We start from the raw sequence: 72,089 nt of genomic DNA, 5'->3' as shown, positions 1-72,089 counted from the left end.
TGAAGAAGAAACCTAATTCTGAAATCCCTTCAACTACTAACCTTTCCATATGAGTTTGTGTTTGTAGGAGAAGCCCCAGAAGCCAGTAAGAGCCTTATAACATCAACATGCTCACCTCTTCCCGCATGATGGAGAGGCTGCAAAGTAATGTCAAAATGACTATCAAGACTATTAAAAATAATGTTTGTTTGAAAAGAAAGAAAATAAAAATATATGTGGAATCATTTGATCACTGTGCCAGTGTGCATTCTTCTTGTCAACCACATAACTAACATTATTTTGGACTCAGGTTTCAGCAGCTAGTTTAACAGTGGGACCTCCCAATAAAACTACAGAAGAGTGTCCAGTTTGATTAATACTCACAGTATCACCTTCAACATCAACTGATTCTAGCATCCTCTTTACAATTTCTGAGTCATTAGAAAAGTTTAATAGAAGTTGGGCTATCTCGATAAATCCTGTAGTAGTCAATGCAGAAAGAAGAGTCAAAGAAAAAAGATTAGCCAGCAACATAGAATCACAGAATATGGAGGAAAAATATAGTTCAGATATGACTGTTTTTGAAGTGGCGCCTACCCCCTGCACAAGCATCATGAAGAGGAATTGCACCATCTTCATCCTTAGCCTCCAAGCTTGCTCCTCTTTCCAAAAGTAGCTGTTTGGGAAAATAGTATCCATAAGTTAAAAGACATTTTATTATGACAGAAACACTAATAATAAGTAGCAGAGAGAAATAAGAGGTGACTGACCTGGACACAGGGCAAATGGCCATAGAGACAGGCCAGATGGAGAGCTGTGTCCCCATCTTCCACAGGTTCATCAATGCTTCCAGTCAAGTTATCTGTACCCATTCACAGATAAAACAAAGCATTAGCAGAAAGGTGACCATAATGGAGCATATGGATGCTACACAAAAGAGATACCTTGATGCTGTTTCCATAGCATTTAAAAACATAATTCTATGCAAAAGTGTCATTCCTAGAAATCGAAATAAATTTCCTATATAATCCTACATAGACTCATGCAACAACTCATTTCTAACACATCAAAGTTCATGTTCTAAAGGACATTTAAACACCTTTTATTTTTTAACATTAATACAAACAACCTGCAGAAAGACTTAAAACATTATATTTTATTATTAGTTACACACTCACCAGTAGGTCTTGAACCCAAGACTTCATCCTCCACCTTGCTCTTATAAGGGGAGGAGGTGTCAGTTGAGTTAGAGCTCTCTGACCAGAAAGACTAAAAACATAAGCAACCAATTTAACTTCTCTGTTTAACTACAAAGTCTGATAGAGGAACCAGCCAACCTGCAGTCTGTGGTAAGATATTTATTTCTAGTGAGTTTATATTTTCTTCCTGATTTGCAGGCAAGAGTCTATCAGTTTAAAAAATACTTACAAATATTTTTCTTGCTTCTTTGAAATTCTTTTTTATTAGAACTCCTTCCACAGGTCCACTTTCTTGTTTATTTCAATAACACCCTCCCCCACCCTCTAAAAATGTTCTAAAGAAAAATATATTAGTATAAGACTCTTGAACTTCAATTCTGAATCTTGAGAATGCAGCTCAGAGGAGTGACTTCCACACTCAAAGTTCACAATCTACTGAATGCAGATTCTCCATGACAATACAAAATTTCAAAATCCAATTTAACACATGATCACTACATTTTAAGTTATTATATCATTCATTTGACAATTGAAGAAACTGGGGAGGAATGGCTATCATGACAAATAATATATCAAACTAGCTTCGCTGATCAACCCTCTCTCTCTCTCTCTCTCACACACACACACACACAAAACCAGTCTTCAGCATGTCCTAACCAGCACCCCACACTTCACCCCATACTGCATATCCAGAACTCAAAGGCCAAAAAAATTAAAACTTGTCATAGAAACAGACCCAGTATAACACCATACTTGGTAAAATCTCAAATACCAAAACCTAATCATTACCATTCAGCTCATCAAGAAATCTTCTACATGCCAAATTCGAATGCCAACCGCTCCAAACCAAACGCATCCAAATACCTCCAAGCTCGATAGATTCAGCATCACAATTAACAATCCCCCACACCCCCCCCCCCCTCCCACGGGCGGGACACAGCACACTATGGAATTGAAACAAGACATTTTCTAATGGTATCAGTCTATCCACTTATGTCTGGTAAAGCAGTTCTACACATTAAACAAAATGAACTAACTAATGCGTTTAGCAAACTATGTAAACATTAAAGCACACTAAATAATACAATAAATCTAGGGACACCCAATTTCACACCCTAGTTCACTCCACTACTTTTTACAATTGATCACTTCAGCATGTCGTCAAATTGGGTGTGTCACTACTCCTTAATTCTATTCTATTCCTTTTCCCCAAATATTCAGTTCGAAATTCGAATATACAAAAAGAGTAAAACCATGTCACTTTTTTTTTTTTTATAACTCATAAAAAGGACATATGATGAAACCCTAGGCTTTTTAATTTGAAAACAAGCTTAAGAGTTAAGATTAACAAAATAAAATAGGCGAGGCAATAAAAGCAATATGATAGTAATAGAGATAGAGAGAGAGGAGTGATAAGAGGACCTAGAGCGAGGCGGAGGGCTTCGAGGTCGCCGAGCTGAGTAGCGGCGGCGAGGTCGCGGAGGTGGGGAGGGGTTTCGTCGTCGAGCTCAACCAGACCCTCTTCTTCGAACAAACCGTTTTCTTCTATGTCTTCGTCGTCTTCTATCATACCGTTGCGCCTTCCTGGAACCGCCATTTTTTTTTTCTTTTGACTCCTCTCTTTCCTGAGTTCACTTGGGGGTTTCTGTGTGTCCGTGTTTCAAAAAGGGTTTAGCGGACCCTGCGTGTGTTCAGGTTTTACAATTTGTATTTGTTGGTTTTTATTTTCTTTTAATTATGGAAAAATTATACTAGTTTTTCAAAACTATCCTTAATAAACTTTCAAAAAATTAGTTTATAAGAAAAATAAAAATAAAAAAACACACACAAAAAACAAAAACAAATAGTTATTATTTTTTTACAAAAAAAAAAAAATTAGACTTGAATAAAATAAAGGGCAATAAAACATTATAGTTATTTTTAATCAGAAAAAATTAAGAAGTTTTTTATTTTATTTTTAGAAACAACATTAAGAAGTTAATAACTACTGACTTTTGAAGTTTTAAAACACAATAGGGATGCAAACCAAACTCTATATAGCGTGTTCTTTGAGAGAAAGGTAAGATGTCATCTAAGCTTGTTGTGTGTATTAGTTGGTCCAATGAAATTCACATCATTTTAATGACATGACGTCATGTCAATTAAATAGCCCTAAGAATAAAATAAAATAATATAAATAAAAAAATCTTCAAAATTCAATAAATTACATGAACTAAAATATAGAGAGGTAAAAAAAGCATTCAAATCCCAATTTCTTGGCAACCAAAACAAATGCTGGAAAGGAACATCAACAATTCCAATTGCAACACAAACTTTGTCTATGATTTTTCTCAAGAAATTAATTCAAAATCTAGAGAAACTCATTCGCAAAAAAATTATTTAGGTTCTTCAAATTTCACTTTACCTTAATATAAAATTTTTTCTCTCTCTCAAATTAGGTAGCAAATCATCTTGTACCTAATGATGTCAATTTCATTCAATTCTGACTAAAACCGACATAACTTTCATACTAGCGTTTAGAACTCGTATGCTAAATGTAGGGGTGTTGGGCCCAGGAGTTCATTATTTATGTATATATTGAGCCTTCAGGCCCAAGCTGAGGATAAGGGGACGTCCGAGGAAGGATAAACATTGTCAAGGGAGCTCGTACTAGTGAATGAAGAAGTTAAATTTGATCACAATGGCCCTGGAGGATAGGCCGAGGATAAGTGCCTCCTCGGCTACCCCAAGTCGGGGTCCGTAGAGGTGGTTTGCCGTCCAAGGGGATGTTCCAGGAGGTTCTATTGGCAAAGATAAGCATTGCAAAAACAAAGGACAGAGGGGATTCCTAAAATATCTAAGGAGAAAGCTGTTACCACCGCATTAATTGCTCTTTAACTAATTCTATAGTCACATTAATGTGGAGGTGTTACCTGAACAGTGACTTTCAGCCTTACAGCTACTACTTAAAGACTTTAGGAAGGGGCTAATGGAACAAGTATCAAGACCAATCATCTGGCCTGCACATGGAGGGTGGAGATGAAAATAGAAAAGAGTATAAAAGAAGGAGGAATCAATGAGAGAAGAGGATCGGAAAATTGTAAGAGAAAGCACAGTAACAGTTTGAATCATATCTATAACCATTTTCAATCAATATATACTAGAACAGACCTCCTCGAATTGTACCGAGAACAAATTTACTTATAGTACGTTTGGTACACTGAATGAGGATTACGACATGAATTGTAATATTTATTACTAGTAATAAAGTGTATTGTAATGTAATAACTAAACCTATTCATTAGTTTGGTTGTGAGTTATAACATTATAATGAAACTTAACATTTATTTTAGGAAATATCTTACTCATACAATTATATCTCCTTAAAAATTGTTATTTTTAAATTTAAGAGAGATATGTGTTATTTTTTATGATTTTTTATTTTTATAATTGTTAGATTTATATAGAAAGTTTGTTTATTTGTAAGGACACAATTTGTAACGACACAATTTGTAACGACCCCAAAATGATATTGGGTTCGTACGTTTAAAGGCTCAAACAATATAATTTGTAGAGCGTGGGCTTGAAAGGTTAGGCCTGGGTCACCGAACAACGGTTAGTCGTGGTTTCTATGGAAATTTACATGAAGGTGAACCTGACGTGTCTAACAAGACCTTCTTCTGATGCGACATGAGTGGTTCTAGTCTTTAGACCTCGTCCGAGGAGCTTAGTGTTCTTATTATTCTCCTTTTTTAAGACTTCATGGTCTAGGAGACGACCCCCCCCCCCCCCTCCCTTCAATTGGTTCTTTTTCCCTTTTATACTAACATTTACCCTCCTTCCAATGTCCACGTGTAAGCTCCACTTTCTGGGGTTGAAACTTGTCCTATCAGCCCATACCTAGAGTGGTTAGGGGTGGTTGTAAAAACTGAATAGCATGGTGAAGAGCATGGACCTGTCAGACGCAGAGTTCTTTATTGCAGTATTGGTAGCTTTTTCACTTGGCTTGCTCCTACACTGAGCTCGTCTTTTCCTTTAGGGGCTCTATGGGGTGCCGAGCATAAGATCGTCCTCAGCCATATCCTTAGGCCTTTTTTGGACTTTCATTATGCGTCCTCGGCAATAACTCTCCTCGGCTCAGGCCTTGGGCCCTAATGTAAAATGGGTCAGGGTCACAAATTCTCTGACCCCACAATAACCCCTCAAAATCCTGCTGCCCGACCTCTTGGTTGAGGAGGAGGGTTTTGGTGATGTCGGGCCTATATCATGGCTTGCCCAGCTTTGCCCTTCATTAATGTCAGTGTCTCTTCATTTGCCTAGGAGGTGTGTCGGATTATGAGACATTCTTTTAAATTTACTCACGCCGCGTCCTCGCCGTTTTAGTACTCGAGGCGTGTCTTTAATATGTCCCCTTTACGAGGCCACCCAAATCCTATGGTTGTAGACGGTGTTGGGAGTTGAGTAAAAACTGTCTCGTCTGTAGCACTTCTTGGAAATCTGCGTAGATTAAATACCGCCAACTTGCCCTCCATATAAGAAACAGGGTAGGTGGTCACTTCCTTTACGTACAGATCCTTCAGTCCTTTCAAATTCCTAATCCTTCAACTGTGCTCAAAGTTTTCATTGCCAGTGCAATTAAACCTTAGAGAGTGATATGTTTGAGGCACGAGTGGGGGTGAAGCAACCACACCCACTCCAGAGGCACTGGGTCCTTCCGAGACTCAAGATGGCGCGGTTAGGACAGGAGAGATAGAGACTCAAGACAGTTCTCCGCTTTTACAAGGTGGGAGCGAAGCCTCCACCTCTTTCAGTCAAAATCCGAAGCAGGTGTTGGTCGCGTCAGATTTTTGGTGCGACAGCAGTGGGGTTTCTCGTCATCAGTACCATCCGCTCTTTCTCGAGCGCTGCTAATATGACACCTGCGTGTTAGGAGTCAGAGCTGATGTGGGGATTAAGCATCCCTACTTCCTCCTCTCTTCCTTCATTGGTGCCTTTTTCCGCCTCTGCTTCTTCTTTCCCATCACCGGGGCCACCCTGGTGTTTCTACTTCTTCTTCTGCTTCTTCTTCTCTTCCATCAGCGGGGCCATCCTGTCATGCATAATCTCTACCAGAGCAAAGTTTTGAAGGATTTATCTCTTCCTTATATCTTTTTCTTTTTGCTTCTGTAGTTAGCTTTTGGTATAGGCTTACTTAAGCCCCTCACTGTACGCTGTACTATTTCTTTGTCTTAATAAAAGATGATTCTATTTTATTCTACATATTCTTTCTTTTCTGCAGTAATTACTTTGTGAATGGATGTATTTCATATGTGTATTTTTTTGAACGATACTTAGGGCAGAAACCCTTGTAACAAAAAGCTATTATTTTGAACTTATTGAGACTGTCAAGCATAATAATACCAACCTACAGTAGGTTAAACATACGAGACTAACCGTGATAACAGTTGAATGCCCTGTATTGTGCGTGAGGCAGTCATCCGAGAATGAGTAACCCCAAAAGAAACCATCCGAGAGGGTTGTCAAGTACTAGGGGGCTTGGCCGCGTTCTTGGTAACACATGGCCTTAATCGTCTTTGGCATCTGGTCCGAGGATCAAGGTATGGCTATACCGGGCCTAAACACTCGTTTGCGTTAGTTCCCTTAAAATTGAGGATCCGAGGATAGACCAGGACTTCCATTCGGTCCAGGACTTAACCCAATTTTTAATGGGTAATCTCTCCATGGGCTTGAGTCCGAGGATCATGCAATGCCTTGGGTCTGTCTAAAACTCATAATCTTTCTTTTAAGTAGTTGGTTTCCTCATAGGCTTGAGTCCGAGGACCATACAATGCCTTGGTTCTGTCCAAAACTCATAATCTTTCTTTTAAGTAGTTGGTTTCCCCATAGGCTTGAGTTCGAGGACCATACAATGTCTTGGTTTTGTCCAAAACTCATAATCTTTCTTTTAAGTAGTTGGTTTCCCCATAGGCTTGAGTCCGAGGACCATAAATGCCTTGGTTCTATCCAAAACTTATAATCTTTCTTTTAAGTAGTTGGTTTCCCCATAGACTTGAGTCCGAGGACCATACAATGCCTTGGTTCTGTCCAAAACTCATAATCTTTCTTTTAAGTAGTTGGTTTCCCCATAGGCTTGAGTCCGAGGACTATACAATGCCTTGGTTCTGTCCAAAACTCATAATCTTTCTTTTAAGTAGTTGGTTTCCCCATAGGCTTGAGTCCGAGGACCATACAATGCCTTAGTTCTATCCAAAACTCATAATCTTTCTTTTAAGTACCGAGGATTAGCCCCTTAGCCAAGGCATGGGTCGTCGAACTGATGGTGGAATCCCCTAGAACTGCCTTTGTTGCTGGTGCGTCGAAGCATAGCCCCTAGTAGGACTTTATATTAGGGAAACAACACTAGGCCGCTGGAAGTAATGGAGGGGCTTTCGCATGCCCTGGGTTGATAGGAGTTCGACCCACCGTTTGTGCCAACGCACAAGCCTTTCCCATAGACGGCGCCAATTGTAAGGACACAATTTGTAACGACCCCAAAGTGATATGGGTTCTTACGTTTAAGGACCCAAACAATATAATTTGTAGAGCGTGGGCTTGAAAGGCTAGGCCTGGGTCACCGAACAACGGTTAGTCGTGGTTTCTATGGAAATTTACATGAAGGTGAACCTGACGTGTCTAACAAGACCTTCTTCTGATGCGACATGAGTGGTTCCGGTCTTTAGACCTCGTCCAAGGAGCTTAGCGTTCTTATTATTCTCCTTTTTTAAGACTTCATGGTCTGGGAGACGACCCCCCCCCCTTCAATTGGTTTTTTTTCCCTTTTATACTAACATTTACCCTCTTTCCAGTGTCCACGTGTAAGCTCCACTTTCTGGGGTTGAGACTTGTCCTATCAGACCATACCTAGAGTGGTTGGGGGTGGTTGTAAAAGCTGAATAGCATGGTGAAGAGCATGGACCTGTCAGACGCAGAGTTCTTTATTGCAATATTGACAGCTTTTTCACTTGGCCTGCTCCTGCACTGAGCTCGTCTTTTCCTTTAGGGGCTCTATGGGGTACCGAGCATAAGATCGTCCTCGGCCATATCCTTAGGTCTTTTTTGGACTTTCATTATGCGTCCTCGGCAATAACTCTCCTCGGCTCAGGCCTTGGGTCCTAATGTAAAGTGGGTCAAGGTCACAAATTCTCTGACCCCACAGAAATATATTAAGTTTTAAAATTATTACACTTACTAAGGAACAACTAATACAACCTTTTAAAGAGAAATAGTTATTCCTCATTTTGAAGAATAGTTATTCATAAGGAATGACTATTCCTTATAATAAAAACATAACCAAACTAAAGAATAACTAAACCATAGGAATAACTATTACATCACAGCACTTATTACAGTCTACCAAACATGCCCTTAGATTACTCCATTCCATTTCTGTTTAATTATCTTTTAAAATTCATTCTAACTGTTATCCCATTCATTTAGGTCATTCTGAAATCCTCTCTCTCTCTCTCAACACCAACTTATTCTTCTTATTTTCCCCAATCCCCCCTTCATTTTCTCTCTCCATTGAAATTAAGGTGTGAAAAATATGGTATATGTGACGTTGAACTAGCAATTGGATCTACCGACTTTATCTATGAATTTTTTAAAAAACAATATCTTTATCATAAAATGACGGTGTTAATAAATTTTATTATTTAATTTTGAATTAATGTATTATAAATTTAATAAATAATTGGATATACATATTTTATATTACTAATATAAATATATTGTTGTATATGTAGCAATAATCCTAAAATGGTATACCGGAATATATATATACATAAATATTTTGTTCCAATAGACAAATCAAAATAGCATCAACAACATTTCTTACACCCTCTACCACACCCATAAACATTAAGGCACAAAAGCAAACTCAAACTAAACACCATAGCCTATTCATTGTGAAACACATAGATCCCTAAATCACAAATTCACCATCTTACCACAACAAAATCATCACCGCCTGAAGAAAAGAGAGGGACCTCATGGACTATTGTTTAAAACATATAGAATCACGAAAGCCACAGTTGACGGTGGTGGTGGTGAGTGATGACAAACAACAATAAGAGGAGTGGAGCCCAAGCTTGGTCCGATTCGAAAGGAAAGATGAGAACAAAGATTGAGGGACCAATAATTTCATTGACAAAGTTGTTGATGGCGGTGACGAAATTGAAATTAAAAAAGCTTAGCCAACGTGACATTATATGGTAAAAATTTTGATTTGTATAATTTTGAGTGTGAAATTAATGTCAGTGGTAAGATCGTCAATTTTCTTATTCATGTATTATGTATTCAAATTCCAACTTACAAAAAATTTTAATCGATGAAATTTAAAACGATGGTTTCACAATCTCATCATTTTGAATTTTATATATATGTAAATATCAAATTTCTCATCCAAACCGGAGGATAAAAAAAAAGGGTAAAATGTATAGTGTGCAACGCTTTACAAGACTACAACCTCGTTAGCATAAACTATCCTGGTATATGCTTTAGTTAGTTGAGTGGCCGCACTGCCCACTGGCTCAGCGAGAAAAAAGCCTTGCTCAAACTAACTAACGACAACATTAAATGAAACCGTTTCTCTAGCTTTGATTAGAGAGTTTTTCTTATTTTTTTGTGCTTGTTTAAGGCAGTGTAACCACCACACATGTGCTAATAATGTCAATGACACCTTCTTCTCTCTCCCATGAATTTGGATGTCTCACGCAAAGTCCCTCACATGTGTCTGCTTTCAACACCCCCACCAAATGTGCACATAACAAACACTTAAATTATTTGAATCAACTCCTCATCAATCATCATTGTTAGCTCTCTCTCTCTCTCTCTATGTGTGTGTGTGGGGGCAAGTAATTGCTTAGAAAGTGAAAGAACAAGACAAAACAACTAGGTATAATCGTAAAAGGTTCTTAATTTTGTCCTCTCTGATCTTCTTACCATGAATTCTGCCGTTATTTCCAACTTTATGATAAGTACATGTTCTTGGATATTTTTTTGGATAAATATTAAACACTAGTCCAATGGGTAATCTATTAAAAATTTGGCTTAGATCCGATTATAACATGGAAATCTTATCTCAAATATGCAAACTAAAAAAAGTTTGTATGGCTATAATTGGTAATGCAGGACACATACAAAGAACCATTCTCTTTAGAAGATAAACATAGCTGTTATGATAAGGCTAAGAACTGAAAGTGATCGGTGCACCATACCAACCATAAAGAGGAAAACTTGGCAAAGTATGGAGTGCCAGATATTTATAGCCTATATATTAATGCTTGCAATGATTATAATCACATCACATGTGATAAATTGAAAAGTATAATCACAAGAAAATAAATCTCATGTGAATTTAGTACACACAGGCAGTAATGCTCATTTAATTAGAGGTTTTAATATACGATTTAAGGCTGTCTGTACCTTGTGGTATATATATCACTTTCCAATTAAATATATAGGTGAATCCATAAAAGAAGGGCAACTACTAGTTCGCTACTGGCATTGCTTGCCTTCAGTTTTTTTTTTTTTTTCGTCAGTTTAATGAAACAGACAGATATAGACAACTCTTTAAGCTTTCTTGCAAACGAAACAATGGAACCTAATCTACCACTTTCGGTGGTGGCAATAAACATCTTCCCTTCTTTGCTCTCCTTATACTCTCTCTCTCTCTCTCTCACTTGCTTCTCACACTAGAAAAGGAACAAGTGCCATAGTTAACACAACAAGTAATAGTTAACTTAAAAATAAATAAATAAAAGTAATAGACTTTGTGTGAACCACGAAGTTCCACATGAACACACAAGCCACTTGCCCAAAGAATTGAATTTCAACTATATTTCATGAACATAGACATCAAAAGAATTTAAAAGAATGAACAATTAATTATGAACAACATGAGTAAAAATAATGTCAATAATTCACTAGTTGCACTTTAGTAATGGCAATCCACCAAAGAAGAGGCCGAGAAGACGAGGACTCGATCTTTCGACATGAATGAAAACTTGGAATCGGCTCTTTGATCATCTTCTGGGGCTGGAAGATTAAGATCCAATTGTACAATATTGTTTCTTTGTTTCTTGGCTTCAAGAGACTGATCAGGACTACTTGCTCCCACACTCATGGTTGTTGCAGTTGGACTAATAAACGTTCTATGCCGCCTCATATGTCCCCCTAAGGCTTGGCCAGATGAGAACTCAGTGCCACATATCGAACACTCATGAACCTTAGCTTTGTTATTATTACTATTACACTGAACCCTATTAGCTGTTTGCAATGAAAGGGTTGTGCTAGTACTGTTAAATCGATGATCATCTTCTTCATCCACAACCAAAACCAATTTCTTCTCTTCTGTATTAGCCTTAAGTTTCTTGTGACTGGCTCTGTGTCCACCGAGCGCTTGGAACGAAGGGAAGCACCGATCACAAGTCTTGCACTGGAACGCATGTGACCCGGCTGCTGCTGCTGCTTTATCACTATTATTTGTTGTAGCCACAGGCTCTGATGATGAGACTTTTCGGCTATGTCCTTGAGCCAAAAGAATCAAACAATTGGCCATGTCCTCCTCTTCTTCTGTACTTTCTGCGAATTCAACTGAGGTGGTAGGAGAAGCCACAGCACGTTCAAGTCCACCAGAATAATCGTAAATTCTTACACCACCAGTACTACTACCCTCACCACCACCACCACTAGATGAGGTCGTAGCCATAGTTAGCCTAAGTGGGGATGGTAGCCTTTGGCGCTTAGTACGTTTGCCTTTGATTATTTGTGTGTGATCCTTATACCCCATCACTTCTTCTTGAGCTTCCATCATCATCTCTATCTATCAGCACCTTAATTTTCTAATAGAGAGAGAGAAAAAGATAAGAGAAAGAGGGTGATGTAGGAAGCAAAAGCTAGAGAGTGGGAGTTAATATAGTGAATGGAGAGAGAGAGAGAGAGAGAGAGAGAGAGAGAGAGAGAGAGAGGGTTTCAAGTAGAGCAAAAAGCAGACCCCGTGAACAGTAACCGTGAATTTGCTTTGCCAGTCTTGCGTTTCCAACCTTGGGAAGTTATATATAGGCCTAAAAATATAAAATACAGGTGTGCATAGGAGAGAGAGAGAGAGAGAGAGAGAGAGATGCAATGTGAGTATGAGGAGGCGAGGAAACGAGTAAGATTCGGTTGGCTTTGAAGCAAACCCATTACTTTTACCCAACGATTCCTTTCTGGAGGATTGGTTTGCAAGCCTGGAACCACAGAATTTGCGCTTCTCCTACCCTTTCTTTTTTTTTTGGCTTTTATTGTTTGGGTTTTTTTGTGTGTTAATTTTGTTTAAACTATAGTTTGCTGTACCCTTTTTTTTTTTTTAACTAATTAACCAATTTAATAATCACACCCCCAAGAGTTGCAAATTGTTGGTGAAGATCTTTGTGATTTGTAGGAAGGGATTTAATTTCATTTATATACATATATATAATATTGTGTATTAAAGGATTGAAGTAATTAATGGAGGTGTGTTAGCCACTTAATCAAAGAGCTCATGTGCAGTTGACCCACTCACTTCATATTATGCACTGATATCAGTTCTTACGTACTAGATGGACAATAATAACCCAAAAATCGCGCCGGCTATATCATCCAATCATTTGATCATATCTTTATGCTCTTTATTACTAATCAATCATTTGGGGTTGGCACAAAATTATAACACTTTTCTTAGGACAACCCAGAGCAGCTGAATTATTTACATGAATGCATAAAGGTTTGATTCTCAAATTACAAGAAAAAGAATAGATATAGCTTTAATAAATAAAAAATTCTATATTTACAATATTTTTATAACACTTTTATAATAAATTTTAAATGACATATTGTTATTGATCGCTATTAATAGGTAAAAAAATAATTTTAGTGGTGAATTTAAATTAAAACCAATAATAATTTACCAAGATAGATTTGTTGTAAAGTGTTATAAAAATTATGAGAACGTAACACTTAAAAAAAAAAATACAAAAATGGTTAATTTTCCAAGATAATTTTAATCATTAATATTGAAAGAAACTAACAGTGGCTATATAGCACTTAAATTGATATCTTGGACTGGATAGATCGGGGAGAATGTAACAATTTAATATTGCTTAGATTAGTGTATGTGACTCATTGTTCATTAATTTGTATCAATTCAATTGACTTTACTTCAACATAAATTATTTTAAAATCTTCACAAAACATGCATGTCGTATAATTAAGTACCGTAAGGTCCGTAACCAATGACTTTTATGGTTGTAATGAAGTTCCCTGTATCTCAATAATTGGCAAGTATTCTCCGAATGCTAACGTGATAATAGCAACAAAAACAAGTCATCTAATAAAATAAGATGACATGCTTAAAAAGTCATATAAGAAATTTAAAAAAGACTATTGTTTCTCACGCTTTTATTGATATAAAATATCACGAAATTCTAACCCATTAATTTGGTGGAATAGGATTCTTACATTTTTCAAGTGAATTGGAGCAAGTATACTTCACAGTTAATTAAGTTTTTGTTTTTTTCCTTGTATCTAGCAGAGTATAAGGCTACATACACATCATTTGTTTTTAAGGATAGTTGAGGGTAGAGGAATTTAAACACTGGATGTCTCTGTTGAAAATAGTAAAAGATGCCAAAATATTAAATATAAGCCATTATATAATTGGAGATTATCCATTTCCAAATTAGGGTGGAAAGTTTCCATCTCTCTCTTCTTCTTTTCTTTGGATAGATTGAACCTTCAATGGGTTTGTGGATTTTATTATTTTAAATTGGCAGCCCAAATATAATCTTTCATCTCTTGTTAAAAAAAAAAAAAAAAAAAATTCTAATTAAGAAATGTGAATTAATCTAGTTAGCTCAAAATTAAAATTTTTTTTTTTAAAGGCTAATGAAGTTTCTTATCATCAAATATAATATCTAGATCGAGTTTAAACTCTACCAACACCAAAAATAATTGGTATCTTTCTTGGCCTAATAGGCTAATACTAAACAAAAATCATCATATAACAAACATTATAAGTTGAAATCATATAGTGTGTGTATATATTAATATTCTACTTAATTAAGAAATTTATCACATTCAACACTTAGAAACCTATAAGTTAACTTATAGATTCTGAATTAAAATTTTAATGATGCTGTTTTTGGGGATTTTATTTTTTATTTTTAACTATTCTTATCTAAAGGTGGCCATAAACAACCTAATATAGATCGAGAAATTGACATGTAGGTGTTGATGCCCTGTTTTGTTTACCAAACGGTCCAGCATATATATTTAGCATAAATGACACCTTATTAGCAATAACATAAGAATTGCCTTTTAGTTGGTAAGTTTACTAGCTCAACTATCATTCTATATTTCTATATTGATGATAGTGTGAGCTTGCAGGAACGTACGATCTCATTTAAATTTTAATTAAATACGTGAATTAATTACTTTATTTAAGCAAAAGGATAAAATATTAAGAAATAAATAAGAATTCTTTTTTTTTTTTTTTTAAAGAGATGGGATTTCTGATAGCAGGTTCATTCAGGGTTATCCAAAACCAAGCTAGGGCAATAATAGTAGCCGTGTCATCTTTCTATACGAGATGATTCACTATAAGAGAATATAAACTAATTCATACATAAATAAAAAATTCCTGGACGGTGATCATATTAGAAGGGTTTCCTCTTGGTATAAGGTAGAGTATGTGTGTGAAGCAAAAGTAAGAGAGATCGAGTGGGTTTTGCAAGGTGAAGATTCTTGGCGTAAGGAATTAACAGTGAAGGGGTTGTGAGGGGCACGTAACAGCCAAAGCCAGCATCAGCAGTAGCTAGCTAGTGACACAAAGTAAAGCATCAAATTCAATTTTTATACCTTTTTTTTTATGGTGGATTTGGTTGGTGTAATAACACGTCTATCCTCTTGCTTCTTGTTGTACTCTCCTTAACTCTTCTGCTACTACTTGCGCACTTTTCGTATCTTCAAACATGTCCATGCTATATATAATATAAACTTATTTTCTATAAATTATTTATATAGCAATATTGGGGTAGATTGAGATATATAATTTGCACTCACTAAAAAAGAAAAGTATTATTTCACACTCATTGATATATACCTCATAATTTGTACACATACAATATCCATATTTCAGTATCCATATTTTTTAAGAATGCCCACATTTAACACAACACTTATTATGTGTAAAAAGTGTATATTAGTGAGTGAGATAATCAAATTAATCAATGCCCTACCAAAAAGTACCCTCCTTATTTTATAAGAGTGAAATTGCTTAAGAATGCTTTGTGATAAATATACTAAAATAGATGCAAAAACGGAAGTATACAATAAAAATATAGTAACAAAACGAATTTCATAGTTTAGCCTAATGACTTATATACACGGATGAAACTCTTAAACGCTATATCTTATAATAAAAGCGAAGTACAGATCATGTGTAATAAATAAATCCAACATAAGTATTTATATCATAAAAAAATATATGAATATTTATAATAGACTAAATTTGAGACTAGCTATATACTAACTTATAGGATAAGTTATAACTTGGCTGGTATTCGTACACAGTCGAATTGGGTTTGAGAGTTAATAACTTGGGCTTATACATCTCTAATACTATCTATCTTTTTAAAACATTTTAATTTCCATTTATACATTGTATCTTTATAAGTGATAATAGTGTATTACAACTTTATTTTCTTCACCTCCCGTATTTTGCAATCTATACATATGATTTAATTATTTCCAAACAATTGTGGATTTGGTGGAACGTAAATCGATGGTAGTGGTGCAGGACTAAGATCGTGTAAGAGAATACGAGTAATAATTCCAACATTCAAAGTTCAAACGACAATGTATTGAGCTTTAATTCTAGCTACTTATTATTATATTTCCAAAAGGAACAATGGTTGGCTTGGAGTGGGAATCAGTGCTCTGAACTTCTTTGCTCGTTGCAATAGCCTATAGTATTATTTTATTCAGTAGTTTACACTTTGACAACGAAGTTTTTTGACAATAAGCAGATTGTCTTCTAGATTATGATACCGTAAAATCCTATATTTTTAGTCCTTTTGCTTCCAGAAGTAAAAAAAACGCATCCCTTCTGTCTCTATAATAAGCTAGGTTTAGGTGGTCACGACTCACATGCAGCATGAGAGAACCTTTTTTTTTTTTTTTTTTTTTTTTTAAAGCCTAATTTGCCATCCAATGAATGATACAAAGTACCTAAATAATGTCATTGCTCTACTGACTATCCCCACGAAAATGCCAACCAGGCGACTCTATAACTAAAATGGTCCTGCTGCCCTCACCCTTTGAAAATTGATACACTTCATGTCTAGTGTTGTTGCATGCTACTCGTGTGGTTTAAGATAGGACAAGCACTCAGCTTCCTTTATATTCCTCCACGACATAATATATTTTAGAGTTGTGTTTATTACACACACTGTCCTGAAGTTATATGTACTGTGTAATAGTTGTTATTATATATTTTATACCATTTTGCATTGAGTCTATTTTGTTTTATAAGCTTTCAATTGTGTATTTTGTAGCTCAACTAACACTATTAGCATGTATAATGTTGTGGGTTTTAGGCCTAACTAAATTACTTGTATAGCACATATATTTGTACTATACTCTTACTTGTACTGCACACATATTTACTTGTACCGCACACATATACTTCCTATATAAAGGCACTCATGTATATTCTTTTATTATGAAATACAATACTACAGATTTCAGCATTTCTAACAAACACTTTTTTATGTTTTTAATTAATGTTTTCAAGATTTAAATTTCTCTATTATAACTATTAAATTTTAAAAATAAAAATATGCTTTCCTTTCATTTGAATGCAAAGAAGAAAGGAGGGAAAAAAGACTAAACTATTGGGTTAAAGAACATTAGGGGGTGTTTGATATATGTTTTCAAACAATAATTTTCAGTTTTTAAACAATATTACATGTATTTTCACACACTTTTTTTATTCACACATATTTCTACACATATTTTTAAACAATAATTTTCAATTTTTAACAAACATCCCCTTAATTTCTTCTTTTGTTTTTGTTGAACTACTTGGAGTGACGGAGGTTTGGATACCCATGCAAGTGGTAGTAGTGATATTTTTTCAGTAGCAGCTTTGGAAGGTACAACTAAAACACACATAGATGGAGACAAATTACCGACAACAAGGAAGATAAGGACTGTATGCTGACTCCACCAAACATTAATGCTTAGTCATTTCACTTTTCCATCTCTGTATTTAGTGACCAAGAAAAAGGAGAAACAAAGAAAAGCTAGGATCATCTGAGGGCACCACAGAAGAAAGGGGTGTGCTTGATACACATTCGAAGGAAGACAGAATTTAAAAAGGTAAGCTTACCTCGATATTGGGATCAAGTTAATCAAGTTTTGGTCAAAAGCGAGTCATCCTAAGTAATTTGTTAGATTGATCGGGTTAATAAAGGAAGAGAGTAGTTAAGGAAAATAAACGACATAAATGGTAATTTTTAAAAAAAAAATTATTAATTGTTGTAATTATGGTATTACAAAAACATATATGTTATCATTTTATACTTCTGAGAAAGTGATGCATGGCATCATTTTGTGCATCCTCTAGTTTGAGGATTTAACTTTTATAATAGATAATAGATAGATATTTTAGGAACTTCTCTGTTCCCACGACCAGCACGTACTCTTCTAGCATTGTTCCTAGTAACCTTATTATTGGCTCCTCTTGTGTTGTTTCATGCAACTCCCCTTCCATTGTAAAATATAGGGAGATCACTTTTAAACAAAGTAAAACAATGGGTTTTAGTTAGCCTAACAGGTAAAATTTTATGTTGTTGAATAAAAAATCTAAGGTTTGATTCCAGCCTACACTAAAACCAATTAGTGTATTGGCCTGAGTTAAAGAACAATTGTTAAAAGTGGACGTTATATGTTAAAACTATTTCTCAAAAATAAAAGTTAAATAAAACTCATAAATGGTCATTTTTAAAAATAATTTTTCTAGCAATTAAAGTCATATGCAATTGTTTTTTTTTTAAGAGAGAAAGTTTCAACTTAAGGCATCTACTTCTGGTGATAGTTCTTTATCATCAAACCAAGACACCAATCAATTTTTGGTATAAACGATGATTAAATCTCAGATCTCTTATACAATCATTAGAGGCTTTACCAATTGAGATAACTGGAACCTACAAGTCATATGCAAATTAATAAAGAAAGAGAAATAATGAGAAGAAAAAAACATAGATGGTCAGTTTTATATATATATATATATATATATATATATATATATATATATATATTAATTGTTGTAATTATGATATTAAGAAAGCGTATGTGTCATGATTTTATATTTAGAGAAAGTGACACATAGCATCATTGTATGCATCCTTTAGTTTAAGAATTAAACTAGAGGATGCATAATACATAATAAAACTATATAGAATAGATAGATTGAATTGGTTGTCACAACTGTATTTTATTTGGATATGATGATAATACAACTATCATGCAAGCTAATTGTTGCGTACATTAGAGGCATTGAAGTTGTATTTATTATTTAGGAATATTGAAGATTTTTCATTGAATTGATGACTATTCGGGTTTTTTTTTTTTTAATTTTTTTTTAAATGTAACTGCTGATAGGCTGTAGTCTCTTAAGTTGTTTTATTGTTGATTTTATCTCTTTTGCAGCTTTTGCAACTTGTGGTTTTGTCTTAATTAAATTGTTGTTTGAATAATTCGTGTGTCTTTCTTTAAGCTGCATGGAATAAGTTGCCACGATCGATGCGTGCTAACTATAAGTATAAGGTGGAATAAAAGGGCAACAGCCAACATATATGAATGAAAATTCTTGTAAGTTGTAATAATTTGTTAAAGGGATTTGAGTGGCATTAAAAAAATTGACACATGTAGTAATTAAATTGAGAAAAGATTATTATTATTTTTTTAGAAACAAATTGAGAAAAGATTTAATTGTCAAGTAGAACATACGTATATATGTGATGAGCTAAAACAAACATATATATATATATATATATATATATATATAAGCTAAAACATGAGCGTGACTGCGACATGCAATATACAGTACACTATTATATTGCCATGCTCTCAAGTGCTTACACAGTTACAAATTTGGTAACTTGGGCCGGACTTGGCTTGGGTTCAGTACCTTCAATGTCTTTCCCCTTGGGCCGAGCATTACTTTTTTTTTTTTTTTTTTTTGAGAAAAGGGCCGAGCATTACTTAATTGGTGAGAATTATGCAGCTATACAGTAAGTCTATAGTACAAGGCAAAATTCCTAGACGGAATTCGCTGACAATAAATCTGGGAGTGTTGATGGAACCTGTATGGGCCAGTATGGCTAAGGATGTTTTTTGGTTCAGTGAAAATAATGGGACATAAATAGTTATTAGTCAATATATATATACATACATATTGACTAACCTAAACTTTGATTTTATTTATAATATCGTTTTCGTTTTCGTAGTGATATAAAGGTCGTATGATATAACCACTTGAAAGGATCTCTTTTGGAATTTTGCCCATCAATTAACTTTGGATAGCATGCATATATAGATGCTGATAGGAAGTAGGAACATCCTTTACTTGAGAATTAATGGGATATCACAATCTGTCCTGAAATCTGAAGAATTTGGGTATCCAAAAAGAAAATTTTAATGGGTTTAGGACATACATTAATTAATTATTTTTAGAAACATTTTATAGAAAATTGAAAAAATTATCAAAAAATTATATATTATTGTATTAATGGTCTTGTTGACGGGTGCCTTAAGAACAGTTGCTAATGGGCAATTTTTAAAACGTTTTAATACCACTTTTATGAAAAATATAAAAAGTTATTAAAAAAATCAGTTTTTTTATTCTTTACTCATAAAAAGTTTATAAAAATATTTCTTAAATCAATATTGTTGGGGCATCTTTTAACTTTTTCATAAAGTCTTTAATATTTTTTTAAAAAAGATATTCTAAATTTTTACTTTTATTTCGAAGTGAATGCTTTCTTTCTTTTTAAGAAATAAAGTAAATACTCTTAATATTTGATTGTCTTACAAACATATCTTTCTCATACGATTAAATGATATGGATCATTTCCTATTTCGAGTTTTTTTTTTTTTTTTGGAAATGTGCGGGTGTCATATAAAATAAAATATTATATAAAAATGGTTATGATGGGTGCTAAGTTGGAATATATAAAAAATAAATATAAATATCTTATATAAAACTGGACTGTAATGGTTACCATCAAATTTTAATAACATTTTGGAGTAAATTACATTTTAAACCTCACAATTTATCAATGACTAGACATCAACCCTGAAATTTCAACTGGAACAATTAAAATCTCAGATTTTATCAACTATAACAAAAAATCCCTTCAGATTAATCTTTTCTCTAATGTCCTCTAAGCACATGTGTGCTATGTGCCTAAAATAACGATGGAAATTCTTAGTCACCGACTCACGTATCAAGAACTTATTAAAGAGTGGGCTGTGCATAGAGCCTAAAATTGTACCTAACCAAGTAACTAGTCGTAAGGCCCAGCCCTATCATAGAAGATGAAAACCTTGTCCACCCAAATTAGCCCCAAGTTTGTTTCTTTGCACTTTCTTTTTTTTTTAATAAATTCTCTAAGAGCGGTACTTAAAATGCATTTAATGTTTTATTAAATAATATTTTTAGATGTGTTGGCCACCTAGTTGTCATGGGGCCCAACTTTTTCCCTTTGTTATATTTTCTAGTGTTATCCATAATATATATATATATATATATATATATATATATATATATATATATATATATATATATATATATATATATATGTAGGGGCACAATTTAGTAACCAAGTTCTTGCTGTCACAAGCCTTGATCCAAAAACCCCAACACAATGAATTCTTGTAGAATATGGGCTAAAGAACTCGGTTTAAGCAAGTTTAAACAGGCTGTTGCATGGGTTAAGGGAACACACGAACAAGAACAAATGCTATTGTGTTGAAAAGTCACTCGGAATGATAGAGCTAAAGACCTGGTTAATAGATACAGATCAATGCAATCAGACTTCTCTCCTTTTTTCTCGTCCCCTCCTCTTGGGGGACTTTTACTTATTATAGAGGCCCTTTCCAATCATCTGGGCTTTGCACTTGTTGACCATCTGAACCCCCACTTGAGTTCCTGTCCCATCAGACACCTCTCTCAGTTCTTTGTGAGTTGCGGTAGCCAATGTAGCACTGTTCAGGGGTCTTCTCCACGTTAATACGGCCAGGAGAGTAGTTGTAATGCATTTAATGTGGTGGTGGCAACCTTTGCTGAGATATTTCAGGTTTCCTTCCTTTTTACGTATTTGGAAGATAGACTATAGTGGCTTGGATGTACCTTTGCTCTGAATTTTGCAGTATCCGAGGAGAAATTACTCATTGGACATGTTCTCTTTGCCCCAGTGGGCCTGAATAAGGATTGTTTGGGCTACCCTGGCTCCTCGGACGGGCTGCATCCTCAGACGGGCCCAGGGCCCAGACTGTTATTTTGAGCCGGTCCCCACAATATATATATATATATATATCCATTGCTTTGCTAAGCCTATTGACTATGTCTCTTTTGTTGGGAATTGGATATCTTATCCATTCTAAGACTTTGTTAAGGGGCTTATAGTTGATGACAAGTCTAGGGACACCTCTCTCAATCCCAACGTTTTTTTGGACATAGAAGGCTGGGCAAGACCATAGTGACCTAGAGTTTCTGATAATTCCTTTCTTAAGAAGATCCTCTATTTCAGCCTTACAAGTATCCATAAGTTCTTAACTCATCTGGATAGGTCTAGCTTTGGTAGGGATGTTCTTTTCATGGAAATCTTTGACATAAGGGAGAGCTACCTCGTGTAAGTCTATCAAAGAGAGGTTTGCACTTTTGTCTGAGATTTGATATAAATCAGCAATGTAATTAAGAGATCCTAAAAATCTCTCTCTCTCTCTCTCTCTATATATATATATTCCTCGTGTAAGTCTATCAAAGTTCTTGTTTTAAAGTTCTTGTTAAAATTGAATGTCATGCTCTAAAGTGCTTATATATAAAAATAATTATGTTCCTTTAGGCAATGTTTATTTTAGACATCCAGTTACACATGTCAATTCACATATAAGTAACTTCCTAAGTATTAGTATTGCGGGTTGAAAAAAAATTTACAATTAAGCTACATATGTAATAAGTTGGTTTTTTTTTTTTTTAAATTGTTTTTTTTTTCTCTCTCTCAGTGTCTCTAACTCCCTCAACATATATTGAAAAGAGAGAGGGAAATGTTTTTATTGAGAAGTTTTATCGAACACGTGCTCTATTGTTGAGCAATTTGTTATTTTACTTATATATAATAAATAATAATATAGTAATAAAAATAGAGTAGGTGATTTTAATGAATATTTTTTTGAGTGGTTCCGAAAATATTGCTCCCTCCTCTCACATGATCTCATAATATGTCCCACCTATGGAGCCTATTTCTTGTGTGAGAGTGGGCCCACAATTTAATAAAATAAATTTATGATTTTTGTTTCCTTTAAAAAGTTTTTGTATAATGTATAAACTATAAATTTTTTCAATGACTTTTCTTTGAGGCAAGGTGTAAGTTTTTTTAGAAAAAATTTATGACCACGCGTCTTTTTTGGGTCGCAACTTTATCACAACTTTGACCTCTCAAAACACACTATTTCCAACCATAAAATACTTGCTACTTACTCTCAAACTTCCTATAAACTACTTACTCTATAAATAGCATGTTGAGAGTAAGTATAGGAAATTTTTTTTTTCTCAAAAAAAAGTATAGGAAATTTTTTGAAGGTAACGTTGCTAAACTTCCTATATTTACTCTCAACAATACAGAACCATTTCGAAATCATGACTGTCTTGTCCTTATAAGCATAAACTATTTCCTTGTCTAGAAGATTATGTGCCACCTCATCAATGGATCCTGATTCTACCAACTTAAGTGAGTATAACCTTTTAGTGGATGCATACTTAAATTGATTCTAAATTATTCCTTAAATGGATTATGATACTCAAAATTGATTTCTCGGCAAAGTTTACTAGTTTTAGTTTTGAGTATCATAATTCATTTAAGGAATAATTTAGAATCAATTTGAGTATGCATCCACTAAAAGGTTATACTCACTCAAGTTGGGGGAATTAGGATCCATTAATAAGGTAGCCCATAATCTTCTAAAAAGGAAACGGTTTATGCTTATAGGGACAAGGCAGTCATGATTTCAAAATAATTCTGTCATCATAACTTATATACACAGTTATCAATTTCCTTGAAGAAATGGATAGAGTTTTGATGAATTCCCTCTCCCAATTCATTAATCTCCCACTACATATGGAGTGAAGAAATTAAAAAAAAAAGAAAAAAAAGAAAAAAAGTCCACCCTCCTAAGTTATCAACTCTTTCCCATTTTAGACTTGACAAATCCAATCAATAGATTAGAACTTCCTTAATGATCTTATTTTTGTAATCTACAGTCTCCTTCTGAATAATTAGCAGCTCACTCCAAGAATAAAAAAGATAACTATCTATATAGATCGCATAATCAGGAAAATCCTCTATTGCATATTTTTCAAAACGAAACAAGGGCCCCCCGAATTCAGCAGTATATAAGGCATTAAAACGCTCAAAATTAGAAATTGTCAAAAAATGCTATTAAAAAAAAAAAAACAATCGTTCTGCTAATCATAGTTTGTCGCATAGAATAACTGTAACAAAAATTGAGACTTTTTTGTGGTACTAGAATTACTCAAAATGATTATCTCTGCTTGCCAAAAAAAAAATTTATTATATTGGTACGAACATTAGAAAAATAACACCACAAAATCAACCCCACTTTATATCTAATTCAACCCTTCCAACCATTTCACACTACTCTTTTCATCAACTTTCTTTTCTCACCAAAGACTTCAAACTTTGTGACACAAAGAGAGAACAACAACAACAACTAGTCCATGGAAACCAAAACTTCATCGTAAATTACTCCACCTTAGTACCTTATTATTTTTTTTCCTTTCCAAATACTATAAATTTTTGACCAAGCTCCAATTAGCAATTAATTAACCATATATGACTGCAGGTTTGAGATGAGTGAGATGTTGGCAACGTTTTTAGCATCCACACCATTGCTATCGGAGTCATGGAGGCTCTATAACATCTCCAACTCAAGTACGCCGCGAGGTTTTCTCGTGGAGCAAATTGGAGATGTTGGGTATATTGCTTTCTCAGGCATCCAAACGGTTGGGAACTCTGAACCCAGTTGTAGAAACTTGGTGCCATTAATGCTATAAACAATTATTCCATGAAATATTGTTTGATATATATGGCTTGTAGTTAGTCATGGGGTTGGTGCAAGTGTAAGGGTAGGACAATATTTCATGGACATATCAAACAATGAATTTTACAATACTCAAATGCCAGAGCTGGACAACAAATTGATATGTGCTAATAGAAATGGACAGCTACTTTTGTGAGCAAGAATTTACAATATTATTCTCTTATCAATCTGGTGACTAAGGAATTAGTGCAACTCCCACGAGAGATACATTATTTTAAAGATATTTACGTTCTATCTCCAAGCAATGATGTAATTATCATTAGTCAGTCACCACCCTCCTTTCGTCGTTGGCGACCTGGTGATGAGAATTTTAGGAATCATTCATTTAGTGATATTAATCGAGATCCTACATTAGATTAGTGAGAGGGTTCAGGGATCGGATCGTAGGATCGATACGAGGATTGTAAGACCCTATTTTTCGATTAAAAAAATATTAAAAATACCCATAATTATAATTCATAATATATATTATAGAAACATTAAAAAAAAATTGATACATATTAGTGAAATTACTAATAAAGTACCAAATTAAAAATCATTACAAGAAAAAAAACCTTATTGCAACGAAATTTTTTGTTGCAATTAGTTTCAAATTGTTGTAATAAAACTCTATTGCAACGGAAAAAATTCCATTGCCCACTATTGCGATAAATTTTGAGGCAATAGACTATTGCAACCAAAATTTCATTGCAATAAAATATTTTTATTATTATTAAAAATACTTTATTGCAAAAAAAAAAATATTGTTGCTATAATTTGTTGCAACAACATTTTTGTTGCGATAGGTTACCGTAATAGTACGATTGATCATTATAAACAACATTATCATCATTGTTAACAGCTACATGACCTGTATCATCCATTTGATAATCATCAAAATCTCTTCATATTACATTTTGGGGGTTTGTTGCAATAAACTTCAAATTATTGCAATAAACCTCTATTACAACCCATTATTGCGATAAACTTTGTGACAATAGACTATTGCAACAAACATTTTGTTGCAATAAAATAATTTTATTACTATTAAAAATACTTTATTGCAACAAAAAAATATTGTTGCTATAAAAAAACATTATTGTCATTGTTAGAAACCACATGACTCGCATCATCCATTAGATAATCATCAAAATATCTTAATATTTCAAGGATGTCAGATCTATCCTAAGATCTGGATTAAGATACTGATAACCATGGTTGCAATAATGTTTAAAGGAAAACTTCACTTTTTGACAATTTCTAATTTTGAGCGTTTTTATGCCTTATATATTGCTGAATTCATGGGGCCGCTGTTTCGTTTTGAAAAATATGCAATAGTGGATTTGCCTTATTATGCAATCTATGTAGATAGTTATCTTTTTGCTTCTTAGAATGAGCTACTAAGTATTCAGAAGGAGATTGTAGATTACAAAAATAAGATCATTATGGAAGTTCTAATTTATTGATTGGATTTGTCAAATCTAAAATGGAAAGAGTTGATAACTTAGGAGGACAAACTTTTTTTTTTTTTTTTCTTCACTCCACATACCATGTGTTCTAGTGGGAGATGAATTGGGAGAGGGAATCCATCAAAACTCTATCCATTTCTTCAAGGAAACTGATAGGTGTGTATATAAATTATGATGACAGAATTATTTTGAAATCATGACTGACTTGTCCCTATAAGAATAAACCATTTCCTTGTCTAGAAAATTATGGGCCACCTTATTAATGGATCCTAATTCCCCCAACTTGAGTGAGTATAACCTTTTAGTGGATGCATACTCAAATTGATTCTAGACTTTTCCTTAAATGAAATATGATACTCAAAACTAAATCTAGTAAACTTTGTTGAGAAATCAATTTTGAGTATCATAATCCATTTAAGGAATAATTTAGAATCAATCTGAGTATGCATCCACTAAAAGGTTATACTCACTTAAGTTGGTGGAATCAGGATCCATTGATAAGGTGGCACGCAATCCTCTAGACAAGGAAATAGTTTATGCTTATAAAGACAAGGCAGTCATGATTTCGAAATGAATCTATACAGTTGAGAGTAAATATAGGAAGTTTGGCAACGTTACCTTCACAAAATTTCCTATACTTTTTTTTTTAGGAAAAAAATTTCCTATACTTAATATCAAACTTCCTATACTTACTCTCAACGCGCTATTTATAGAGTATGTAGTTTATAGGAAGTTTGAGAGTGAGTAGGAAGTAGTTTATGGTTGGAAATAGCGTGTTTTGAGAAGTTAAAGTTGTGATAAAGTTGCAACCCAAAAAAGACATGTGGTCATAAAATTTTCCCAAAAAAACTTACACCTTGCCTCATGGAGAAGTCATTGAAAAACTTTATAATTTATACATTATACAAAAACTTTTTAAATGAAACAAAAATCATAAATTTATTTTGAATTATAATATTAAAAAAGAAAACAACACATATATTGAACTTGAAGAAGAACAACACGGTGGAACGAGCAGAGTAAAGAAGAAAGAAGGAAAGATTAAAAGGGAGTCCACGTGTCAAAGAATCAAGAAAAAGCAAATAGAAGTGACAGATGTCAGATAGTAATTGGGTGAATTAATAGTCAGTTAGTTAGTTAGTTAGTTTTGGAGGGAAAATTTGTTAGCCTCTCTTAGTCTCTGTTTCCATGTATAAAAACATAGGTGATAATTATTTTGTATTCACTTCTTCATTTTCATCAATTAGAGAGTAAATTTAGTTTTCATTTTCTCTCTCTCTTTTACTCTGTTTCTAATAACATATCCTCATTGTGTGCAAACTCCAGTTTAAGAATTTAACTATTATAGATAGATTGAATTAGTTGTCACAACTGTTTTTTATTTGTGACACAATACCACTATCATAGATTAAGAAGTGTATAAGCAATTTTTTTTTAAAAGAGAAAAGTATATAAGCAATCTAATTGCTGCATATTTTAGAGGCATGGAAGCTGTATTTAGGAATAGTAAAGATTTTTCATTGAATGGATGATTAGTCGGGGTTTTTTTTTTTAATTTTTTTTAAAAAATTGTAATCGCTGATAGGTTGTAGTCTCCTAAGTCATTTTATTGTTGGTTTTGTCTTAAATTGTTGTTTGAATAATTCTTGTATCTTTAAGCTGCATGAAATTTTTTTTTTATTAATTTTATTATTATTTTTTTTTTTTGATTTCCCACAATGGGTGCTAACTAGTAACTATAACGTGGAATAAAGGGACAGCATGTATGAATAATTCTAGTAAGTTGTAATAATTAGTTAAAGGGATTTGAGTGGCATTGAAAAGTTGACTCGTGTAGTAAATAAATTAAGAAAATATTATTATTATTTTTTTGAACATGCGTATATATGTGATTAGCTAAAATATGGGACTGGACACGTGTCGTGTATCCAACATGTCCAGTGGCACTGGCCACTGGACAGAAACCAGACCCTATTTTCAATGTATATATATATGGGTGTGCCACTGGACAAAAACCAGACCCTATTTTCAATATATATATGGGTGTGACTGGGATGAGACACCTATTGGCACATGCATTTTTTTTTTTGGGGTGAATATTGGCACATGCACTTATATATCCATTCTCTCAAGTGCTTCCACAGCTACACATTCTGATAACTTGGGGGTGAATATTGGCACATGCACTTATATATCCATTCTCTCAAGTGCTTCCACAGCTACACATTCTGATAACTTGGGCTTGACTTGGCTTGAGTTTAGTGCATTGAAGGTTGGGCCAAGCATTACTTAGTGAGAATTATGCAACTAACATAAATTTTATACACTCCGAGAAAATAACATTACGATGGTTCCTAATGAAGCTGATGCTGATGGAACCTGTATGGCTAAGGATGTTTTTTGGTTCAGTGTAAATAATGGGGACATAAATAGTGACTAATCTAAACTTTGATTTTATTTATAATACCTTTTTCGTTTTCGTAGTGATATCCAGTTGGTATGATATTAACCACTTGAAAGTTGAAAGGACCTCTTTTGGAATTTTACCCATCAATTAACTTTGGCTAGCATGCATAGATGCTGATAGGAATACGAATATCCTTTGCTTGAGAATTAATGGGATATCACTATCTGTTCTGAATTCTTAATAACTTGTTTGGATATTCAAAAATAAAATTTTAATTGCAAGGATTAACGTGTATTGTGTGTATGCAAAGTCATTGTGATTCTAGAAAGTTGATCTTTTCAATCATGCTAGAGGACAATCAGGACATTAAATGGGCTCCTATTGCACTATTTGAAAACAAAAGAATTTCCATGTCTGTTTTCTTCTGTCTATGGTTAATAGTAACGGGATGTGACTCATGAAGGCATTTTTGTTTCTTGAAGCTAAAAAGATTATAAGAACATATTATCCATTCCATTAAAATTAACTAATTAGTAAAGTATTTTGTCGTGTAATAACAATAAGATATTTAAGATTTGATCCTCACCTACCCTCTTATATCAGGTTGATATTATACATATATATATATATATATATATACACACACAAGCGTTAAAGATGAATTCTTTATCTACAACATGCATGTTCAGGCTTGGGTCTCTCTAAATGACCAAAGAGAATTCAGGGCTTAGAACCCCTAAAAGGACTAGTACATATTTTGGGCCTAAAATTGAGTCTCTAGTAGATATCCAGTAATTTGGTCCAACATGACTTAGAAAATAGGGCATGTTTGGTTCTTTCTTTTTTTATTTTTAATAAAAAAAAAATGCTTGGATGCAAATAAAAATTTGAATTTCAAAATTTTTTCTTTAAGACAGTAGGATAATTTTTTTGTTTGTTTGTTTGTTTTTGTTTTGTTTTTTTTGTTTTTTTTTTGCCTGAACTTAACAAGATTTTGTTATCTATGGCCAAAATGGCCAAATAGCCATAAAATTCTAAGTATATAGGTAATAGTTCTAGTTACTAAACTATATTATTTACTAGCATCTCGAGTCTAAAAGACTCGATTTTGGTCTATAAATCGAGTCTCAAAGACTCGATTTTCATGGTCTGATGTGGCACTATTTTCCTACTTGGAAATTGAGTCTTTAAGACTCGATTTATAAACCAAAAAAATTTAAAAAAATTTCAACTCTCAAGTCTCTCTCGTACAAGCCAAAATACACAATTTTTTTTTTTTTTTAAGAAATCCAGAAACACAACAATCAGATCAAAAGAGAAAGAATCAGATCAGATGAGAGAGGCGACTTGCCCAGAACATATCAAGAACCAAAAAAAAAAAAAAACCAGAAAGAGAAAGAGAGAAGAACCCAGAACAGAAGAACCTGGATCGGTCAGAGAAGAACCCAGGCCGCATGGCGTACCGCACTGCCTGGCCTGGGTCGCGCTCGGCCAGGTCTGGGTCGCGCACCGGCGCGCGCGACCTGGCACTAGGCTGAGCACGTCGGTGCACGACCCAAGCCAAGCTGGGCAGTCCGCCGTGCGGCCAGGGTTCTTCTCCATCTGTTTTTTTTTTTTTTTTTTTTTTTTTTTTTTTTTTTTTTTCCTCTGGGTTCTTTTGTGTTATATAAGGTTTGCAAATCAAGTCTTAGAGACTCGATTTTCATGTGACCACGTGGAAAAATATGCCACATCGGAAATGATTAGACCATGAAAATCGAGTCCCTGAGACTCGGTTTATAGGACAAAATCGAGTCTTTTAGACTCAAGATGCTAGTAAATAATATAGTTTAGTAACTAGAACTACTAACTATATACTTAGGATTTTATGGCCATTTTGACCGTTATCTACCTTTGAACTATAGTGGTCAATTGCATTCCTTTCCGATCAAAACAACAAAAACATTTTGTTCCAATCACTAAACCAGTACAATTAATCCCAAATATTATATTTCAACTCAAATTTCAATATATTCCAGTCATCTAGTGTATTTTCACCATTCAACCCGATATGCGTAGTTTGATCAATGTGTTCTCAACCTTTTTTTTTTTTTCATTTCTAATAATTTCTACTTTTATTTTCATCTCTCTCTCATATGGAAAAGGTGTTTTTCCTTATTAACAAATTAATTGGAGATAAACATTTTTAATTAAAAGAAAAACTCATTAATTGAAGTTTGGTGCTATACTTAATAAACAATCTATAGTGGTACAGACTAACATTTTGCTCATGTGAGTTATTTGCATGGAGTAGAGATGGGACTAATGTAAGGCGAAAAGGCCAAGGTCTCCCTGATTTTTTTTAAATACTATATATAATAATGTTTAAGATTTAGAAGTTTGCCCAAAAATTTATACATGACCTCCAAAAAATCAAAACTAAACCCTCCAAATTGAACGCTGGCCCAAAGAACGCAAAATATAAAATGTCTAATTGGGCCATATCTGGTCACCTTCCAAAAACAAAATCATTTTTTACTAATAATAAAAAAAAAAAAAAAAAAATCCCTTACCTTTAAAAAAACAAAAAAATCTATAAGCTAGTTGTCATCCCAAAGATGTGAGAAGAACAAGTGAATAACCATAAATTGTCCATAAAATCAAGAGTATAACAATTTATTAATATATAGAGTTTTTTTTTTTTTTTTTTTTTTTTGTTGAGGAATATATATAGAGTTTTTCTACTTGTACTTATATTCTCTCTTCGACTTTCTATTACAACTATAAATTGAGTATTTCAAGTTATAAACATTATCGATTTCACAGCAAAATATAATATGATTTCTGATAGACTCTTTAATTTGTACATTAAAAGGGAATTTGCTATGAGATTTTAGCCCATAGTCAATGTAGGGACAAGATTTGGAGTCCAAGCTCAAATGTATGGAATCCTGGTCTAATAAGCCAAATACAATGTATTTTGTAGAGTATGGGTCGAAGAACTAGGTCTAGATGAGTTGAGCAACGGCTAGCATGGAGTTAAAAATCAATCAAACACAAATAAAAACTATTATTGTCAAAGGACCTTCGGTCCGAGGAGAACAAAATTTGACGTATATAGATCACAATATAAAGATTGTTTAGCATGCTACAATATTCTCTCTCACTCTTTCTCTGCCCTCTTCTTCATGGGAGTTCTTCTGTATTATATAGCTCTTTTCTGATCATCTGGACCTTACACTTGTTGATCATCTGAATCTCCACTTGAGTACCCATCTCATCAGACACTCCTTTCAGCCCTCTATGAGTTGTGATAACCAAGGCAGCACTGTTCAGGGGGTCTTCTCCACATTAATGCGGTCAGAAAAGTAGCTGCAGTGTATTTAACGTGGTGGTGACAGCTTTTCCTTAGATATTTTGAGTTTTCTTCTCTCTCATGTGTTCAGGGAACGCATCTCAATTGCTAGAGTGCACACCTGGTCTGCGTTTGCCGTGTCCGAGGAGGAGTTCCTTCTCGGACCTTCTTCCCTTTGTTTCCCACTGATGAGACTTGCAATGTGGATCATCTAAGTCATGTTTTCCTCCTCGGACTTGTTAGTGTCCTCGGATAAGGTTCAAGGCCCAATACATTATTTTGGGCCCTAGCCTCTACAGTCAATTAATCATATATATATATATATATATATATTATATATATATTGGTCTCTTTACTCCGAAGGAGAATATATAGACTCAAACATGCAAACAAAACAGAGACGGTTCAATTTTGGAAAATTCGGGCCAAGCACAATGTTAGATTCATGACCATGATGGCAGCAAACTCAAATTTATGAATAGTGCTTCGTTTTATGATTGCTGATTGCTGCTAAAGACTTTTGATGAGATCCATCTCCAACATTCGTACCTAGAATATTTGTATTGTAATTTGAACCTATGTTCCTACGCTTTGTTGTCCATAACTCTTTTGTTAATTAAATTCCTTTTTCTTTTTCTTTTTTTAATAAATTAAATTCCATTTTCACAAAAAAAAAAAATAGTTGAAATGTATTATTAAGAAATAATTGTTTTGTATTTCTTTATTTATATTATGTTAAAACATAATAGATGTTAGCTTTATTTTTATATTAATTTGCTTTCAAATTTATTATATTTTTTACTTTCAAATTGTTAAGATTATTTAACTCAAATTATAGTACTAAAAATAAACATAAAAATAAAAATAATGTTAGAGATATGATAAAAAAATCGCAATTTTTTAATATTATTTTGAAGTGATAACTGATAATATTATTTTCACAATCATGATTCATCATTAACACTGTTTATTATTATATTAATATATCCACTCACAAAAAATACTTTTTAAAGATTTTAAAAAAAAAAACTATTTTTGTTGGGCTTTTATTACAATTAAATAATTTTTGTTTTGGAAGTCACATAACAGTATAAATTATAGGGATATTTATTTATTAATTTTTGCTTTTTTTTTTTTTGGCTACTTCTAATTCATTGAGATCGAGTCGATTTCTTCTTCGCAGTTGTATCTTTTTCTTCACATTCGTTAATATACTCCCCTTAATTATACACAATCTATCAAATCAACAACTGCGAAAATGTTGTGTTTACTTAATTAATACTTATCCAAAATAGAACTATGGATCCCGACATTTTTTTTTTTGAGAAGCCGGATCCCGACTTCCTTCTTCCTTATCTGCATGGTCTGGATGAGTCCAAATCTTGATGATAAATAAATGAATGGTCCGGTGAAAAAGTCGAATTGGGTCCCACCCATAACCTGATGGCCCACTTACCACTTACCACTACTAAAACTGGACATAGATTGGGCAAACGGTAATGGGCTAATGGGTTTGGGTATAGCTGTCAACTTCTCCCTGGTTGTTTTTTCTTTTGGAAAAATGTTAGAACATCAATTTTGACACAATTTTATGTCACAATTCATCACCATATGACAAATTGTGATTGATAAGATTGTGTTAGTGGGCAGTATAATGACACATATTTACATATTATAACTCGAGTTATGAAATAAAATTAAAATTATGTCAAAATTTATGCTCTTAGCATTTCTCTTTTTCTTGGTACACGTTAATCATGATTATGTCTTTCTGACCAATCACGACGCCAGTCTGGTAGCTTCATGTCACGTGGTCCACTTCCACACACTTACGTGCCTCTTCTCAAAATATTAAAATCTGGGTTTGTTTTTAACGATGATCCGTTTCATCTCATCATTATCATCATCCAAATTATTAGTATTTTTATGTTATCTTATATATATATATATATATATATATATATATATATGCATTAAGAACAATCAAATCAGCTTCTATATTTTCCACACAAAAAAAATCAGCTTCTATAAAATAGTATAAGTTGTTAAGCTAAAAAATTATTGGTGGGTTTAAAAGTGTGTAAATTTACATATTATCGTTACAATAACTATATAAATATAATTATAATTCACATGTAAATTTTATTTATTTATTTATTTATAATTCTTCGCTCATATATACAAAAAGAGAGAGAGAGGATGATTTAAGGTTGGTTTTAAAAGAGTAATAAAAAATTTATAAAGAAATAAAATTTTAATTATAAGGACTCAATTTTTGGCGACCCCAAAATGATGTTGGGTTCGCACGTTAAGGGCCCAAACAATATAATTTGTAGAGCGTGGGCTTAAAATGTTAGGCCTTGGTCACTGGACGGTGGTTAGTCATGATACTCATACAGAAATAAGCCGTGTTCGCTCGAGAAGTCTTTCTCCTTGGCGTGGTCTGGGAGGCTCTGGTTCTTTGCCTTTTTTCCCAACCACTTTCTTGGACTGCTTACTTCTCCTTTTATATTAGCCTTTACCCCTCCTCCAACATCCACGTGTAGGTTCAACTTTCCAGGGCTGATACTTGTCCCATTAGCCCATACCCAAAGTGGTTGGGGGTGGTTGTAAAAACTAAAAAGTATTGCTCTGTCTGGCGCAGAGTTTTTAATTGCAGTAATGGCAGCCTTTCCTTTGTCCTTTGTCACCATATTGTCCAGGGGTCCTTTCTCTATTAACGCGGATGTGTTCGGTTCTTCTCAAAACTGTTTCTATGTCGTTCTTGCCCTTTCTTTTAAGAGTGCCTTAGGGATGCCGAGGACAGAGTCATCCTCGGCTATGTCTTAAGGCTATTTGGACTTTCATTGTAGGTCCTCGGCTATATCCCTCCTCGGCTCGGGCCTTAGGCCCTAATGTAAAGTGGGCCAGGGTTACAAATTCTCTAGCCCCACAATAGCCCCTCAAAATCCTGCTACCCGACCTCTTGGTCGGGGAGGAGGGTTTTAGTGATGTCGGGCCTATATCATGGCTTGCCCAGTTTTGCCCTTCATTAATATCGGTGTCTTTTAGTTTACATGGGAAACGCTCCCAGTCATGAGACATTCCTTTAGTTTTACTCACGTTGCGCCTCTGCCGTTTCAGTGTACGAGGCGCGTTTTTAATAAGTTCCTTTTACGAGGCGACGCCTATCCAACGGTTGTAGACGACGTTGGGAGTTGAGTGGGAATTATCTCGTTTGTAGCTTTTCTTGGAAATCTGTACAGATTAAATGCCACCAAACTTGCCTTCCGTATAAGAAGCAAGGTAAGAGGTCACTTCCTTTACGTACAGACCCTTCAGTCTTTTCAAATTCCTAAACCCCCAGCTACGCTCAAAGTTTTCATTACTAGTGCAATTTAAGCCATAGAGAGTAATATGTTTGAAGCAAAAGTAGGGGTGAAGGAACCACACCCTCTCCAGAAGCACTGGGTCTCTTCAAGACTCAAGATGGCACGATGAGGGCAAGGGAGACGGAGACTCAAGACAGCTCTCCCCTTTCACAAGGTGGGGGAAAAGCCTCCTCCTCCTTCAGCCAAAATTCGAAGCAGGTGCTGGCCGCATCAGATTTTTGGTGTGAAAGTAATGGGGTTTCTCATCGTCGGTACCATCCGCTCTCCCCTGAGCATTGCTAATATGACACCTGCGTGTTAGGAGTCAGAGCTGATGCGAGGATTGGGCATCCTTGCTTCCTCCTCATCTCCTTCTCTGGTGCCTCCTTTTGCCTCCGCTTCTTCTTCTCTTCCATCACTAGGGACACCTTGGTATTTCTGCTTCTTCTTTTGCCTCTTCTCCCCTTCCGTCAAAGGGGCCATCCTGACCTGTCTAGTCGCCACAAGAGCAAAATTTTGAAGGATTTATCGTTCCCTTGTGTCTTTTTCTTTTTTCGCTTTTTCTTTTTGCCTTTGTAGTTAGCTTCTGGTATAGGCTTGCTTAAGCCCCTCATTGTACGTTTTACTATTTCTTGGTATTAATAAAAGAAAACTTTATCTTATTCTAAGTATTCTTTATTTTCTGCAATAGTTATATTGTGAATGGATGTGCTATATATGTATTTTTTTTTTTTTTTTTCTGAATGATACTTAGGGCCGAACCCCCTGTTAACAAAAAGCTATTATTTTGAACTAACTGAGACTAACCGGCACAATAATGCTGACCTGAAAAAGGTTATACATATAAGACTGACCGAGATGGCCGCTGTACATTCTGTATTGCGTATGAGGCGATCATCCGTGAATGGGTAACCCAACATGAACTATCCGAGATGGTCGCTGCGTACTAGGATGCTTTACCACATTCCTAACAACATTCATGGCCTTGACCAATCTTGGCATCCGGTCCGAGGACCGAGGTATGACTGTACCGGGCCGAAATACTCGTTTACATTAGTTTCCTTAGAGCTGGGGATCCGAGTACAGGACGGGATTTCCATTCCGTCTAAGACTTAATCCATTTTCTAATGACTAATTTTCTCATAGGTTTGGGTCCGAAGACCATGCAATACCTTGATTCTGTTCAAAACCTAGAATTTTCTTTAAGTAGTTGGTTTCCCCATAGGTTTGAGTCCGAGGACCATACAATACCTTGATTCTGTCCAAAACTTAGATATTTCTTTAAGTAGTTGGTTTCCCCATAGGTGTGAGTCCGAGGACCATGCAATACCTTGGTTCTGTCCAAAGCGTAGAATTTCTTTAAGTAGTTGGTTTCCCCATAGGTTTGAGTCCGAGGACCATACAATACCTTGATTCTGTCCAAAACTTAGATATTTCTTTAAGTAGTTGGTTTCCCCATAGGTTTGAGTCTGAAGACCATGCAATACCTTGGTTCTGTCCAAAACTTAGAATTTCTTTAAGTAGTTGGTTTCCCCATAGGTTTGAGTCCGAGGACCATGCAATACCTTGGTTCTGTCCAAAACTTAGAATTTCTTTAAGTAGTTGGTTTCCCCATAGGTTTGAGTCCGAGGACCATGCAATACCTTGGTTCTGTCCAAAACTTAGAATTTCTTTAAGTAGTTGGTTTCCCCATAAGTTTGAGTCTAAGGACCATGCAATACCTTAGTTCTGTTCAAAATTTAGATATTTCTTTAAGTAGTTGGTTTCCCCATAGGTTTGAGTCCGAGGACCATACAATACCTTAGTTCTGTCCAAAACTTAGATATTTCTTTAAACTTAGAATTTCTTTAAGTAGTTGGTTTCCCTATAGGTTTGAGTCCGAGGATCATGCAATACCTTGGTTCTGTCCAAAACTTAGAATTTCTTTAAGTAGTTGGTTTCCCTATAGGTTTGAGTCAGAGGATCATACAATATCTTGGTTCTGTCCAAAACTTAGATATTTCTTTAAGTAGTTGGTTTCACCATAGGTTTGAGTTCGAGGACCATGCAATACCTTGGTTCTGTCCAAAACTTAGATATTTCTTTAAGTAGTTGGTTTCCCCATAGGTTTGAGTCCGAGAACCATACAATACCTTAGTTCTGTCCAAAACTTAGATATTTATTTAAACTTAGAATTTTTTTAAGTAGTTGGTTTCCCCCATAGGTTTGAGTTCGAGGACCATACAATACATTGGTTCTGTCCAAAACTTAGATATTTCTTTAAGTAGTTGGTTTCCCCATAGGTTTGAATCCGAGGACCATACAATACTTTAGTTCTGTCCAAAACTTAGATATTTCTTTAAGTAGTTGGTTTCCCCATAGGTTTGAGTCTGAGGACCATACAATACCTTGATTCTGTCCAAAACTTAGATATTTCTTTAAGTAGTTGGTTTCCCCATAGGTTTGAGTCCGAGGACCATGCAATACCTTGGTTCTGTCCAAAACTTAGAATTTTTTTAAGTAGTTGGTTTCCCCATAAGTTTGAGTCCGAGGACCATACAATACCTTAGTTCTATCCAAAACTTAGAATTTCTTTAAGTACGGGAGGATTAGCCCCTCGGCCAAGGTGTGAGACGTTGATCTGACGCTGGAAGCCCCTAGAACTGCCTATACCACTGGTGCTTTGAAGCGTAGCCCCTAGTGGAACTTTATGTTAGGGCACAACAACGGGCCGCTGGAAATGATGGAGGGACTTTCTCGATCCACCGCCTGTGCTAACGCACAAGCCCTTTCCCACAGACGGCGCCAATTGTAAGGACTCAATTTTTGGCGACCCCAAAATGATATTGGGTTCGCACGTTAAGGACCCAAACAATATAATTTGTAGAGCGTGGGCTTAAAAGGCTAGGCCTTGGTCACCGGACGGTGGTTAGTCATGGTACTCATACAGAAATAAGCCGTGTTCGCTCGAAAAGTGTTTCTCCTCAGCATGGTCTGGGAGGTTTTGGTTCTTTGCCTTTTTTCCCAACCACTTTCTTGGACTGTTTACTTCCCCTTTTATATTAGCCTTTACCCCTCCTCCAACGTCCACGTGTAGGTTCAACTTTCCAAGGCTGATACTTGTCCCATCAGCCCATACCCAAAGTGGTTGGGGATGGTTGTAAAAGCTGAAAAGCATTGCTCTGTCTAGCGCAGAGTATTTAATTGCAGTAATGACAGCCTTTCCTTTGTCCTTTGTCAGGGGTCATTTCTCTATTAACGCGGATGTGTTCTGATCTTCCCAAAACTGTTCCTATGTCGTTCTTGCCCTTTCTTTTAAGAGTGCCTTGGGGATGCCGAGGACAGAGTCATCCTCGGCTATGTCTCTATTTGGACTTTCATCGTAGGTCCTCGGCTATATCCCTCCTCGGCTCGGGCCTTGAGCCCTAATGTAAAGTGGGCCAGGGTCACAAATTCTCTGACCCCACATAAATAAATGTAAACTATGTAGTGTAAAATAAATAATTTTATGTGAGTATTTTTAAAAAGTACTTGTACCAAAAAAAAATTTATTATGTTAAAATATACACACAAAAAAAAATGCAAAAGTTATAAGAATACTCAAATACAAGTTTATTTAATGTTATTAGGTTTAAACAACAGTTTTCATTATTTAAACAACACAACATGTATTTTCACAATATTTTTTCATTTACATGTATTTTCATAATATTTAAACAATATTACTAGAACAACATTATTAAACGGGTCCTAAATTTCTTTATTCTAGAAAGTCCACATTGACTACTACATAATTAGAAAAGGTTGTTCCAATCCTAATAAATTTGTGTCATACATAGGCTTCGTGCATCAAAATTTTCAATTTCATGCGATTACAATTGTGCAATGAGTAGTTGTCGAAAACTTTGGATGAAAAAAGGGTTTCTTATTCCAAGCTAAGACAGGAACAGAACGAACCATAAAGAGAATGAGAAGGCTGTCTACCATAAACACTGCGAATACTCTATTAGAGTTGGTATGTAGTGTGGTTTCTGCTTTTGTCTCCACCCTAATAAATTATTAATCATCACCGAAAGCTTTTACGATAGAGACGATTTTGTACAGTAAATTTCCATAGTAGGTTCTGGATGGCTCATAGTTTAAGCACAAGCTTCTAGAATGGTTTCACAAGAAAATTATTGACAACATAGCACCTGTCCCAGTCCTACTCCTTCCATACTTTTCACTTTTTCGGTATTTCCTTTTAACGAGTGGTTCAAATCCAATCTCATTTCATTCTCAAAAAATAAAATAAAAGAAAAGACACGGGTTCTAAAGTTGATTATGATTACTTAAAAAATATTATTAAAAGAACCACCACCTAGTGGCTGTAGTTTAGTGGTAAGAATTCCACGTTGTGGCCGTGGAGACCTGGGCTCGAATCCCAGCAGCCACACAATTTCCTTTTATTCTTAAGTTCTTTTCATTTCATTTTATTTTACTTGGCCGAATTTATAATTCAAAATCGGATCTTGTTAATATCTTCTCGTCGCTTTCGTTTGCTTATCTTTTGAATTTTGACAACTTGTCAAGGATTGCCAATTCTCACCCAAAAATATTTCAAACGTTACTAATATACTTAGGTAGCATTTGGTATGAGAAATTTATATTATCCCCGACATTTAGATTTTTCTCTTTAGAGGAAATTTTTATATGGTTCAGAAATAATTCAAAAATATTTCAAACATTATCAAATAAATAAAAAATATTTCAAACATTATCAAATTACAGTGTATTTAAAACTGGGGGTGGGGATTAATACCGAAGTAGTGTTTAGTATGAGAAATTCATATTATCCCCCACATCTAGATTTCCCTTCTTTGAAGGGGATGTTTATATAGTTTAGAAATACCCCTAAACTTTATATAGCAAAACTTAGGGACAATCAGGTAAAAAATATATATCTCAAATTTCACTTAAAATGCCTACAAAATAGGACATTTTCTTGTAAATTCATGTATTCAAAACAAACTTATCCAAAAAATTTTATAAAAAAAATATCTGTTCACTTTGAAAAACAGTTTAATTTTTCCTTTTTGCAGACTTTGAAAATCTCAGTTCGTCACACACTCTCTTTCTCTCCCTTTTAAATTCAAATCATATAGATTATTCCACTAGTGGTTATCATGAACTAAAAGATCAGTTTTAATAATTCAAGTTGCCATTATTATTTCTCAAAAAGAAAAAAAAAAATTGCCATTATTTCTTATTCTAATCCACATCTGTTTATCCAGCCAAGATTCGTTTCAGCCAAAAAAGCCATGATCAAACTACTAAGACTTAAATGAAATATCTAACTAATAATGTTTAAGGATAATATTCTTACAACACAAGAAGAAGGTCTTAAGGATAATATTTCTTTTTCTTATTCGACTGTTTGCTATTTTTTTAATTTAAAATTGATTAAAATATTTATGTAGCTTAAAAAAGAAAAAGAAAAAAAAGAGTGAGATTTCCAAAAACTATACATAACTACATAAGTATAACAAATTATAAGCCAAAGGAAAAAGTTTGTGACGAACGGACATTTAGTTCATTGCGCATCACCTGTGGGATCGGATCGGACCGGTGGCGTGCTTCATTTGGTCCACCATGGTGGTGGTTGCGCGGAGAATCCGAGGATATATACTATGTAATAAATCTGATTCAGCCCATAATGCTCACAGTCTAACTTACAAAAAAAAAAAAAAAATGCAAGCCGACACGAGAGCCAAGGGCCCACTTGAGTTTATTATTAGTATTTTTATAGCCAATAACCATATCACATGTAATATCAGCATCAAGCATGACAGAGCTCCGACGCATTCCATCTCCAGCACACTACTACTTATCCACTTAGCCTCATTTGTATTTGCATATTCAAATAGAAAAAACACACACAAAAAATTATTGATTTACAAAAAGTGATTCGATCTTTCCAGTGATCAAAAAGCAAAGCGGACAAAATTTCCACTATACATCACGTTACGTGTTTCTTATCCAACATGCACACGTGGCAATGATTTAGCCGGCCAAAACCCAATTGCTTTGCTGTAGTTACAAAACAGGACCAGAACTGCCTTGCCTCACCCGAAATTTGATAAATAAATAAATAAATAAATTATTATTTCAGTATTTCACAGGCTGTCCACCGATCACATTCCGTGAAATACTTTTTTTTTTTTTTTTTTTTTCATAACCGGAAACCGGCTACAGCCAGTTAATTAGACCTGATCACGTCCGATATAAACTGCGCTTTAGCTGAGAAGTAGAGATAGCTAAAAACACAAACACAGAGTGTGTGTGTAAGTAAACAAAAAAAAAAAACACTCACACAGTCTCACACACACAACATGCCGATCAGAAACATAGCAGTGGGAAGGCCTGCGGAGGCGACTCACCCAGATGCCTTGAAAGCAGCTTTAGCCGAGTTCATTTCCACGCTCATTTTCGTCTTTGCTGGTGAGGGCTCAGGCATGGCTTTTAATAAGCTCACTGACAATGGCTCGACCACCCCAGCTGGCCTCGTCGCCGCTGCACTAGCTCACGCTTTCGCTCTTTTCGTCGCCGTATCAGTCGGAGCCAACATCTCCGGTGGCCACGTCAACCCGGCTGTCACCTTTGGTGCCTTCGTCGGTGGCAATATCACCCTCCTACGTGGCATCCTCTACTGGATTGCCCAGCTTCTCGGATCCACCGTCGCTTGCTTGCTCCTTAAGTTCGCCACCAACGGCATGGTGAGTATATCTTATCATATCGTATCATAATTATGTTACGTCAGTTAGTTACGATTACAGTTAGTTTGACGGTTATTTATTTTTGATATTATGTTAATTAAACAGACCACGAGTGCTTTCTCTCTATCCTCGGGAGTGGGTGTGTGGAACGCTTTCGTTTTGGAGATCGTGATGACTTTCGGGCTGGTGTACACGGTGTACGCCACGGCAATTGATCCAAAGAAGGGTAGTTTGGGAACTATAGCTCCAATAGCGATCGGTTTCATCGTGGGAGCTAATATTCTAGCTGGTGGGGCTTTTGATGGGGCTTCAATGAACCCAGCCGTGTCGTTTGGGCCTGCGTTGGTGAGCTGGTCCTGGGCGAACCACTGGGTTTACTGGGCTGGGCCTCTGATCGGAGGTGGGATCGCTGGTCTTGTGTACGAGTTCTTCTTTATTAGCCGCAGCCATGAACAGCTCCCCACTACAGACTACTGAGAATTGGAAAAATTGTGAAATGTGATGGATTTGGATTAAATGAACAGTTGCACGGCTTTTTCTTTATGTATTTACTTGTTTTGGAGGGTTGTTCTTTGTGTTTAATCTGTCTCCGTTTATCCTTTTTTTTCACCATCATGATCTTTATTCAACTGTTTTTTTTTCCTTGGATTTAAGTTATCATTGTGAATTTGAAGGCCAGCTTTATGATTGATTCCGTTTCTTTTTTTCTTTTGTAATTCTTTTAATGGTTTAGGTTTTATTTTAGTAATTTGCCTAGTTTGTATATCAATTATTGTACTCGTTTTTAAAAGTGAAATGATTGGGGTCATTGCGTTTGGCTAGTATTGTAGGCACGTTGTGCGGTGGGGTTCAATTAGATTGCGTATTTATGAAATATACATATAGGTCTCTTTAGTTACCCACCCAATACCTAACTCACGGTGATCACCTTCTTCAAGACCTTGTAGGCCAATCTATATAAGAATGACTTATCTCATTACCTTAGGGAGTGTGTGCTAATGTTGTTTTAATATTATTGTTTGTATTTTTGAAAAATATGTGTGGGTAAAAAATGTGTAGAAATATATGTAACATTATTTACATACTAAAAACTATTATTTTAGTTACACTACCAAAAAAACCTCTAAGAGACGGACGGTTGTGATTGAATTTATTAAACAAGAAATTCATTAAACAAGAAAATGGTTAGGGAGTAAAAGTTTGTCAATGCAATTAATTAACTAAAACAGAAATTTCAGCTCGACCAATAATTTTATGTCAATAATAATAGATTCATAAATGAAGTTTTATTTCATCTCCAAAGTTGTGATGTGATGTACACAATATTTTTATAACAAATTCTAGTAGACAAGTTGTTATTAGATATTATGGGCGGACTTTTAGTTGTAAATTTAAATTTGAACTAATAACAACTTGTCACTTAAGATTTCTTATGAAAATATTATAGATCTACAAATTTCTTTTATAGTAAATTTATTTTAATTATTTATTTTTATAATTATTGTGTATAAAAATTTTGATTGATGTAAAATAAAAATAATCCCATTCAAAAATAATGTTTTACTAATCATAGTTTACTATATCAGCAAGTTTTTGGAATTAATAGGGAGTGTAGTATTGTTGATGGAAAAAAAAATTTCTTCTCATGCACAATAAAGTTAAATTGGCCCCATGGTGATGGGTGATTATTTATATTCTTATTCTTATACATATCGCGACATTTTATTGCACTACAATATGTCAATATCTTAAATGGACTTATGGGGCCAACCCCGAGAGGACTAGAATACTCTTATTTATTTATTTATTATTATTAGTTAGCTTTTTAAGAGTTGAACTAGGACTAGAACCCTCTTAATTAGAATGGATCCGCTTCAAGTGGATCAAATTCAAAGTTCGTACTAACATCAATATCACAAACTTAATTGATATATCTTAATGATTACATAAATTGTACATCACTTATCATTAAAGCAATTAAAACAAAAACTATAGTACAACCAGTGTGTGCGATGAGACGCGGGTCACTTGAACATGAAAACCTAATGAGAAAGAAAATAAATCCCATATGTATGTAACTGTAGTATTTTAATTTTAATGTTTCAATCAAATTTAACAATATATAATTGAATTAATTGTTATTAAAAAAAAGAAGGAGAAGATAACAGTTAACACTGTTTGTATTATTCCTAAAATAATTATGAGGTTGAATTCAATTGCCAATTAAAAAAAAAAAAAAAAATCAATTGCCTTCCATTGTCATGTTACGTGTGACGAGTTATTACCAGTGAATTGTGAACCTTTTGAAGTCTTTATAAAGACCACAGGTTTTAATACTTTTATGTGTGAACAAAGGAAGAAGACTTACCATGATAGTGGCACATTCCACAAAAATGGCACGGGCACCTAGAGATTCCTCTGTTTCAATCATGAAAATGAAGTAACAGAACACGTGAAACTTTTAAAACAGTGCTCGGACCAATTGGTCTATAACTTTATCGAACGGACATGACCCAAGTCCTTTCTTTACCCTTTTTTTTTTCTGTAATTTTCGTTGTTTAGCGGGAAAGCTAGAAGGATCGCTTCACTTTTTTGTGCAGAAAATCAATTGAAAATTTGAAATAGTTTTATTTAGGCCAATGTGGATTACACTCTTTGCCATGCTATTGCTGCCTACCAACTTTTCCGTAATCTTGGCCTCATGGTCGGAAATTCAGATCCAGATCCTTATTAGCCGTCACCGAAAGTTTCTTTTTTGGGTCAAAATTAGCCTTCCAGGAGTAGATCTTTGAGTTTAAGTAAGGGTTAGTTTTAAGAACACGAGTTGATACGATAGGAATTAGGAGTATATGATAAGTACTTATTTTATTTTATTTGTATTTGTCCCGAATGTTAATTTTATACGCAAAGCGATATTTATAGACTTGAAAAAAAATAAGATAAAACTGTAAAAGAAATAAAAATTATTAGAATTTTTTTTTTAAATGTTAACAAGTAATTTACTATTTCCGTTAACACAACTCTTATAACAATGAACCATAGATCATCATTCACGTAGGTCTATTTTAACGTAGGAGAGAAATGTACTTTTCTATTCTTCTTAAAATAGAAAACTTAGGTACTTTAAAATTAGATTCTTTATGATAATAAAAAAAATTAGAAAAAAGGTACTTTAAGATTGTGATTATTGTTCACTCAAAAAAAATTGTGTTTACAATACCAAGGCACAAATTAGTTTTTGGTTCAGTTGAAGATTGTATTTTAAATCTCTCATTTAGCAATTAAAAACTTTATTAATTGAATTAACCGAAATTCATGTTTATAGTTTTAAAATGACTCTTTTTTTGGGGGAAATCTGGTATCAAGGAACGTTTGATGCCGTTCTCTTCTTTTTGTTAAATTACTCTAATATCCTTCTAAAATTTGCAGAGATATAAGACAACAAAAGCATTCTACTTTAATTAAATAACACTCCAACCGTTGATTTTGATATATATTTTTTTTTTCATTTGCTTTTTTAAGAACTTTTTGATATTTACGACAGATCGCCTATGCTAAGATAGTTTTTTTCTGAGGGGGGGGGGGGGGTGGGGGAGGGCCGGAGGGGGGAATTAGCTGTGGGTAACCTTTAGTATTGTATCATTATTACCAAAAAAAAATTATATATATATTTATATATATCATCCAAGATACTGTTCAATTACAAAACTAGTAATTATATGATAACGATAATGAAATACCATAAAATATAAAATAAAAGCAAAAGATTATTGAGTAGATTCTACTAAAAAAAAAAAAAAATCAAGTAGAAGATAAAATAAAATTATTAGTTTGAGGGTTAAATGTCATATTTGATGGATTTTCAGTTTCTCATAAACTTTCATAGTTGGAAAGAGAGCAGTATAAATGTTTTTTTTTTTTTTTTTTTTGGTTTATAGTATATCTTCATCGATCGACAAAGACATGCAATAAGAGACGTGGTTCAAAAACTGACCACATAAAATATGCAATATATTTGCAGTTTTACACCTTTTCTGTCTCTTTCCTCAAAAAAAAAAGAAAAAAAAAAGTCCGTCAAAACTCAAAAGGCAAAAGTTGATTCGGGCCCGGGGTCTAATAATTACCGCCCATATGGAGAGACGGTTCTTAATAAATGCCCTTTATTACATTATATATTTTAACAATGATGGTGACACTCTGCTTTGCGTTTACGTGTGATGGTGACTATGATATTGGGTTTTTTTAATTATTATTTTTTTGTTCCAACAAATTTATTTTTTAATCCACAGTTCCAGACAAAGTGGTTAGAAAAAAAATATAGTATTTATCTAACTTTGAAGATATAGGATGGTGATCTATGATGGGATACTATTTATATAACGTGGTTCAATTTTTTTTTTCTTTTTTAGGTTTAGGGTTTTGTTTTTGGTGAATTTTTTTTGTTTCAAGTGAATACATTATGCTCTTATCACCAAAAAAAGAAAAAAAAAAGTGAATATATTATGCATTAAGATCACATTTATGGTTGTTGAGGTCCAAAATATTACAAGTATTGAAATTCAAAACTAATGAACCCTCAAGAATAGGAAATGCCCAATTCATGAGCCAAGATTCATTTAAAATGGGTAAAATGAAGCCCAAGCTTATGAATGGGTAAGCCTTGGGCCTTAGAGAAGGAAGAAAAAGTATAGGAAGCTTGGTCTAGCCTCTGTGAGAAGAACTCTTAAGAAGCCCAGAAAAAGACTGGACCAAGATACCGAGGAGCTTCCAGAACTAAGAAAGGGATCCTCAGGAAGTGCATGAAACAATTAGCTGGGAGTTGGATAGATTAGGGAAGCATGCTCATGGGTACAAGGAATAAAGAAAGACATGTCCCATCAGTCGCCTGCAACTCAAAAGAAAAGACTTTGAAAACAACTGATGACTTAGGAACTAGCACCTATGAAAGGAAACCTAGTACCTTGGGAAGAGTAGTAAGGTGAACCATAAAGGAAGGTGGCTGGAGATCTTTTAGCATGATGGGGGGGGGGGGGTGGGAATCAGCCTATTTAGAGAAAAAAGACAAAATATGAGGCAGCCAAAAGGGAGGTTTTGAAATTTTCTCTAAAAACCTTGGAAAAAGAGATTAAAAGTCAGCCCCTAGGAGCCCCCAAAAAAGGAAGGTTAGTTGGGAACTTTTTGGAGGGAAACCTCAAAAGAAGAATATGGTGAGAAAATGAGAAAAGGACTAGTCACCAATGTTGTTGACACAACATTGGTTCTGGTACCCAGAATATCAAATGGAGGGAATCAATGATACATTAAAAACCCTAGGAAGATATTATAAAAGGGGATCAAGCCATCAGCAAAATTCATTTAGCAATAAGGAATCAGAGCAGAAAAATCGTTTGAAAAACTTTTTTAAATCTCAGAAAAATAGAAACAAAGAAAAACACTGTGAGGGATCTTGAGATAGGCATTAGAAGATACATTTGAATTTAAGGGGATTCAAACCTCGCAAGTCTTGGAAGCCTACAAAGAGTTATCTAAGTCTGTGACTTTTGAACTTATTTAAACATTGTGACACATCCTAGTAAAAAGAATGGTCCAATGTACTAAAACTTGATATTATAAAATATCATTCTATTTTCTGAGGATCCCTAACGTCCATACCTGCTTTTTCTTTATTTACTTACTGTTCTTTAGCCATTTATTTTACAATATGTATATGTTTGTATGTATGAATATATATATATATATATATATATATATATATGTTGTAGGGCCCATGTTTTGTGCAAAACTTAATTTGTAATCAGTCCAATATAATTGCGGTGAACCAAGTCTAGTCCACCAAACAACAAGTATAAGGTCCAGAATCCTTGTTTCTACTTGGGCCTAGGTATTGTCCAAAATAAGAACTCACAATGGTCTTAGGCATAGATCTCAAATTGAGAGGAAAAAAAAAAAAAAAAAAAGTCTTCCCGAAGAGGTTAAATTTTTGTTTTGTTTTTTTTTTTTTTTCTTTTTTTGTGTGTTTGTTTAAAGCATTTTCAAAGACCAACTTCAGTTATTTAGGAAATTATTTTTTTATTAATAATATATTTTGTTAGAAATAAACTTATTTTAGGGGAATGTTAGAAATACATTTGATGTTGCAACTTTTTAAGTTGTGAGGGCGAAATGTGTTACCTTAATGTTTATCAATAAAAATAAATTTAGAAAAGTCTAAATTTAGTAAGGATGGGATGTAAAACTCATATTTTATACCATCCGATAAAATATTATCACATACACTTTTTACTTAAAATTATATATGTGATAATCTTTTATTGGATTGTGTAAAATCTGAACTTTACTTAAAATGCTGATTTGGTGTTAATAGATGTGATAAGATATATTGAATCAAAAAAAAAAAAAAATTCAATATATCTTATTACATTTATTAACACCAAATCAACATTTTACTTAAAACCTAAAATATGATATTTATTAAGATGTTATTATGTGTGATCAATTGCATTTATATTTTAGTAATATAATGACATGAAATGTCCTTATTGGAGGGTGTAAACCAAAGGGTTTACAACAAGTACTTAATAGAATTTAATCTTTTAGTTACCCATCAAGGTGAATCACTTTCTTGTTCAATATAATTTTTTGCAACTTAGAGAAAATTCAATTTTAATCAAAATTAGATTTTGCTTTTGTTAGCTTTCTATACGAATTAAATTGTTTAGATTTTTGCTATTATTTTTTCTCTGAACTAATGAACCTATTTTTTATACTATTTTCTATTTAGATATTTTGTATGCAAAAATCTTAGACACAATAAACTAAAATTGAGCTGAAAATTTCTCATGCATCTATCTCCATTCAATTTATGAGATACTATTGGACTAATTTATTCTTTTATTTTGTGTTGTATTTTGTAGAATTTCATGGGCGTAACCAATTTCATGAAAATTGAAAGGAAAAATCATTTTAGTACCTCTAAATGTCCAAATCAAACTAATGTCTTATATGTTTAATAACTCAAGCTAACATCAATACAACACCACTACAATTCACCAAAAACTAGTATGTAATCCGTGCTTATGTACGGGAATGGTAAATAGAAGTGGTGATATTGATGTTAGCTTGAGTTTATTAAACATATAGGACATTAGTTCAACTAGGACATTTAGAGGTACTAAAATGGTTTTTCCTTGCAAATTTCATGATGTTAGTTACGTCAAGTTTCTCATTACATTTTTATTATGTATATTGTACGGCATCGAGACCCCAAAGCCCATACCGGCATTAAGCCCAAGCCCATACAGGTCCTCGGCCCAGGCCCTTACCGGTTTTGGATGCAGGCCCAGCGGAAAGGTCCAGTTACCCTACGCCCATCTTGACACTGCCTTAACGTGAAAACAAGTTTTGGGGTCTGAGTTCCAACAGACGATCGGTCTAACTTTCCCGGGCAAGTGAATTGGCCATGTACGGGAAAGTCCTGCAGGGGAAACTCATGATATGCACGGGAAACTGAGTTGCCGAACATAATCCATCAAGCAGGAACCAAGTTCCAAGGTCATAAATGCTGCACCGCCCTCTCACCTAAACATCCACTTTAACCAGATAATATTGGACCCTTAGTAGCACTAACGGTGGCTGTAATCATAATCTCCCCACTAACCTTGGCTATAAATAGAAGAAATCAGGGAGAAGAAGGGGTTCAGAAAAATGGAGAGAAAACCATCAAGTGAGAAATAATAAACTGAGTGTCGCTTTGAGTCTCTCTGCCGAGAACGACCCAAAGTAGGAAATCCCCAAACCCACTACAAATAAATTGTGAGCCCAAGTAATTCAAGGCCTAGAAGTCTCGTACTTGGTTCTTACAATTGGCGCCCACCGTGGGGCTCTCCTACGAAGTTGTGGTTCGATTAAGACTCAAACAAGGGAGATGTCTGAAGAGCGTTCAGGAGGGCGAGCTCCGAGCAGTTCTATAGGATCTTCTCGGGGATCGACGTGGAGGGAGAGAAGGCAGAAACGGCGGGAGGATAGGGAGCATCCAAGAGGAGAGGAAAGGTCCGGATTGGGAGAAGGATCGGCCCAGACACACCGGACGATTTCAGGCGTCTCGGCGCATCGGCAATATGATGATAGAGACCGAGAGCTGGAGCGGTTACGCAGGTTGGTAATGGATTTGGAGCTCGAAGCAAGGGATCGGCGCCACGAAAGGAACCGCAACCCCCAACAAAGGAGAAATCGGGGCGAGGATGGCTCCAGCCGATCTGGTACGCAACAATACCGAGACCGATCACGCTCTCAGGAGTCACATCGGCACTCCCGGGAGGCACATCATCAACGGGACCGTTCCCGATCGCATGGATATGATGAACGAGGATCAGAGTCGCCGGAGGAGCGGCAGCACCACAATGCCGCAATGGACGCCATGAGCAGAGCCTTGCGGATGGCAGCCCGGTCTCCATTCTCCGATGAGATTGAACGGGCCCCCATGCCGAGCAGATTCACGCGACCGTCATTCAATTCCTATGAGGGGAGGACAGACCCCGTGGAGCATGTCAGTCATTACATCCACATGAGGTTTTTGCATGCGCACAATGATGCACTGATGTGTAAAGTGTTCCCGTCTAGCCTCGGTTCAACAGCCCTGAGATGGTTCAATGGGTTACGGAAAGGCTCCATACACAGCTTTGCCAAGCTGATACAAGAATTCGGCAGTAGATTTGTGACATGTAGCCGAGTGCAACAGCCGGTTGACGCGCTACTTTCCATGAAGATGAGGGTCGGGGAAACCCTTCATAGTTATGCCAGCCGATACTGGGAACTCTACAACGAGATTGGCGGAGGGAATGAGAAAATTGCAGCAAGCACCTTCAGGATGGGGCTCCCCGAAGACTCTGAGTTACGGGAATCGTTGACAAAAAGACCCCTCGAGGATATGAGGCAACTGATGAGGCGCATAGAGGAGTACAAACGCCTGGAGGACGACCGGCTGCAGAGCATGGGGAAAGCCCCGTTTATCGGGAGATCTCGGCAAGGCGTTCTGCCGACAAAACCAAAGAGAGACTTCAGAATGCAAGAACCAGAGGTGCAAATCGAAGGGGTAAATGTGGCATTTAAGGAGCCCGTGCACAAAATCTTGGAGCGGATCAAGAACGAGCCATTTTTCAAATGGCCAAACAAAATGGGGGGCGACCCATCTCGGAGGAACCAAAACCTATACTGCACCTACCACAGAGACAAAGGACACACCACCGAGCAGTGTTGGGTACTAAAGGATCACCTCGGGCAGTTGGTAAAGGCAGGGTACCTGAAAGACTTCATTGCAGACTCCACTCACCAAGAAGCCGGACAGGGCGTCCAACAGAAAAGGAACCCCCTCCGGCCTCCACTGGGGGTAATCGAAGTCATCCATGCTGCACCAAGAGGAACAGCAGCAACAAAAAGGGTATTGACAGTGGCTTGCACGGGGGGAGGACCAGCCGAGAAGAAGAAGAAAGTTGGACAGTTTAACATCACGTTCGGAGAAGACGATTTGGAAGGAACAGTCCAACCCCATGACGACGCTTTGGTGGTCACGGCCCGGATAGGCGGGTTCCTGGTGAAGAGGGTAATGATTGATCAAGGGAGCGGGGCTGACGTCATGTACCCAGACCTCTTCGAAGGGCTCGGATTAAGGACCCAAGATTTGGCGAAGTATGACACGCCGCTAGTCTCATTCGACGGGAGAGTCGTAATTCCCGAAGGTCAAATCTCTCTCCCAGTGAATATGGAAGGCAAGGGAGTTATAGTTACCTTCATAGTGGTCCGATCATTTTCGCCGTACACCGCAATCCTGGGGAGGCCGTGGATTCATGCCATGGAGGCCGTCCCGTCTACCCTCCACGTGAAAGTAAAATTTCCTACCAAGTATGGAATTGCCGAGGTAAGGGGGGACCAACAAGTGGCGAGACAGTGCCTTATCACTGCGGCCACATGGAAAAGCGAACAACCCGGACAAGCTGAGCGGGCCGATAAAGAAGATTCATAGCAATTACAGAGACCCCGAGGGGAAGCGGGGGCGGACGTGACTGAAGAGGTACTGAAGGTTAGGATTCTTCCAGATACTGACAAGTATTTTCAAATAGGCACAAGCATGAATGACCGGGAACGGGTAGAGATGTTGTTGTTCCTTTTGTAGAACGTAGATGTTTTCGCATGGAACCCGTACGAAGTGCCCGGCGTAGACCCCGAGTTCATTGTCCACAGACTCAACGTGGACCCATCATTTCCCCCGAAGAAGCAGAAACCAAGAAGAGCATCAAAAGAGCACGTCGATGCAGTAAACCTAGAGGTCCAGCGGCTGAAGGAGGCCGGGGTCATAAAAGAAATATTCTTCCCAAGATGGCTAGCAAACACTGTCGTAGTGAAGAAGAAGAACGGTAAATGGAGAGTTTGTGTGGACTTCACAGATTTGAACAGAGCATGTCCCAAGGACCCATTCCCAATGCCCAAGATTGATCAGCTGGTAGATGCCACGTACGGGCACCCGAGGATGAGCTTCCTGGATGCCTTCCAAGGCTACCACCAGATTGCCTTGGCGCCCGAGGACTGAGAAAAGACAACATTTATATCCCCGAACGCAAACTATCACTACAAGGTTATGCCGTTTGGATTGAAGAATGCCGGGGCCACCTACCAGCGTATGATGACGAGAATGTTCCGAGAAAAAATTGGATGCACGGTTGAAGTTTATATCGACGACATGGTGGTAAAAAGCAGAAAAGAGTCGCAGCATACTGAAGACCTCCGGGGAGTATTCGAGATACTACGACGGCACAAATTGCGCCTGAATGCCGAAAAGTGCACTTTCGGAGTGGGGGCTGGCAAGTTCCTGGGTTATCTGATCTCCAATCGGGGAATAGAGGCTAACCCCGACCAAATAGAGGCCGTCAATCACCTCAAACCACTGAGCAATCCTAAGGAGGTGCAAGTGCTCACTCGAATGTTAGCCACCCTGAACCGATTCATCTCCAAGTTTGCCGATCGCTGCCGGCCATTCTATCAACTTCTGAAGAAGTGGAAGGGGTTTCGTTGGGACGAAGGATGTGACGAGGCTTTTCGAGAGTTGAAGGAATACTTGGCAAAGGCGCCGAGGTTGACAGCCCCGGAGCCCGGAGAGGATTTGTTTATGTACCTCTCAGTTACCAAGCATGCCGTAAGTGCTGTGTTGCTAAGGGACCAAGGAGTACAAATGCCAGTGTATTACGTAAGCAAAACCTTGGTAGATGCTGAGACAAGGTATTTGCCTCTGGAGAAGTTAGTTTTGGCCCTAGTGCATGTCACGAGGAAGCTGCCACATTACTTCCAGGCTCACACGGTGTTCGTTCTCACCGAGTATCCTTTATAGTCACTGTTGAAAAGATCGGATTTCACGGGCCGAATTGCCAAATGGGGGACTCGGTTGGGATCGTTTGACATAAGATACCGACCTAGGAGCTCGGTGAAGGGACAAGTCCTCACAGATTTCATCCCAGAATTCACACCTAAGAACGATGGCAAAGAAATCTGTAGTGCAGAAATTCGCCCGTGGAGGGTATTTGTGGACGGCGCCTCAAATGCTATGGGGGCCGGAGCAGGCATTGTCATAATTACCCCTGAGGGCATACGATTGGAACACTCATTCAGGTTGGGATTCAAAGCCTCAAAAAATGAAGCCGAGTATGAGGCCCTACTGGCCGGCTTGAGGGCCGTATTGCATCTGGGTGCAAAAGATGTAGAAATTTACTCGGACTCTAGGCTGGTTGTTTATTAGATCACAGGAGACTTCGAGGCCTGGGACTCTCGAATGAAGGCTTATCTGAGTATGGCCAAGTAGATCATCAGCCAATTCGGAACAGTAAAAGTATCCCAGGTAGCTCGGTCACAAAATAAGCACGCCGATTCCCTTGCCACGTTAGCCTCATCGGCTACGGAGGACACGCCTCGGTTAGTCACAATAGAACTTATAAGGGAGCCAAGTATCAGTGTGAAGAGTGTCCCCAGCCAAGCCAGAGTAGAGGTTGCGCAGGCGGCAGTGACTACTCCGTGTTGGATGAAGCCGATCATAGATTTTCTTGCCAAGGATCTAGTTCCGGAGGATGAGGAAGAAGCCAAGAAGATTCGTCGGGTTGCTCCCCGGTACTGGCTGTCCTCGGACCGCAAATTGTACCGAAGGTCCTTTGCTGGCCCTTACCTTTTGTGCTTGCATCTCGAGAAATTCAGGGAGCTTCTGACCGAGCTACAAGAGGGGGTGTGTGGCGGACACGTTGGGGGACGATCTTTGGCGCACAGAGCGATGACCCAAGGGTTTTGGTGGCCTCAGATGCAGAAGGATGCCGCTGAATATGTTCGGAGCTGCGAACAGTGTCAAAAGCACGCCCCTTTGATCCATCAGCCCGCAGGGCGTCTGAATCCTGTCAGCAGCCCTTGGCCGTTCGCACAGTGGGGGCTTGAGATTCTCGGACCGTTCCCCCGAGCAACGGGGAACCGCCGTTTTGTATTGGTGGCAGTAGATTACTTCACGAAGTGGGCGGAAGCCGAGGCCCTGGCCAATATCCGAGATATTGACGTGAAAAAGTTCGTATGGAAAAACATTATTACAGGGTTTGGGGTGCCAGATGCGCTAGTAACGGACAACGGGGTACAGTTCGACAGCAAAGCCTTTCGGACCTTCTGCAGCGAACTTGGCATCAGGAACAAATATTCAACCCCGGCTTACCCACAAAGCAACGGTCAAGCTGAGGCAGTAAACAAGACTATTCTGAATGGGCTCAAGAGGAGGTTGGACGGGGCGAAAGGAAGATGGGCAGATGAAGTACCCAGTGTATTGTGGGCTTACCGCACGACCCCCAGGAGATCCACGGGGGAAACCCCATTTTCTCTGACGTACGGAGCGGAAGCGGTGATACCGACCGAGGTGAGCTTATGCAGCGCAAGGGTTGCCGGGTTTGACCCCGTTCAGAACGCCGACCTGATGATGGAGCGTTAGGATTGGTTAGAAGAATGCCGTGAGGCCGCGTCCATACGGCTCGCCGAGTATCAGCAGAATCTGTCTCAAATATACAACCGAAATGTAAAAGGGAGGGAATTCAGCGCCGGGGAGCTAGTACTAAGAAAGGTTGTGGGAAACATGCGAGATATAGCTGCAGGGAATCTTGCTCAGACCTGGGAGGGACCATACAGAGTTACAGCCATTGCAGGTGCAGGGGCCTACTACTTGGAAGACCTCGACGAGAGGCCGCTTCCTCGGCCATGGAACGCCAACAACTTAAAGAAATTCTACGCATAATTACCCGTGTAAGCCACAATTTGTATTTCGTTAAAATCAAGATTATGATGAACTTATTTGTATATGCCGTTTTCGCAACTATGAACCAAGATAATTGCAAATAATATTTCTAAGGACAGAAACCTGACCCTTGGCTCAAACATATTCGCCGAGCAGGTGGAAACCTTACAAAAAAACTTCTAAGGACAGAAACCTCACCCTCGGCTCGAACATATTCGCCGAGCAGGTGGAAACCTTACAAATAAACTTCTAAGGACAGAAACCTGACCCTCGGCTCGAACATATTCGCCGAGCAGGTGGAAACCTTACAAATAAACTTCTGAGGACAGAAACTTGACCTTCGGCTCGAACATATTCGTCGAGCAGGTGGAAACCTTACAAAATAAACTTCTAAGGACAGAAACCTGACCCTCGGCTCGAACATATTCGCCGAGCAGGTGGAGACCTTACAAATAAACTTCTAAGGACAGAAACCTGACCCTCGGCTCGAACATATTCGCCGAGCAGGTGGAAACCTTACAAATAAACTTCTAAGGACAGAAACCTGACCCTCGGCTCGAACATATTCGCCGAGCAGGTGGAAACCTTACAAATAAACCTCTAAGGACAGAAACCTGACCCTCAGCTCGATCATATTCGCCGAGCAGGTGGAAAACTTACAGCTAAAACCTTTAAGGACAAAAACCTGGTACTCGGCTCGATTAGAACCAATGAGCGGGTTTAGACCTTGTAACTAAAAACACAAAGGACAAAAGCATGACTACTGGTTAAACTAAATGACCCAAAGCACTGGCATAATCCCCGTGAAATAAACCAATTGACAAAAATTCATGTAATTGATTAAAATAAAAGTCAAACGGAAAGCATGTTACTCGTCAAATAGATAAAAGAAACTGTTCATGCACCACATCCCGGTGCCTTAGGCAAATAAACCTTTGAAGTTAGAAAGTTGATAAAAACAAAGTAAAAATACAAAGAGGCTATAAAGAAAATCAGTTGGAAGGATGGGCAGGATCAGTCACTTCTGCTTAGACGGCTAGGGGGAAGGGCGGGTCTTCACCAAGAAGCTCCTGCACAGTCGGGATGCTGGTGACTTCCACTTCCTCGGGCTCGGCGTGAGCATCAATTTGTTCAACCAGCTCCCTCATACTGGCCGTTTCCTCCTCGTCAATAGCGGTTGGAGCTTCTTGGACGGCAGGGACAGGGCTCGGAAACGAAATTTGGCCGGGGTCCCTTAGATGCGAATCTTCGGGAGCTCCCATTGCTTGGAGTGCGGCGAACTACCCGGCCTCAAAACCCATATGCCGAGCCCGAGCCACTACCGGCTCTGCTGAATTTTCGGCATCAGCGAAGCCCTCGTTGTACCACTTTTGCTCCGCGGCCCCCAGGGCTGCCCTGAGGTCGGCTATCTCATCGGCGTTGGCAGTATTAAGGCTGATGGCTTCGGCTAACTTAGCCTCCATCTCATTCTGCTTCGCCAGGATCTCTGCACACCTCTTCTCGACCAATGCCCGGTTCTTCTCAGCAGCAGCAGCCTTCTTCTCGGCTGACTCGGCAGCTTTAAGCTTTTCCTTTGCCGTTTTGGCTGTCGACTCCCGGGCACCCTTCTCACGCTCTACTTCTTCGGCCAGATCCCGTGTCCGGCTGGCTACTATGTGAGCCAGTTTAGCAGCCTAGCAAACCCAAAAATTAATAAAGAGGTAGAAAAGGATGCATGGAAAGAAAACGAAGAAGCTAAGTAATTACCGCAATGGCGTGCCACTCTAACCGGCGCCCCACAGACTCCTCGGATCCCTCCTCAAAGGCATGCACGTCCTCGGGAAGAAGGAGGCCTTCGGCCAAAGTTTGGGCAATACGGCCGCCCTCTCCCTTCTCCCACATCGGAACATAGGCGGTTGAGGGCAGTGGTTTTCCGTCCAACAGAAACTTTGGCTTCCATGCTGGAGCCACCTGAGAGGAGGACGCAACCCCCGTGCCGGCTTGGGTCGATGGCTCACGGATAACAATTCCTCCTGATGGTTGGGGAGGAGTCTGGACTCCGGCATCCCCCGGACCCGTGGAAGGTTGATCGGTTACTTTCTGCTTCTTATGGGCCCGTCCGTACTGCGAAGGGGGTGGAGGCTGAGACGCTTGACCCCGACCCTGAGTAGGCGGGGGCTGATTGGGCTGCCGGGCACCGGGCACAAACTGGTCGATGGTCATGACTCTCCTAGACACCATCCTTGCACCGGGTTGAATAGTTTCAGCTAGCAAGGTAGCCGCTTCTATCACTTGCTGTTGAGGCTCGGTGGGTGGATTCTCGGGATTAGGCTGCTTTTGGGCTTGGTCTCCTTGCTGTATAGCTTCGTGGGCTATCTCTCTAAGGCGCTGAGATACCCGTTCCGCGGACTCGTCTCACAAGGGAGCTAGCTCGTCCGAGGCAGTGAACCACCGACCAAATTCTCTTGCCTCCCCGGTTGTAAGTTTCGAAGGCAAAAAGTTTACGTACCGGACGTCTATATATGATAGCAGGGGGCTATCAACTAATAGTGCCTGCTTGAAGGTCTGCCAAGTAGAGTAAACCGGCTCTACTCCGAGGATCAAATGCGAGGCCCGGAATTGTCCGTCCCAATGCACATATATCTCGGAGTGGAGGACGAAGTTCAGATCCTTGACGTGGACGGGTCTGAAGTCCAGAACGAACACCTTGCCGTCTGCAAAAGAGCAAGTATCGCATTAGTATATAACAATAAGAAGAAAAAGAGAAGCAGAGGAAAGCAATTATATCAAGGGAATGGTACGAACCCACTTCACGCCGTGAAAGGGGGCAAGGGACGTCCCCGGCAAACTAGTTGCCGCGCACCCTAACAAACTCCCCAACGGAGTTCTTGTTCGAGTCAGGTAGGCATGATATCAGCTGTACCCGATTATCTCTTGTCTTTAAGTAATAGTTGGTGGATTTGTTCGCACAGAGGCTATACATGTGGTTAATGTCATGGTGGTTTAACTGTAAGTTAAAGGTATGGTTCAACTTACTGACGCAGCTAACTACCCGGTAAAAGTTGGGGGGAAGTTAGTCTGGACACAGCCCGTAGTACGTGAGTGCGTTTATCAAGAGGGGATCCACGGGGAACCTAACCCCTCCTTCTAAAATTGACATCAAAGGGAAAAAGGCTGTGCCCCGCCCTCGGTGGAGTTCAATATCACTCTCATGGCAGTAGGCCACATCCACGTCATCGGGAACATTAAATTTACTCCTAAAGGTGGCTAAAGCAGCCGGGGATTCTAGTAGGTAAGAGTAACCCATCTATAGTGACTAAAAACTACAAAAGGGGAACTTGAAGAAATAAAGCTGATGGAACTGGAAGGGGAAGAAAAACTTACTTTGGGTTCTAAGGAGGAAATGAGCACTGGGCAAGCGAGTAAGCGCACAGTGATTTGGTCGGCAGAGAGTAAGCGCAAGAAATCAGAGGCGAAGGAAAAATGAAATAATGTTCAGAGGGGGACTATTTATAGAGCCAAAAGGAAAGGCGGGAAAAGAAACGTTCAATCAAACAATAAATGGGCACGATTTACGAGCGACCCATCGAATGCCAAACGTAAGTGATTCGCGCGCCGCTTCGGTTCACGAACCGACAAGCAATAATGGCAACTGCATCTGGCGCCGCGAAACGGCGCGTCTTTTGAGATGAATATTAATGAGAAGCCGTAGACACGAGTCCCAGGCTATAAGATTCCCGAGGTCAAAAGTCCCAGACGATTCCTTGATTCTTCTCGGTGACTGAGTATGAATCAAGGGGGGGCTAATGTATGGCACCGAGACCCCAAAGCCCATACCGGCATGAAGCCCAAGCCCATACAGGTCCTGGGCCCAGGCCCTTACCGGTTTTGGATGCAGGCCCAGCGGAAAGGTCCAGTTATCCTACGCCCATCTTGACACTGCCTTAACGTGAAAACAAGTTTTGGGGTCTGAGTTCCAACAGACGATCGGTCTAACTTTCCCGGGCAAGCGAATTGGCCATGTACGAGAAAGTTATGCACGGGAAACTCATGATATGCACGGGAAACTGAGTTGCCGAACATAATCCATCAAGCAGGAACCAAGTTCCAAGGTCATAAATGCTGCACCGCCCTCTCACCTAAACATCCACTTTAACCAGATAATATTGGACCCTTAGTAGCACTAACGGTGGCTGTAATCATAATCTCCCCACTAACCTTGGCTATAAATAGAAGAAATCGGGGAGAAGAAGGGGTTCAGAAAAATGGAGAGAAAACCATCAAGTGAGAAATAATAAACTGAGTGTCGCTTTGAGCCTCTCTGCCGAGAACGACCCAAAGTAGGAAATCCCCAAACCCACTACAAATAAATTGTGAGCCCAAGTAATTCAAGGCCCAGAAGTCTCGTACTTGGTTCTTACATATATAATTTTGAAAATCATTGTGAGATACTACATATACTATATTAATTCACAATCGTTGTACATGAAATCCTACTAAATACAACACAAAATAAAAAGAATATATTGGTCCAATAATATCTCCTAAATTGAATGGGGATTAGTGCATGGAATTATTCAGCTCAATTACAATTTTTTTGAGTTCAAAATGTTCACATACAAAATATCTGAATAGAAATAGTATAAAAAATATGCTCATTATTTTAGAGAAAAAATAACAACAAAAATATAAACAATTTAATTTTTATGGAAAGCTAACCAAAAAAAAAAAAAAAAAAAATCCAATTTTGATTATAATTGAATTTTGGGATTTACTAATGTGTGCCCTTAGGGCATATATTAGTAAACCATTTTAGGGAATGTTTTCTAAACTTTGGTTTTATACACACACACAAACATATTACCTAGTTATTAATGGACCGTATATAGTTATGGTATATTATATAAATAACTTATAAATTTGAATTATTTTTAGTTTAAAAAATGGCTCATAAATATAAAATTATTCAAACTCTTTTTTTTTTTCTCTAATTTTATATATAGAGTTAGATATATGATTAGTTTTTATTTTTTTATTTTTTTTATGGTTTATATATATTGGACTTCTCATTTCCTATACTAAATTAACTCACTTGACACAAAAATTTAAAAAATTAGATTAGATGGAACATGTGGCGCAAAATTAAACTCTAATAGAAATCTAGTTTTTACACTGAACTAACGCACTTAGAACAAAAATTTAAAAGCTAAAATTAAATGGGACACGTGACACAAAATTAGATTATAATTGCATTACAATTTGAATTGAATTTTCTCTCAGTTTTGGCTATATATATTGTTAGAAATACAGAATGATTGTATTGTATTTCTTGAATAAAAGAATATACATCAGTGCCTTTATATAGGAGGCATATGTGTGCGATACAAGTAAAGTGTACTATACAAGTAACCTAACTGGGCCTAAAGCCAGTAACATAATATACATTAAGAGCCCCCCTCAAACTCAAGGTAGATGTGAGACCAACTTGAGATTGTCAACTAAATCACGAGTGCGTCTCTTAGGAAGTGACTTGGTGAAAATATCTGCAAGTTGATCTTTGGAGGAGACGGAGAAGAGCTAAAGAGCACCATGGACAAGATGATAACGGATAAAATGACAATCAATCTCGATGTGTTTAGTCCGTTCATGAAAGACATCATTGTGAGCAATATGAATGGCACTCTGGTTGTCACAATAAAGGGGAGTAGCAGAGGAGGTGGACACACCCAAATCCTTAAGAAGCCATCGTAGCCAAAGGAGCTCAGATGTGGTATCAGCAAGGGCACGATATTCTGCTTCAGTACTAGAGCGGACCACAAAAGTTTGTTTCTTACTTCGCCAAGAAATCAAAGAAGAACCAAGGAGAAAGCAATAACCTGTAGTGGACCTGCGATCAGTAGGATCTCCTGCCCAATCAGCATCTGAGAATGCACGGAGTACAAGAGGAGACTGAGCTGAGTAGAAAAGGCCATGAAAAAGGGTACCCTTCAGGTATCGAAGAATGCGCAAAACAGCAGCATAGTGAGTTGATCGTGGAGCAGACAAATACTGGCTCACCTGATGAACAGCATAGAAGATGTCTGGACGAGTAACTGTGAGATAAACTAAGCTGCCAACCAATCGTCTGTAAAGAGAAGGAGTAGACAATGGTTTTCCCCCCGAGGGTGTCAAATGCGCATTAAGTTCAACTGGAGTGTCAACAGTCTTGCTGTCAGTGAGTCCAGCTTAAGACAACAGGTCAGAAGCATACTTAGCTTGAGTAATATAAAGACCATCTGTGGAATGAGTAATTTCAAGACCCAAGAAATAGCTGAGATGTCCAAGATCTTTCATCTCAAACTGCTGACTGAAAAAATCCTTGAGTTCTTGAATGCCACTGAGGTCATCACCAGTAATGATCATATCATCCACATATAGAAGAAGCAAAATAGTGCCTTTATCAGTACGACGAAGAAATAATGCAGAATCATACGGACTGGCAGTGTAACCTAAGCGAAAGATAGTGGAGCTGAACTTGGCAAACCAAGCTCGTGGGGCTTGTTTAAAACCATAAAGTGCACGTCGAAAATGACAAACCTTGTTTGATTCAACAGAGAGACCAGGAGGAGGTTGCATATAGACTTCTTCACTCAGATTCCCATTAAGGAAGGCATTTTTAACATCCATCTGAAAAAGATTCCATTTACTAGCAGCGGCAACAACTAAGAGAGCACGAACAAATGAGATACGAGCAACTGGAGCAAAAGTCTCTTCATAATCAATCCCATACTCCTGTGTAAAACCTTTGGCAACAAGACGAGCCTTATAGCGCTCAACGGATCCATCAGAGCGAGTCTTGATCTTATAGATCCACTTACAACCAACCACAGACTGTCCAGGAGGAAGAGTAACCAGATCCCAAGTATGGTTTTTGGTTAATGCATCAAGTTCCTCTTTCATTGCAATCTGCCATAAAGGGTCAGTAGAGGCCTCACGATAGGTTTGAGGCTCGTGAAGTGTAGCAAGGGTAGTGTAACAATGATAGTCAAGTAAATGTGGAGGAATGGATCTTACCTGGGTTGAGTGGTGAGGTGGAATGTCTTGTGGAGGATCTTCAGGCAGAGCAGGAGTAGGGGACCCAGGCTCAAGGTGGGATAGCTGGTCATCAACCTGTTCATCTTCAACCTGTCTAGGAGAAGCATCAAAAATATCTGGAGAGAAGTCCAAAGAAGGATCAAAAGTATTTGTAGAAGGAACAAGAGACTCATCTGGAAAGATTTCTAAAACAGAGGAGTTAGTCAAGGAAGAACGAAAGTGAGAGAGTCCAACAAACAATCGGTGTTCCCAAAAGACAACATTACGAGAAACACGAAGACGATGAGAGACAGGATCATAACACCTATACCCCTTTTGAGTTTCGCCATAACCAAGGAAACAACAAAGTCTAGATCGAGGCTCAAGTTTGTTGTGCTCATGAGGCTGAAAAAGAACAAAACAAGCAGATCCAAATGAGCGAAGGTGATGATAGTCAGGGGGTGACCCTAAAAGACGCTCATACGGAGTTTGATTATGGATGACAGCACTTGGAATGCGATTAATTGCATGAACAGCATGAAGAGTAGCTTCACCCCAAAATGGGGCAGGAACTTTGGCAGAAAGAAGAAGAGCACGAATAGTGTCAAGAATATGACGAAATTTTCTTTCGGCTCTACCATTTTGCTGAGAGGTACCTGGACAAGTTAGATGATGTACAGTGCCATAGGAATGTAACGGAGCTTGAAACGCATATTGAGTATATTCAAGAGCATTGTCAGATCGAAAAGTTTTGATACGTTTGGAGAATTGTGTTTCAACCATTTTTGCAAAATTGCTATATATTGGTAAAATTTTAGAACGAGATTTCATAGGAAAAATCCAACTATAACGAGAATAATCATCAATAAAAACAACAAAATATCGATATCCACCTATACTAGCAACAGGAGAAGGTCCCCAAACATCAGAATGAATTAACTCAAAAATACTATTAGAAATGGATTCACTGTTATTAAAAGGCAAAGCTGGCTATTTTCCTAACTGACATGAAGTACAATCAAAATTGTCTTTAGACACAGAACCCAACAGACCCCTAGACGCTAACTGTTGTACCCGAGAAGATGGTGCATGACCAAGACGAGAATGCCAAAGTGCAAGAGAAGGTAGGGAAGAAACTGCAGCAGCTGCAGCAGCAATAGAAACAGGAGCAACAGGTGGAAGATGAAGATTGTCCACGGGAAACATACGCCCAACTCTAGGACCGGTCCTAAGCTCCTGCCCCGTCCTTGGATCCTGCACAATACACCCAGAATAGTAAAAAATAAGGCGATAACCTAATTCAGCTAATTGTCCCACAGAGCACAAATTATAGGATAGGTCAGGTACATGGAAGACTCCAGGAACAAAAAGATTAGAGGTTGAAACAAAACCTAAACTATTTCCATGCATGGTGGAACCATCAGCTATATGAATATTTAGAGGATGTGGTGCAGGGTCAAGTTTGGAGAATAAGGACGAGTGAGGTGTCATGGGATTGTAGCAGGCAGAATCAAAAAGCCAAGTTTGAGACTTACCGGGTAGAACAGATAGGGCAGTGGAAAGAGATGCATTACCAGCCATACGAACAGCCTGAGCAATGATCTCCTGTAGTTCAGTGGGGGAGAGGTTGATAGTGGATCCAGAAGACTGGGACTTAGCTGAGGTGGAAGCCATTGGCGGAGTAGGCTCAGTATTAGCAACAACAGCAGTAGATTTGTTGCGACGGTAACAAATCTCAATAGTGTGGCCAGAACGCTTGCAATAGTTGCAGACTTTTTTGTTGGTCTGCTTGCGACGATTGTTAGAGCCAGAGGAATCACTTGATTGCTGAGGTTGCTTTATGAGTGGAGTAGATGGAGTAATAGCCAAAACATTGAGCTTATTCTGGGCTTGAAGGGTTGCAAGACGAGCTTCTTCTCTAACTAACTCATTCACAGCAGTATCAAGAGAGGGAGCAGGACTGCGATTTAGAAGCTGACCTCGAATGGGCTCAAAGTCCTTGTGAAGTGACATCAGGAATTCATAGAGGCGAAATTCATCTCTGATGGAAGCATATTGCTGAGCATCCTTTGAGCATGCCCAAGTTGGATCAGAAAGGTCAATTTGGTCCCAAATGTGGCGAAGCTGATCATAATAATCATTGATGGATTGCCCTGGTTCTTGCCTGAGTTGATGCAATTCAACCACTAACTGATATTTCATGGATCCATGAGTAGTGGAGTACCTTTTGGCCAACATATCCCATGCAGATTTTGCATCATCAAAGCTGCCCAACAGATTGGAAATAGAGGGAATGGAAGTGTTCCGAATCCATGTGAGGATCATGTGATTATGACTATCCCATTCAATCATGCAACCAAGAAAAACAGCATCTTCTTCACTTGCTCCCTTGACAGGAATAGTCATTGCACCAGTACAATAATGCCAGAGCATGCGACCCTTAAGAAAACTGCACATAGCTTGAGACCAAGATAAGTAATTTTTATTCCCCTCCAACACAGTATTGATGGGGCGAGAAACAAAAATATCCTTTTTATCCATTTAGAGACACAATATGCAAAAATAGACAGCAAAAATGAAATCTACGCGAAAAACTGGGTAAGGAGAACCTGGACTGAAAAAGTCAACCCTGGAAAAGTCAACGGTCAACGGCCAGTCAAAGTCAACGGTCAACCTGAAAGTCAACGGTCAAATCCAGATTCAGAAGGTGACGTCAGCGGATGACGCAAGTAGTGACGTCAGCAAGCTGTTAGGGCTGACGTTAACAATGACGTCAGCGAGGCTGTTGATGCATGTGAGGCGCGTGGTCGGTGCGTGAAACGAAGCTGTGGCGCATGGTGGCGCGTGTGGCGCGTGATCGGCGGAATAGCAACTTTGAACGGTGCATGGGGGCACGTGCAGTCTCTGATGGCGACGAGGTTTTCATGAGTGTGTAGATCGGCACTGGACAATCTCAGTGGTGCCTTCAAAAACGTAATTGGAGTAATAATTGCAGCGGCGATGCAAAGAGCAGTGGTCTGTGTAGTGTGAAATTGCTTAACGACGGCGGCTGCAGGTTCGGAACCCAAGTACGACGGCTGGATGACGTCGGAGGTTCAACGGCGAGAGGCTACGGCGGCAGTGTGATGGTGGAAGCGTTGTTAAAAAGAAAGCCACACTAATGAAGACAAGACTGCTAAGAAAAGGTCAGAGTTGTGGCTCTGATACCATGTTAGAAATACAGAATGATTGTATTGTATTTCTTGAATAAAAGAATATACATCAGTGCCTTTATATAGGAGGCATATGTGTGCGGTACAAGTAAAGTGTACTATACAAGTAACCTAATTGGGCCTAAAGCCCAGTAACATAATATACATTAACATATATATTGTGGGCTACTTTTTTGTTGTCCCAGGGAAACTATTTTCGTACTCCCTGGGAAACTTTTTGCAGTCCCAGATCGAAGACAACTCCTCCCATTTGCTGCTTTATAAGCTGTGAATATGAAAGAGTAGTATACCATCAGTTATTAACTGATGGTACTCCTTTCTCTTCAACTCATGCTTATAAGGTAGAGGGGGGAAGGAGTCTTCTTCGATGTGGGACGCACGTAAAAAAAAAAAGATGGGAGTACAAGAGTTTCCCACTCCAAAAAAAAAAGCCCCCACATATATATATATATATATTTATATGTATGGGATAGGCCCCCAGGACCATTAGGCCTTGGGCCCACGCCTTGTGGTACAGTACATGACCCCGACCCTGTTGGACCTATGGCCTTGATTCGAACACACTTTAAGGCCCAACCTGAGCCTAAAAACTACAATGAGTCCATTATGTCTTGAACATGTCAAAAGCAAGCCCCTGCCAATCAACTTTAACCTGGTCGGGAGTGGGATTGCTTGGGGGTTACCCAAGTTCTCGGCAATCCAGTATTGCCTTAGGGGATGTCGTTGCTGAGCGGTCTTTTGGAGGCTGGAGTCAACTCCAATGCCATTACTATCATTTCGATTAGAGCGTATTATCATCAGGAATAATTAGATTGGACCCCACCCACACAAGTGAGTTGAGGAAATAATCATGACACCTCCACCAACATGAAGCTATAAAAAGGAGAAGAGAGTGAGAAGGAGGGAGTTAGCAATTCTGGAAAGAAAAAATAAGAGAGAGAGAGAGAGAGAAAGAGAGAGGGAGAGAGAGAGAGAGAGAGACAGAGAGAGAGAGCAAATAAGTGAAACCCAAGAGTGAGTAACACAGAGAGAAGGGTAAGGGTGTTCACTGGGATTAAGGGAAGCTATAGAATGATTTGAGGTGGAGCTGCCCTTAGTAGGAAATACTAGGCCCACTATACAAATAGATTGTGAGCCCAATTCTAAGCCCGGTCCACATAGTAGAATTTGGGTACGCACAATATATATACACACACACATATATCGTTGAAACTTAAAAAAATAAAACAAGAGATATAACCAATGCATAGTAAAACTAAACTAATTTTTTTGTGAAGTTCTTTCCATCTAGAATAAGCTTCTTTGAAAGTCCTCAACCTTTATAATTCTTCTTCTCACCATTTAAACCCTTCATCCAAATCTATGTAATTGGGTTTAATCCAAGTGCATTTGGTTGATTCTCTTCCGAGAGATATACTTTTACTCGAATAATCACTAAAACAGGAGTGGTACTTCTTAGTTTGGAGAGAGTAGAATATGTTATTGTTGTCTAGAACATTTGGCAAGTAAATCTAATTACTCATACCTTTTGCCATAGCCAATTCTGAAAAAGAACCACAAGAACTAACATATAGCATTTTATTTCCAATATTTGTCACTTTATGCCATTTCATCCTTGTTCCAATCGAGGAGAGATTCAATGAGTAAATTTGAATACTTGGCTCAATTTGATTAAGCTCAAACACTGCAAAAAGCTTCTCGTCACTTTCCAACAAATAACTATTACATGAATCATCTAAGTGTTTTGGAGGAGTAAAATAGGAAAGATATTTCCATCGACATTTGTACGGATTAGGATGAGTCAAGTATTCATGCGGATCAAATACTCCCACTTTGGCTGGGAGACCATCCTCTCGTAGACCCAACTAGTAGCAACGGTCTTTATATAGTAGGGGATTCCCATTACCAATAGGTCAAAAATACTCTATAAATTTGCACAAAGTTCTAGCCACTTCACCACGCCTAATGATGTCGAATTTGTCACCACGAGATATGATTGCTATAACAAAACAATTTGTAGACGTTGGGGGAGAAGAAAAACTCATTGATTCAAATTCTTCCTTGCAAAGATAGCTTGGAGGTTCTATTTTAATCCTATCGAAGGGATGGAAGAAAAAGGCACTTCCATCCATTTTAGACAAGAGAAGCCAACCATAGTTTGAATAACGGATAAATGCATCCCGCAACTCTGGAATATCCATTTGATAATTGCCATTATCATGCATTGGATGAAAGAATGTGCATCTGTGATTACCCAATTGCATTAAATATGGAGAATGAGAATATGGGGGATCCAATAATGGTTGAAGTGGACTCATAGGACTACTTAATTGCCATGATTTGCAAATGGCACGAAAAGTACTCAAGTCTTTGAGAATGAGGCATGCTGAAAATTGACAAAGAAGATGAAATGGAAGCTCAGACCATGATCTGTCTAGCAGTTCTTCCTTCTTTTTCTCACGAAGAAGATCTAATGAAAACCCAGTACATGATCCATCAAGCTCTTCTTCATTTAGACTAAGAAGATGAAATGGAAGCTCAGACCATAATCCATCTAGCTCTTCTTCCTTCTCTTTCTCTTTCTCTTTCTATTCCTCTTCCTTTTGCTTGAAAGATTGAACTATATTTTCAATCATATATTTGGAAGATATATAGTTGTCCTTTATTGAAAACAGAGATGAAACAAATAAGAAAAATTATTCAAACTCAACCAAACAATGAAATAATGGAGTTCTTTACAACCCTTAAATACCAATACACGACATGAATAATATATATTTAGATTTTAGACTCTAAAAGAGTCTGGGGATCAATTTAGCAATATGATACAATAAAAACAATAATCTTGTTCCCTCCCCTTAAAACTGATGATATTATTAAAAATACATTACAAAAAGAGTTTTAACTAGTACTGCATGGTGGAATAATTATTGATATAAAAAAAAAAAAAAATTAAAGGACAGTAAATACCAAAAGAATAAATAACTATGCTTTTTGATTTCTATGAAAAAAATAATGTCTAAGACAATAAATCAACAACGAAATTTATAAGAAAAGAAAAGGTACCATCTTCGGTTGAGGGTAGTGCGGCGAACGACACAAAGGGTTGAAGAGCAAAAAACAGAAGAAGAAGGACCTCTATATATAAACAGTAGAATCAGCTTAACTTTGGAGGGGTTTTTTATATTACAACCTTGAGTCGGTTTGGTCCAAATTCCAATACGATTTCAATTAGTAATAGTAACCAGGTCCAATTGATGTAGGATTAGGATACCTCAATCCTAATAAATCTAGGATTAGGAAATCCCAGAGCCCAAGTAAACATCGTTTATATATAGACCCGTCAACCTAGCAACATGAGCTCATGAACAAAAAGAAAAACTTACAAGCGAAACCAAGGTGCTCCTCAAGTCGAATTAGGCTTTCATCTCTGAGAATCTTCGCTCATTCACTGTGTCCTCCACAGAGAATCTCAGAAGGTACGTATAATTTTAAATTTTGTTCTATTATTTTCCAAAGACAACAGTTTAATCTTCATAGCTTTCTTATAAATCCCAAAAATTAATTCCACAAATAAAATAAGAATAATAATCATCTACTGTAAATTTCGTGTTTTTGAGTTCTTTTCATAATTTTGACTATCGATTTGTTGTTTGCATGGTTGCGCTTGTTTACGTGCTTTCTCCTAGATTTTTAATTTTATAACACTTATTTAGATTATAATAATCAAGGGATTAATTTGTTGGTACGTAATTGATTTTGTTTTAGAGCCAAAAATCATTGGGCAATCTTTTTTTTTTTTTACATGTACAGCGTTAAAGGCCGTACTAGACAGTAGTTATAAATATTATTAATTGACATAGTATTTTGCTTTTAGGAAACAATGATTCTAGCACTCGGACTCTCTTCCTTTTTATTTTTATTTATTTTTTATGAATTCTGTTTTATATGATATCAATGGATTGTATCTCTGTTTTTAAAATTTTTCAATGAATTTGTACTTAAATTGTCAATGTTTAAGGAATATTGATTGCCTGAAATATTATTCCTTTTGAAGGCAATAGGACAACTTTTCTTGATTGAAAGTATTTTAAATCGGGGATGCAACATATAATAAGACTCAAAATTTTAATTATTTGGGTTTCCGGAAATATTGTTCATTAGGTTTGTTTGGATAAAAAAAATTTGAAAGTACTCCACAAGTTCAGTATGCATGACTTATCATTTCAAGAAATAAAGTCTGCAAAAATATCCATCGATATTTGCGAGAATATACTGTATATATATATATATATATATAATTTTTTTTTTATTATGAAAGAATATACTGTATAATTACTAGTTAACAATTTAACCAATTTATAACATAAGTGTTAATGTTTGGACCTGTACTATTATATTTGGAAAAGATCTCGAGTTTCCTAACTCAAACTTTTAATTTTGGAGAGCAAGCTTGATCAGCTTTGTGGAGGCTCTTTGTGTTCTAAACCTGCTTGTATGTTAGTAAGAGCAAAGTAGATGGTGAGGTCTTGGGTTCAAGATCCAGCCAATGTATGTGTATCTTACTTATTAAAAAAATGTAGGTTAACTCAGTCTTTAGGCTTATCATAGCAATTTTTGTTGTAATTTTGTACAATATCAGCTCTGTTCCATTTCAATTCCTTTTATACATTGTATAGTTTCTTCTTATAGTGTTATAGTTTTTTCAATGATATGATTGTGATTTAAAATGGTATGGAGAGCTGCAAAGATATGTTTGATCTAAATTCCAAAAGGAGCAGCCAGGAGCAGCTATGCTAATTGTTACTCCCTATAAGATGCATTTATATTTTATTTATTTTGCCACTTCCCTTATTGTTATATCACTGAATTATCCTCTAGCCTTATTATATTTGTAAATGCTCTTGATGAATTTTTTTCATATTAGGGAAGTTATTAATTATCTCTAATTTGTTTTAATTGGAACTCTTACAATACAAATATGTAAGTACATATATGTAATTGCAGGTACAGAGCTACAGCCATGCTTAGCATGCCATCAACCTCATTGAAATTTATGTTGCATAAAGGATATAAGAAAGTTGTGTTGTTTTCACCTTGCAATGGCAAAGACAAGATTTAGCAAAATAAGTACAGCCTCCAAAGTTTTATTCAGCATAAATATAATCAGGATGAGATTTTGATTGGTTTCTCATGTCAGGTAATTCTCCCAATTCTTTTCAAATTTGTTTTCCTATATTATATCCGTTTGTCTCTCTATTTGTTTGTAAACTCCACCATTGAATCTCTGTACATCCCTATTTTTTCCTCTCTTTTTTCCATATGGATTTTTCTTTTATTTTGTTTGGTTCCCTATTGCTTGATTATTTTTCATGTTTTTTTTTTTTTTTTTTTTTTTTTTTTTTTTTTCTGTTTGATGGGTTTCCTTTGGTTTTGGAGGATTGCAAGGAACACAACCTAGAAGGTTTTAATTCTTCTACTATTCCGTTTTGTTCCTTTTTCTACTATTAAAAAAAAACATAACAAAGTTCTCCATTGTTCTATGGTTCATCATTTTAAGTTGTACTATGTTTTTTTTTAATTTAATTTTTTTAATGAAAAAGTTGTACTATGTTGATAAAACAAAGTTTAGAAATTTAGTACTTTTATTGTTAATTGCTTCTTCGCTGAGATGTAATTGTTCTCAACTCTATAGGATTCTCTTCTTTTTTTTTTTTTTTTTTTTTGGTTATGGTTTTTTTCCCTAGCCTGTGTTTATATTAAACATGTTGATGAAAGGATGATTATTTACATTTAAAGCTTTTTTTTTTTTTTTTTTTTTTTTTTTTTAATGAGAATCACAAAGACATCTAAAACTGAAAAAGAAAGTTTAAACTCCTAGAGTTTAATATATAGATTGCTTAAGTTGAACTTTATGCCCTAAGACTTTGGGGTTACACATCAATTTTTTCATCTTTGTTGAAAATCTGAGTTGGATCATATTTTGTTCCTGAACCTATTACTGTTTTAGAATCCAAATTTTGGATTGGAATCATGCTTTTCTATATTACTTGCAATCATATCTTTTGCCTCACAGAATGTTAAATGTTGCAGGTGGTTTCTTTTACCCAAATTTGTGTTGTGGACTTTTATTATTGCCCATAATCCATCCTATGATCCTTGCTTGACACTTGAGGTTAGAAGAAAAGGAGAGAGCCCCCCTTTTTAAAATTTTTTATTTATTCCATAGCTATTTTCAACCAGACAAGACTTGGTTTTTGGGCATTAATTGTAAGGCCATGAAAGTTCTTAAATTGAAGGATTTGCATTGGCAACTGCTTATTCTTAACTTAAATTTGTTAAGATTCTCATCCCTTTTTTAGTCAATTTGTATTCTCCTTATATTTTCCCCCATTTTGCTCTTGCTTTAACATTCTGTACTATTATGGGTTAAAAAAAAAATTATAATATGCTTTGAGCCATAATATGCTTTGAGCCAAATTATAAAAATTATCTCGTGCATCGCACGGGTTAGCGACTAGTTTTGATAATAATTCAACCTTTGATCAAGATTTTTAGACCCGGATTGTTCATTGAATCGTAAAAAGGAGAGGTTTAAGGTTTTTGAAGTGGAATCAAGATCGAACCTTGATGACGTCATAATTAATTTCATAAT

At 36.9% G+C, this 72,089-nt stretch overlaps 3 protein-coding genes, 1 long non-coding RNA gene and 1 other non-coding gene across 5 annotated transcripts in view; 3 read left to right on the top strand and 2 right to left on the bottom strand.

Moving 5' to 3' along the window:
• Window positions 1-2,884, bottom strand: part of LOC126691945 (uncharacterized) — a 3,144-nt gene extending 260 nt beyond the window's left edge. The window contains exons 1-5 of the mRNA XM_050387277.1: window positions 2,601-2,884; window positions 750-841; window positions 577-655; window positions 364-458; window positions 42-137 (exon numbers count right to left, since the gene is read on the bottom strand). Coding sequence (XP_050243234.1) covers window positions 42-137; window positions 364-458; window positions 577-655; window positions 750-841; window positions 2,601-2,775 — 537 coding nt within the window. The 5' untranslated portion in view covers window positions 2,776-2,884. The remainder of the gene's footprint in view (window positions 1-41; window positions 138-363; window positions 459-576; window positions 656-749; window positions 842-2,600) is intronic.
• Window positions 2,885-11,006: 8,122 nt separating this feature from the next.
• LOC126691943 (zinc finger protein ZAT5-like) lies at window positions 11,007-12,421 on the bottom strand. Its single transcript, XM_050387275.1, has one exon. It carries the CDS (start codon window positions 12,010-12,012, stop codon window positions 11,131-11,133), a length of 882 nt encoding a protein of 293 aa, XP_050243232.1. The 5' UTR covers window positions 12,013-12,421; the 3' UTR covers window positions 11,007-11,130.
• A 27,080-nt stretch (window positions 12,422-39,501) lies between these two features.
• Window positions 39,502-39,573, top strand: TRNAH-GUG (transfer RNA histidin (anticodon GUG)). Its single transcript has one exon. It is a non-coding gene; the product is annotated as a tRNA-His (tRNA).
• Window positions 39,574-41,420: 1,847 nt separating this feature from the next.
• On the top strand, window positions 41,421-42,584 carry LOC126691942 (aquaporin TIP1-1). Its single transcript, XM_050387274.1, has 2 exons — window positions 41,421-41,893; window positions 41,999-42,584. The coding sequence occupies exons 1-2, from the start codon at window positions 41,510-41,512 to the stop codon at window positions 42,368-42,370; spliced, it is 756 nt and encodes a 251-aa protein (XP_050243231.1). The 5' UTR covers window positions 41,421-41,509; the 3' UTR covers window positions 42,371-42,584.
• Window positions 42,585-70,327: 27,743 nt separating this feature from the next.
• On the top strand, window positions 70,328-71,780 carry LOC126690810 (uncharacterized). Its single transcript, XR_007644744.1, has 2 exons — window positions 70,328-70,634; window positions 71,528-71,780. It is a non-coding gene; the product is annotated as an uncharacterized LOC126690810 (long non-coding RNA).
• Window positions 71,781-72,089: the final 309 nt, after the last annotated feature.

This window comes from Quercus robur, chromosome 7 (assembly GCF_932294415.1).
Source record: "Quercus robur chromosome 7, dhQueRobu3.1, whole genome shotgun sequence".
Taxonomy (NCBI): domain Eukaryota; kingdom Viridiplantae; phylum Streptophyta; class Magnoliopsida; order Fagales; family Fagaceae; genus Quercus; species Quercus robur.
The sequence above is the reverse complement of the archived record's forward strand: the minus strand, read 5'-3'. Positions and strand labels throughout refer to the sequence as shown.

Excerpts from the sequence above, each read along its gene's own strand:
- LOC126691942 (XM_050387274.1), top strand. The coding sequence starts at position 41,510 with ATGCCGATCAGAAACATAGCAGTGGGAAGGCCTGCGGAGGCGACTCAC. Across the intron at positions 41,894-41,998 it reads AGTTCGCCACCAACGGCATG|ACCACGAGTGCTTTCTCTCT; the intron begins GTGAGTATATCT and ends TTAATTAAACAG.
- LOC126691943 (XM_050387275.1), bottom strand. The coding sequence starts at position 12,012 with ATGATGATGGAAGCTCAAGAAGAAGTGATGGGGTATAAGGATCACACA.